The sequence below is a fragment of the Adelges cooleyi genome, unplaced genomic scaffold (assembly GCF_023614345.1).
Source record: "Adelges cooleyi isolate 19-005CV unplaced genomic scaffold, UGA_ACOO_1.1 ACOO_flye_CR_arks_rails_tigmint_CR_PRNA_307, whole genome shotgun sequence".
In the NCBI taxonomy this organism is placed as follows: domain Eukaryota; kingdom Metazoa; phylum Arthropoda; class Insecta; order Hemiptera; family Adelgidae; genus Adelges; species Adelges cooleyi.
In genome coordinates, this window is record NW_026095978.1 from 3,963,756 (window position 1) to 4,035,844 (window position 72,089).

At 29.8% G+C, this 72,089-nt stretch overlaps 1 protein-coding gene and 1 long non-coding RNA gene across 3 annotated transcripts; one reads left to right on the forward strand and one right to left on the reverse strand.

Annotated features, from left to right (window-relative positions):
* Nucleotides 1-12,319: 12,319 nt before the first annotated feature.
* Nucleotides 12,320-13,329, reverse strand: LOC126839689 (uncharacterized). The gene is made up of 4 exons (XM_050575096.1): nt 13,318-13,329; nt 13,078-13,219; nt 12,823-13,018; nt 12,320-12,728 (listed from the first exon to the last, which is right to left on the reverse strand). The coding sequence occupies exons 2-4, from the start codon at nt 13,136-13,138 to the stop codon at nt 12,320-12,322; spliced, it is 666 nt and encodes a 221-aa protein (XP_050431053.1). The 5' UTR covers nt 13,139-13,219; nt 13,318-13,329.
* Nucleotides 13,330-24,690: 11,361 nt separating this feature from the next.
* On the forward strand, nt 24,691-47,531 carry LOC126839690 (uncharacterized). Of its 2 annotated transcripts, none has more exons than XR_007685945.1 (3): nt 24,691-24,788; nt 46,313-46,438; nt 47,104-47,531. It is a non-coding gene; the product is annotated as an uncharacterized LOC126839690 (long non-coding RNA). The 2 variants fall into 2 exon arrangements; XR_007685946.1 differs by lacking the exon at nt 24,691-24,788 and adding an exon at nt 44,810-44,907.
* The last annotated feature ends 24,558 nt before the right edge of the window (nt 47,532-72,089 follow it).

The window sequence follows — 72,089 nt, forward strand, 5'->3', positions numbered from 1 at the left end:
GGAATGATTAGAGCATATGAATAGCATAAGATGTTGCTATGTATAATGCTATGTATGTTGCTATGTATAATGTGATTAAAATAAATTAGATCATATAATATAGTTATTTCTTATTAGAGCGGAATGAACACATAGATATTTTATGTCAATAATGTATATAAATTTAAGCACACAAAAGTAGCCCCAGGTGTAAAAAACTAAAAATTGATTGTTTTTAGATCCGAACAATTTTTATTCAGTGCATCGAATATACTATTATTATTATTTAAAAAAATATTTTTCATTATATATATATATATATATATATATTATTATTTTAACAACAGTAAACTTTTTTTAAATTAATCCATGTATTATGTTATTTTTAGATAGGTATATAAATGTTTTTCTACTAAATAATTTACAATAATACTTCCTAAAAAAAAAATTATCTGGAAAGTGAAATCAGATACATGATTTAAAAAAGTAAAGTTATATGTTTGTCAATTTCAAAGAATACAAACTATATTTTCAACTTTAATGACAATTATTAGATTTTTTTAGCTTAAATTGTTGATTTCCACATAGCTTACCTACAATGTCTGAATTTTCCAAAGTTAAAATATTAAAACCACAAATTAAGTCAAAACACAAATTTTAAAAACCCTAAACGGTTAGTGATAGTACTCGATAGTGATTATACATATTTATATAGGTAAATCATCCTACTAAATGAAATAATTAAAATGTATTCAAATAATGCCAATTTAACGTGAAATAATATATCGTTAAAAAAATATATATAAAAAAACTAAAATAATTTGTATTCTATGTAGTGATCACAATTGTACAGCTTTAACAAAAAAATGTGAAATAATTAATGTTTTAATTATTTGTACATCAGTATCGTATATGTGTGCACGTTTAGAAACTAAAGCGTTAAGAGAAGTCGGTTAAGACACTGTATAATGAAAAAAAAACTGTCAATTTAAATTAGGGTTGAGTATAGAGATTAGATAGGCACTAATTATTAAAAAATACTTCATAAATAACAAAAAATCAACTTCTACGGTGTAAGTTCTCTGTTGGCCGCAGGCAAATTAATCGATGACGGCATAGGATAACAGTCTGTAACCGATGGTAACAATAATAACTACTTATTGTATTAATTAAAGACAGAGTAGATAGAAGTAGCAATCAATCTTCTAATCGGACACGCGTCGGTTATGATTTCACTATAGTATTGGCCTAAAACAAATAATTTACATATATATAAAATAAGTCAGTAAGTTATTTAATTGAAAATAAATAGTAGATATATATGTCAACAAATTTTTCAACAAAAAATATGAAATGTATCGTTATCACCACGCACAGCGGTTTGAAAAAGATAAGAATTTTGTACATCTAATTAATTTGATAATTTGGTTTAAGCAAAATGTAATATACTACTATACTATATAGTATTATATATATTCTAAATCTAAAAAACGTACCGACATCCAACGACGCATATTAATAGGTAATGTTTGCACACCGGGAAACACGTCGATTTCTCTTGAACGAAAACCGTGAGCGAATTCGGACAAATATGTAATTAATAATAACTATTATACGTTTAATATATAATTATATGTATATAATATAACAAACTACAAAGACAAAAATTCACCAAATAAAACAAAACACGCCGTTCGCCGTTTTTAATTTTCATTATTATATATATGATAACGTTTGACACACCGGGAAACACTATTGAATAAAAAACCACGTATGACAATGAACAACAGTGTAATTAATAATAATAATAATAATTTTACGTTTAATTTAAGCAAAGTACAAACTCGGCAATAAAAACAACACACGCCGTCACCGTTATTATTTGATACGATAACGTCGTGACATGATAAAAACGCGCGCCAACGCCACGCGCTGCCCAAGCCGCCTTTATGCTTGTCTATGAGCCAGATGTATTATACGAATCCCATGGAAGAGACGATTAGGCGACTGGCGGGACGTCGACTATTTGAATTGACATTTTATTATTATGATGATGATGATGATGATTATAATTATAATATAAAAAAAAAAAAATACTGATATCCCAACAAAAACCCTTCGTAAACTCGGTGTAAATGGTAGCTAGGAAAAAAAAAAAAAATGTTTCTACATAAGCTTAAAATACGTGATATAATATAGGAACTAACTAAGCACCATAATGTAATATATTTATTATACATCGTTGTCAACAAATAAAATCATTCGACATATCAAACCAGTCATGAAAAAATCGAAATTTAGTTTACTTGGCCGGAAGTCTGTTTTCCTGCTTCCTACCTAGTAAATATAGCACATGTTATAATAAGGACATAGTAGGATAACTATAGTAGGAAAAAAATTTAACTTCCAAAATATGTAACACTCTCTTTCCAAACAATACCTTGTGATTTCTTAACGCACTACACCAGTTTTCACTTAAAATAATTGATATGTTGGCGTTTTTCAAAACATGTTTGTTCATGCTGTATTACAATATTTGACCATATTCAAATTTTTATGTTTTTTCTCGAGTCTTATCATCTTTTGAAACAACGAGTTTTTAGGTTTTTAACCCCTTCTCAAACTAATTATTTTTATAACAACTTTTGAAACTTAATGGTAACGTATATGTTCTATTAACTTTTTAATTAAAAAAAACTTGCTAAACATTTTGTAGGGCGTTAAAATAATCCCCCGGTATATACCTGTACCTACTTTTGTCTAAACACATAATATGATGTACCTATATTTGCAACCAAATTGACTACTAATTATGTACACGAAAGTCACCTATACTTAATAATAAAAAATACATTTGTCATTTATTTATTTTTGCTTAATTAGATTTAATAGGTCTTTTCGTCTTTCAGCTTACGTGCGATCGATCAAAATGGGACCTATAAACATTTTATTCTACTTGTTTTACATCAGCATCCTCATGGCAGTAGGGTTCAAATTCAGTTACCGCCACCTTTGGACTTTTTTTGAACTACTGAGTAAGCACATTAGTCATGAAAAACAAAAAATACATAAAATAATCAGCAGCTTATCTTGATGGTCATGAATTATAACTACCATCGTCGTCTTTCGTGAAAAAAATAATTAAAATAACGACATCCGTCTAGAGATACCGTCGCTTAAGATGCAACCTCATAGCTCATTTTTCTAAACTTGACAGGAGATTAAAAAAAAGTCCGTTTCAATTACCAATATTACCATTCTATGACGTTATGATGATTATTCGATTATAGCGTCATCTATTGTCTTTATGATAATTCCGAGCCCGTCAGTCGATTGCCTGCAGAGTAGATTAAAGCACAGTGGACACGTCTTAAAGTAAAAAAACATTTTCTCATAGAGTCCACTATCTTGTCATTTAACCTTAAATTATATTTATACACAACTCATGTATAGAAAAATCCACTACATTGATTTTAGTATTATCGTTTTTTAAGTGTACAGGTATAAAATAAGCCCTGGATTTCCCTCGTAAATTGAAATAAAACAGTGTGGCCAACTTGAAATCAGATATGAGCTGCTGTTGCATCTTGAACGACGACACGCTATAGTTGAACCTCGAATCGATCGGGGTTCATAGAATTTAATATAATAATATTTAACGCTTTTAACGATAACGATTGTTTGTAGTAATATTGATGATTGATGGCCAACTTATGGAGGTATACAAACCAAGCAACTTTGAATTCGACGCAATGTGCGCATGGAACAATCAGAAAACGACACTAACAGCCATTTTTTATTTTGTGCTACCCATGTTAACAAAGCTGATGCCCTTCTTTGTGTTTATATTTTTTAAATATAAGAGTCTATTCCACTCAATGCGACTATGCATAAAAGTCACCGGTAAATGGAATGAAAATGGATATTTGACCAACTGGCCTTTGAATAATTCGAATAATTAATACTCGATTATCGTTGGTAAAACACTAATAATATTAAAAAAATTAATATCTTGTCTTACTAACCGGTTACGATGACCAATAGTACAACCTAGTTTTTGCGATACGTCGGTGTAGAAATTAATATAAACTGACGTTAGACTTAGATTATTTTGATAGCAAAATAATATTATTACACATAATATAATAATAATCATATATAAATGGACTGTAGGTCACGACGTGCCGTGATATTATATCACCTCAGTATCAATAAACAATCTTTATTAAATGAAAATTAACTAAATTTAAACGTTACTACAATTTATCTACTTTTCTTGTTTTATTTTATCATTTTATTTAAAAAATTAAATTTACAGCATAAGAAATAACAAAATGCATTTAAAGTATATAAAATTTAAAGGTTTTTTTAACCATTTTCTGCATATGGACATAACATAAAGTTTTTGTGAATTTTTTTTAAAGTATTAGTAATTGTTTTTTTTTGCACTTATTTGTAAGAACGTGAATGATTATACAAATATATTAACACATATTTTCCACTTTCAAATGTTGTTTTTTTTTATACATTTGTTTTTGTAATATCATATGTGTACTAAACCTTAAAAATATATGTTTTTTCCAATCATTTTTTTATTGCATATTAACTGAATTTCTACCATTACAATTAAACAATTCGTTTGCCTAAACTTGTACATCTATTAGGTCTCTGTTACGATGGATTCTGGCAAATCCATGCGTATTGTTTGGTAAGCATTTGAAGTATTTTTATTTTAACTTTCGACTTATTATCTGTTTCTAATAGATTAGTAAATATCAGATAAACACAGACAATGATACTATGATTTTCGGTAGTACAATTTGTTAAGCTATATAATTTTAATTAAACAAAATAATTAAAATTTACTTTATGGTAAAAGTGATTTGAAAAAGGTGATGCACACATTCTCAGTTCCTTATCGAAGTTAAAACACTTTTAAAAGTGAATTTTTAAAAAATGTTAATATAAAAGTCCGTGTAACGTGTTTCTGGGTTAACTGATTTTAATTGTTGCATCAGTTTGGATACACACAAAATAACTATTTGGCGTCGCTGGGCCAGATATCAATTCCAAGATCAGAAGCAACTACCGATCGAACATTGCAAGGTGGTAACATAAGAGAAAACAACATTATTTATCTTCACTTACTGTCGCTTACTTATTTTATACTTATAATATTTATGATACTTAAAATCAAGCGCAATATTAATGTCACACAAACTCGAACAATCGTTAGAACCTAAATAGTGTGACATTTGTTTATGATTACCGTAATTAAAGATATATAGTACTACGACGAAGGACAGACGTGTTGATGGGTTTATTTTACACTGTAATTGAGTTAACAATGCCGGATTGTAAGAGTCTAATGGTACCAAATAAATCTGATAAGGTAACGACCGATTAAATTCTAATTGGAAAATATGAAGTCCATGTGAGAACCGTAAACATTAGGGACAGAGTTGGGTTGATACGAGTTCAGAAATGAAAAGCGCTCATAAAATATAACATCATATTTATCACATTTTAGAGGTTTACATGTTTCGATTTGCTGCAAAACGTGTGATTTCCGGACTTCATAAAAGTAATAGTTTTTTTTAGAAAACATTTTTTTTCATAACACATCATTTTCATTGTTTTGAAAAATATTACAATACATTTTATTATTTTATTTATATTTACTTAATCTTTAAGTAATAAATAATTTAAAAATAAATGTAATGTATGGAAAATAAATATTTATTTCAAGAAATTAAATTTTTTCTTTTCATAGTTTTTTACACAATTTTTACCATTTTTTTTTTGTTTTCACCTCTTCCCAACATAGTTTTTTAAATAGCAACTTTTGAAACTTAAATGGTAACGCATACATTTCATTAACTATTTAAATTTAAAATAATGCACTAAAAATGTTGACTGGTCGATATCCAGTTTTGGATAACTATTTTTGATGTTATTGAAGTGTCATCTTTAGGGCAGGAGGAAAGATGGATTGTAGTATTATTTTTATCTGCGTGCACACACCAACGGCACTTTCACTCCCATCCTAACTTTTAAACTCTTATAACTTTAAAAATAGTTCCAAAATTGGTTATCGACCAGTCAAAATATTTAGTACATTATTCTTAATTAAAAAAATATATAAAATGTATGCGTTATCCTTCAGTTACTTAAAGTTTCAAAAGTTGTTATCAAATAAACTAAGTTGAGAGGGAGGTAAAAACAAAAAAATTGTGAGAAATTGAGATCACATTGTATAAAAACTTAATGATAAAAAAATGTAATTATTAATTAAGCCCAATGAGATATTCAGTGGTTCACTATAAGTTGAACACCATTCACCATGTATTTAAATTGATAACTTAGCAAAATATATTGACACGAACTATTAATTGGTAATAATTACAATAACCTGGTAAAAGAGTAAGAACTGTAGAAACATTAATGCTTCTTCATGAGATCATATTTAACTTATCGATCATTAATGATTAATTATAAAATAAAATAAAAAAATAATGAGTACCTGGACTATATAATAAAACACCATTTTCATCTTCAAAATTATTGTTTGATTCCAATGTTTTGTTTAAAAATATCATTATAAAATTTTTGGGCATCTTCAGGATTTGTGCTGACAAACATTCTTCTATTTTTCTATCAGAATTAGATAAAAAAGTTGACACCTGGTAGACAAAAATACTTAAATAAGCAATGTAGTATATTTTTTTAGAAAAACAAGGATACTTAGATGGTAGTTTGTCTGCCGTTGCTTGGCTCTTTGGACTAAGCAATAATAAATCATTGCTTTCAATGGAAATACTTAGCCAAACTCAGAATTATTTACTATAATAGGTCCAACGTTTTAAAGACTTCCTTCTATAAATTAATTATTTTTGTATGTAAAATGTTTTAATTATTCTAGTTAAAAAAACATTATAATAAACCCCCAACTATCGTTTGTTATTATTATTATCTTTACAACATTTTGTAGCCTCACGTGTTGGCCAGTAGTCCAACCACGCGATATCGTAATCTGCTGTTCTTAAGTTATATTTAGAGTACCTGGAATCAAAGATTTGTTTAGACAGGTTTATTTACCTTACTTCAGGATTGCCAATTAGTGCGATTGCAAGCGATAGCTGTCAGTGTCAGTGTATTCGAATGCTATTAAGTTTAACTAAACAATTCAGAGCTTATAAATTACAATATTTCACAATAAATCATAGAAAAAATATATAATTTGTACAGTTAAAAAATTAGTACGATAAGAAGGATATTAGAATAATAAGAAAGATAAATATATTAGCTGTGTATGGCGGGTTTGAAGATACCAACAACATGGTGTTCATAATCAACATATCATAATGGTCGGAAGAGTGGTGTTGTAGTTAGGTGAACAGGTCTCAACACCATCAAAAATAAATACAAAATTATTTATACAGACTACGGAGCTCGGATATGCTAATGATGGCGATTTAAATAATAATTATCATATGAAGACCAACATTTAAATATTTAAAATAACAAAATATTATAGCATCAACGTACACCGGTGTAGATTTCAAAAAGCGAGTACAATTAGTATACTATTTTTTAGGTAGCACCAAAGATAAAATAGGGGAAGAGGAAAAGTCGGAGATTTATAAAATACAACGTGATGAATGTGTTGACAGCTATGTAGTTAAGACATTATTAGATTTAAAGAACACATGAGGAACATAAAAAACCAAAAAGTACACAAATCTCCAGATGCGGAGTATTTAGTGGATACTAATCATAGCATTGTTACCGAAATGGCGAAGTACATATGTACGCTATAGAGTATTCTTTTTGTGGTTAAGAGTTTATTTAAATAGTTTATTTTTTTATTTCTTTCCTCCTTTACTCTTAAAAATAAGAAAAAAAATATTTAATGCAAAATAAAGGAATCGTTAGTTTTCCCCTTAGAGAGAAGCAACTATACGTTCATCCAAAAAATGATAAAAGCTAAGAGTTCTTCCAAATGATAACACAAATTTGTATTTTATCAGCGTGACCAACCCCGAAACTACAAAATATAAAATCACATTCTATCAGTCTGCCAATCCTATCAGAATAAAAGTAACTAAAATATCACTAACGTTTATCAGAATTAACGGTTATCTTAGAACCTGGTTCCGGCAAACCGCAAACGGCATAATTCAAACAATAAAAAAATAAACTGTGTTAAAATATTGAAAATATATATTATATTTTCTTAAATAGTACATATTTTTACGATACATTTATAATGACAATAAAACAAATAGTTCATATGACGACAACGATAATTATTGGTAATTAAAATTTACTTTCGTTTCTTATAAATATTAAATAAATATTTTTATTAGAATTCTCTTTAAATTCATAATTCAAAACTCTTATTTTCACATGATATAAACATGCAATATATATATATATATATATAACATAATATATTAATCAATTATTGTAGTGACTAAGTTCATACGTACACTATGTTGTACTAATTTGTGTGACAATACTATTACATCCTATTTAACAGATATGGTGTTATTTTTTGTATAATTGTTTTAATTGCTGAATAATCCGTAATTTATGATGTAGGTACCTAGTAAAGTGGTAAGTGTAGATAAATTTCACCACCTAAGCCGTCAAAAGCAACGTCTCTTATTTAATACTTAAATGTTAAACGTAGACCATTTTGTCGAATTTTCCATCATCAGATTATTTGTTATTTATTTATTCGTATGGCTACACACCGTCTTACAACTAAATCTATCGACCTGTCCAGGTGCGGCTATAGTATGTGCAAATATGTCCTGATGGATAATTTTTTTTATTACACAATATTAAATTAGCTGTTATTGATGACGAGATATTATTATCCGATATCGGTCATCCGAACCGCCCAGATGTTGGCGTTCACTTGTTGCGGTGACATAATCGAATGCGGTTTAACGGTCCCGACGAAATAATATTATCATGTCCATTATAATAATGTGCACGACCGCGGCTCTAAAAGAAGAAGTGTCCTCTCCCCTAAAAAATAATCCAAAATCTCCTCTACAACATCTGTTGTGTCGTTTGTTTACACGGTAAGTGAACGGGCCAATGTAATCGCTTAGGATCTCAGCAACAATAAACAACGTTCGATAATAGAATTATAATATTATTATCATCCCGTCTTATATTGACATGGATATGTCTTTTTATTATATCGATACCTTTTGTTCGGGGTCTCGTCTCAAAAATCGTTTACGTCCGAACCTTTTGCGGTTTTACGCATTGTATTGCGGTAAGATAATAACATAATAACAATAATGTCATTGTATACGGTATAACTAATAATAACATCTTATAATATTGTGGCAATGACACACAAAACAAGTACCTAACCGTAATGGACGCAATATTTGGCACCGTCCCAACTGTCATGATTCGACAAACGTTATTTCACAACTAGTATTCTGAATAAGTATTGTATTTCACAATTTTACAATTGTACAAAACTATAATATTAATAACATAATTTAAAAATAGTCAATATTAAAAAATGATATAAAAATCTCTAGTGGTAATTCTAATAGAAACGTCAAAAAACGAATTTTACAGAAAAGAATATGGGTTTTATAGAATTTTATTTTTGCGTTATTATTATCAGGAGTCGTTTTTCCGATATCAAAGGGACTTTTTAGGGTAATCTTTGGGCATTTGTAGGTGTGTCCTCGAGGAGTCTCTACTCTTTCATAATAGTCGAATTTGACCATAGGTAAACTAGTAAATTTTATTCACTTGTTAAATTTATGTTTCATATAATATACAAGTGACAAGTTAAAAAAAATTCTGGAAAATATTGTAAAAAAACTTGTTTTTCGTTTCATAAACAACAATGATTTTTAAAATATATTGAAAATATGATAACAATTTGACTAGTCTCTGGGAGTATAGTTTTTTAAGTGACAATTGTTATTAATATTATTTTATATTTATTCTTAAACACTGAGAATTTTTTTAAAATGTGGTCATCCTCGTTTTTAAGTTTAGACAGCGACGGTGAAAATTTTATCATTCGCCGAAAAATAATGTTCCGTTTAAGAATTATTAATAATTGTATTGCTCGATATGAATACAACGCACAGTTCAGATTGAACTCGGTTAAGTTGGAGTACATTGTCAGCCGTACAGTTCATCATACAAAGAGAAATCATGTATTATCCCCCATTCAACAAGTACATATTTTATGCTTGCATTTTTTGGGAAGTGGTACTCAGTAGCAGTCTGTCCGGTCCTAATAAAATTGGTCCGGACCGTACCATGAAATAGAAAAATACTACTTATCCGGACCGGACCGACATGTAAAATATTATTTTGTAACTCGGACCAACCAAGCCCGGGTCAAAATTATGTTATTAAAACCCGGACAGGATTAAAAACGTTTTAAGATGTCCGGGCCAGAACAAACCAAACCAACTTGGCTAAGATAAAAATGGTATTATAATCGATACTACCCGACGAAGGAGTGAAACTGCAGGACTCCTCAATAGGCCTATTGGCGTACGCGGACGATTTGGTATTAATGGAAGAATCACCGAATGCACTGAAATCACTGTTCGACCGTCTACAAAGAATGGCATCGAAAGTAGGACTACAGATAAACGAAACCAAAACGGAGTACATGGTCGTTGGCAGACGAGACACTGCGGGTGTGTACTTATCCTTGAATGTAAGGAACTATGTTTTCAGCAGAGCCAAGCAGTTTAAATACTTAGGGTCAGTTATAACTGAAAAGAATGAGATAGTCAAGGAAATTTCAGCAAGGATACTTGCCGGCAATAGAGCTTACTATGGACTAGCAAAACTGCTAGGATCCAGATCTTTATCGAGGGAGCTTAAGATACAGCTATATACGACATTACTGCGTCCAGTTATAACTTACGGAGCGGAAACGTGGCCACTACGAAAAGAAGATGAAAGAAAGCTGATAGTATGGGAGAGAAAAGTTCTAAGGAAGACTTATGGACCGATGAAAGATAGCAATAGCAATGAGTGGAGGATAAGAACGAATAATGAGCTGGAATTACTTTTCCAAAAGCCGAATATATTGGAGACAGTAAGGAGTAAACGACTAAAGTGGACTGGGCATGCTTGGCGTAGTCAGAATCCTTTGTTACGTATAGTATTAGAAAAAGATCCAGTATGGAAGAGACCACTGGGAAGGCCTCGTATGAGATGGGAAGATCTGGTTAAAAAAGATGTAAGTGCCTTAGGTGGAGGATCAGATTGGAAGGTCCGAGCATCCGACAGAGATGGTTGGAGGGAGGGGTGTTTGACGGGATGGTCCTAGCTGCCGTTTACCCGAAGAAGAAGAAGAATCGATACTAGTATAGGTGTGCTATGTATATCATATACCATGTACGATAGGCGACAGTTGATTTTTAGTTTACCATATACATAATTTGTTACACCTTTACGCCCGTTTAAAAAGTGAAACAACTGAAAAAACTTGATTTTCGAGATTATTGTAGCATATTTTAAATAAATATATTTTTATTGTGTAAAAACGTCATAAGTCTATTATTGTGTTTCACCGATAGATTACCATTTATACATTATATTTTATTCATTAAAGGTAATTTTTTTTTATAGTTTTTGAGTAATTGAAAGTTTAAATAAATATCGAAATTTAGTGTTTTTTATTGTTGATACCGCATGTTTTTACAGCCAGAAATGTTGTTTACCATGATTTTTTCATGGAAGAAAAATATATTTTATCAAATATGATGTTGTCACGTGTTTTTTACCTCCACCGGGCTTAACCCTTTTATCAGGGGTTCGTAATGTGTGGACGTTGTAACTGTACATTGGTAAATGGCGCGAAAAGTGTAATGCGTACCACGATTTAAGATAATATGGTTGCCCAACGAGCCCTGATAATGTGACCGCCAAACTGTCTTCGCTGAGAATTGCTATGTGCAAATCACTCCTAGCGCTTTTAGCGGACAAACCACAAAACCAGCATTACCACTTTTAAGAATATTTAGCTTTTTTTTTTATTGACGCCTACAACCTGTATAACAATCACGATTTAAAATAATTATTATCATCGTTCTTAGTCCTTTAGAGATAATCTGGTAATATTTCAGGATCTAAATTTTTAATTGTGTAAATACTAAAGAACAATTTTTCATTATTAATTTTGTTGTCTTGTTTTATAAAATAAAATAATACAACCCTGTTTATAAATTATTATTATAACAAATACTAGTTGCAACGTTAAATAATATCATTTTTGCATTTCTTTGTATAACAAACACACATTTTTTTAAAATTTATTATAATATCAAGTGTTTACTAATTTAGCCAGTTTCTTCTTTGTTTTATTTAATTTTTTGTTTTTCTGGTTATTAATAAATGTGTACTGGCGCATTCTCATTATAATATAATGTGTACATATATCAGTCAAAACATTTTGTTTGTGTGCTGCACATGGAAAGTCAAAGATAATTTTTTGTTTCAAAAAGTCCTCGCAAATCTCCTCAAATGCATTTGGAGAATTGATAAATTGTGATATTGACAACTCCAGAGTTTTTATAATTTTATAAATAATACTATTAGGATGTGTTAGGTATCCTCTACTTTTTGCAATTATTAAATCAGCATTAGTATCATATTCAGCTGTGTTAAGAGTTTTTATACTAGAAGCACATAATTGACATTTAGTTTTAACTGTCATGCGTTTTGCCATGTATCTATTACAAAAAATAAATGAAATGAAATTAATACAATTTAAAGTAATTGGCTAATTAATTCCTTGTTATAATGATAAAATGTTTACAAACTAACCCAGCTAAATAATATACTATGCAATCAAATACGGAAGAGTCAGAATAGTTGTGCTCTATAAAAATCTCATCTACATCCCAACATCCTTTTTCAGAAATGTTATTCAGCTTTTCGATTTTTTCAGATCTAACGGATGAGCTATCATTTAAATTTTTTACATCTCTCAAATCTTCTAACGTAATAATAGGAGTATTATCTAAAATATATATTTTTTTAATTTTTCACTTTTAAGTATCATGCAATATTTTACATTACCTTCAAAAATCATACAGTTTCCACTTTTTGGAGGTTTTATTAAAGAGTTAAGTGAAAGCATTCTGTATAATTGAAGAAATGATGGACATGATGGGTGGTCATTAGGACCAGCTGCTACTTGTCTCACTATTCCGAAAAATTTCTGAAATATAATATTATTTATTTGTTGTAATAATTTAAAATGATTTCATAGATACTATATTTTAAAACGTGAAATTTAGTAAAATTAAGTAACATTACTTCCAAACAATCTTGATTAAATTTTGATGTCAGTACATAAGAAAAATGTTTCTTTTTAAGTAAGTAATTAACTGCATCTATTGTTGAGGCTATTGTTATTTTTAAACCATCAGCAGTATTTTGTGTTAAAAAATTATCTTTTTCAATTAAATTCTTTGTCAAATTAGATTCCCAACACTTAATCCACTCTAACGTTTGTTTTAACACCTGAAGTTTAATAAATATAGTAAACATTTTTTAATGGATATTTATACAATTAAAAATAAACCAGTATAACACATGCATCCAGTTCCCAAAAAGACAATTGAAACACACAACACATAATAAAAACCTTTAAGTCTTTGCTATTCTCTCGTATTCCTTCAGCAGGAAATTTTCTGTTTAAGGCATCAAACATATTATTTACTACAATGGTAAATTTGATGGTGTCTTCTGCATCATTGAAGCAATCATACTTTTTTTTTTTATAAAATTCCATTCAATTGGCCACAGACATACTAAACAACTGGAATATAATTAATATTCTATGTATTATATATATATAACACAAAACAGACAATATTACCTGAGCAGCATATTTTACTTTCATTTTACTTAAGTTATTTAACTCAAAATGGTTTTTTGTTAGTTTTGGGCAAACTTTTAGGAGTGAATGTTCCTCAATTTTAAAAATACTGTGGTAGTGTTCCCACTTAATAATGGCATTATTAGGGTGAATCTAAGAATATCAGTATTAATGGATATATTTAACCTTTGAAACATATTATATGATTACATACTCTTAGTGTTTTCTTCTCATATATACGATTTCGAATTGTTTTTATAAGATGCGGGGCATCGGAGAAAACAAATATTTTTCTTGTGCTATCAAATGGATTAACAAAATAGTTTTTAAAGGACTCTGATTTGGCACTTATCTAATGGTTTTAAATAAAAGTAATAAAAAGTGATATTAAAAATATAGTACATTGCATTATATAAATGTTAATTTTATAATACCCCTAATTGGTTCCACATTGTCCTATTCGTAGAAGCACCGTCACATGTAAGACCAATAACTTGCCCTCCAGAATCCTCCATTAACATTATAGCTTTTAGTATAAGCTTCGCTAAATCAACACCTTCATAAAAAAAAATATTCAGTAGTTCTACAACCAATAACTTTTTTTTTCAAAAGCATTCCTTTGAAAATGAGAAAAATTGATTTAGTTTATTAACTTAATTTTAAATTTAGCATAAAGAATAGATAAATAGTTAACCTTTGACTGTTCCACGTGAGGCAAATACAGCAATAGGCAGTGCTACATTTTCTGCTAGACTTTGCCACATTAAGACCAATGCATGATTTGCTTTATTGGAACTCTCAATATTTATTTCACCACCAAAATCTTCTAGTCCCATATAAGTCAAAGTTCGGCTATTTACACTTAAACTTTCCCTCAAAAATACTTCATCTAACACAATTACACCTTGCTTTTGCTGCTCAGATTTATTTAAGAATTTCTTCTTTAGAAGTTTAAAAATTTTTTTGTCAAATCCACATCCTATTTCAACTGCTAACAAATGTGCTCTTATTGTGTTAGTACAAGGTAATGGTAATATGTTATTATTTCTTAAAAATGAATAACCACTAGGAGATCTAAAAATATAACATTGATTGTCAAATAAAAATTTAGAATTTTGGTTTAACTTCCAATATATAAAATACCTTATATGAAACAACAAACACAAGAGCATCCAATTTTCATTATACCTTCGATTTTTTGAATTTTTTACCTTAGAGGCATTAAATATTTCTTGTATTAAAGCTGCTTGGCATGTTGGTATGTTATAATTTATTATGATGGACTGAATATCAGTTGATGACATTTTTTTCATTTCATTTTTTATTTTGTATAAATTATTTTGCAACCATGTAATTTTTTTGTGTGCTCTAATACACTTCTTTTTTACAACATTGTTAAGTTTTTTATTTTTCATTAACTGTTTTCTCTTATTTGGAGAAAAATATATTTTTGAATTTTGCCTAGCCTTTTTTTTTGGATAATGTACCATAACCTCTTGCACCAAAGACATAAAGACTCACTAAAAAATAAAATTTTAAATTACTAGTAAACCTTTTGTATATCTCCTGGATAGTTCTTGCCTCATGGAACATATAGTTATGGGTACCTATAATTAGATAATATAGAATAATGGTTATTAATTATACCTACCTCATATTTGTTTTTAGTACACTTATGCATTTTACATGTCTCCACTGGTCAAAATAATTAATGAATTGTGGTCCAAATTTTGATTTTATAGAACTATATTTATTATCTAAATCTATTCCTTGACAGACTTTAATTTTGTCAAATAATTGTATTATATCTTCTAGTTCTTCAATGGACTTAAGTTTAAAATTAGACTCTATATCAATGTCTGATATTTTAATAGTTTTTCCATTAATTTGAAGAACTATGGCTAAATCTTTAAAGTTGAAATAATATTAAACAAATTATTTTATATTATACCTATAACTAGTTAGTATGATAAAATATTTACATAAATTATAGCCAAAAAGAAGAATACATGTTTGGGAGATAATATAATTGTTATTTTACCTCTAGTTAAAACAAGTTGTTTTTCTATGTATCTTGTATAGTCTTTTTTAAAGGGACCGAGTTTATGAAAACAAACACACAGTTGATTAGAGTAACCACTTTGTACATCTACAAACCATCCTATTGGAACTTTCATTGACTTGTTGTATTTTAAAACTTGTTGAAAAAATGTGTCCAATTTTAAGTCATTTATCTCCTTAGAGAAATAGCAGTGATCATGTCCAATAATATCAGTATCATTTATAACCTAATAGACATAATATTGCAGGCTACAATTATTTATTCTGTAGTTACACTAAAAATTTATATTATTGATTGAAACCTTAATTTTTTTTGTTGTAGGCATGGCTAAAGGATTAGCCAAAGCACTGCAATCCAGGTTGGCTTTTATTGGTAAAACTCCTATTTTTAACCTAGGTTTTTTTAAACAAACCTAAAAATAAGTGCAATTAGTAAATACTTAAATAACTAGTGAAATTTTGTAATTAATTTATTAATTATATTGAAATTTCAGTAACGCACAGTGTATTTACTAAAGCCATGTCCTGATACCCATTGTGTAGTTATATCGTCGGACTTAAAATGTAACTCGCAAACTCTAGAGTTTCTTTTTAAATTTACCCCTAAATTTTCTTCCCAAATTTTTAAAAGATTATTATCTTGGGGTACACTAAAAGTACTTTTTGTCCTTTTTGACAAACACATCAATACACAACACGTCATAATGATATATAATGTTAAGTGTTAATATTTATAAACTAACTATACGTTGTGTATATTATATATACGTAATTATTAATAAAGTACAGTTCACGATTTTAAGTTTTATCATTTATCTTAAATCGTGGGCTCATCTAAAAAAACAACTTCATTATTTAAATATTTATATTTTGGCGGTTATTTGGGTTATCATTATTTTGGACTGCAACTTTTACGGCTAGGAGCGCTGTTGTACTTTTGTCCATGTCGGCCATATTATAGACAGTTTCGCGGTCAATGCGACAATGGGCTTAACATAGACCGTTGGGCAACCATATTATCTTAAATCGTGATGCGTACTATTATTATAAATTTGTGTTTCTACTATGACTACAGTTATCTCGTTTTACATTATAAATTTATAAAAATGCATAAATTGAATTAAAAATCAATTCTTGATATACTCGATGCTGATTTATCTGGTTTTTAATGATTTGAAGAAATAGAATTTGTTTTAGGCAATTTCATTCTAAAATTTAAGTAAAAGTTATATACATTTTAACTAATTATTAAAAAAGGATTTGTTTTTATTTCTGGTTGAACTACTTAAATAATAAATAAGTATTTGATAATTACGGGACACTTTGTAAGTCCTAAACGGCTTGAGATAACAAATTTTAATTTTCACCAAAAGTTTTCTAAAAATCCTATTGTAAAATATGCCAAATATCATAATTTTAGGTTAAAAAATTGGTGGATCTGATGATATTGACGACCAATAGATAGTGTTCTACATTATGATGTAAATGAAGCATGTTGGTCTACTGGAATAATTATGCTAACAGTTAATGCTTCTATGGGCATTGTAATAAACGCAAAGTACATATTATTATTTTATCAATATATTTTAATTAGATTATAGTCTAACCTGTTACATAATATTATATTCTTTTAGTAAACGGCAGTAGAGAATAACATCGCATGATAAATTAAATACCTACAACTTTTATACTTTTCATTGTTAAGTACAACTGTTTAACCGTATAAAGTTAGAATTATCTTCTACTAGTTTGATATAGTATTTCTAACCAAAACTATGTGGGTATAAGATATTCTTAACACAATTATACCATTTTTAATTAATGATAAATCAAAATGGGATTATCTAATCTGTTTTCAAATGTTCACTTAGTTAAAATAGAGTTAACCTGACCGCTTGATATCCAACCTTTTAATTTCTGATTTGATAATTTTATTTTATACATATTAGTGGATTTGGGAATAGCCTCATTAATTTCCCCATTAAATATGTCCATAGCTACGTCTATATCATTTAAATTTTCACAACTTGACCAATCTTAAGTAAATATTTACAAACTTAAATTAGTCTTATTATAACTCATTAAACTTTTTGTGGGTAAAAAGAGCTTTAATAGCAGATCTCGATGAGAACTAGATAAGAGGTAAATAAATATGATGAGATGCTGCAACTTGCAATTGTGTCTCTTTATTTTATAATATGTATTATTTCAATTTTTTTTTTATAATATAAGAAAAGTATACATTTCTTAATAAATGGAATGTAGACAGTTTTTGTGTGGTATTAAAACTTTAAGTTCATCGTAGAGACTTGGTTATCGCTAAGTAAATGGCCATATTAAATAAATAAGTACATAGATTAATAAAATGTGGGCTATGCAATCTTCTAACAAATATGGACATTTTCAAATCAAGAGATAATTGTAAATTTGCAAATTTATATTGACCAAAAATTGAATCATATTTTTAAATCATATGAATAACTTTTACTGAACAAACTCATATTGTTTAGTTTGGTTTCTTTAATAAAAATATGTACCCAGAGTAGCTTAATATAAACTAATTTCTGTAAAATATTAAGTGAATAATAATTATTTTAAAAACCTACTAATAGATTATAAATAACATTCAGTCCTGCAAGGTATTCTAATACAGACATTTTTTTTTCAACCTATATTAGGTTGGTTTACAACGTTTTTATCGCTCTCCATTTATCACGATCTTCAGCAAGTCTTTTTAATCCGGCGTAAGTATCAATCCCTGCGTCATTTTTCAGTTGAGATATGTACGAGTTTCTTGGTCTTCCTGGTGGTTTTCGTCCTTCAATTGCACCTTCTATTATAGTATGATGCAATTCTTCGTCGTGACGTAAAATGTGTCCCATCATGTCCCATCGTCGTCGCTTTATGGCTTTAATTATGGATCTTGTTTCTCCAACTTGGGTCAGTACATCTTCATTTGTTACTCTTTCTGTCCAGTTTATTATCTCCATACGTCTCCAACACCACATTTCGAATGCTTCAAGGGAACTTTTTTCCTTTTCATTAATGACCCATGTCTCGCAGCCGTATAAAGCTACACGTTTTTAAAAATGTCTTCTTAATTTCTCTGCTAATTTTTTTCGAAACCAAAATTTTCTTTTTCTTGATAAAAGCTGCCTTTGCTTGCCCGATTCTTTGTCTAATTTTCTGCGAGCTTTTTCCGTCAGATATTTAAAATACATTATTTGGTATTGAATATTATTTTTGATAATTCGTTATTAATTATTTTATTATTATATATGTATAATTTGTATGATACGGGATACTATTTAGTTAGTTTTCCTTTTTTTTTTAAGTTTTACAAACAATTTGTGGGAAATTTCAATATAATTATTATTATTATATACCAAATAATATAAAATTATAACATATACTTATAAGTTATGTATATACACTAATATAATGTAATTTATTATGAATTTTGCATTATATAATTTTACGTGTATAGTGAATACACGATTAATTAGAGAATTGATAAAGATCTAGCTACAATTTGCAATAAAGATTAGAACCTAACTAAAGGCAATGCTTTTGATATTAAAATTCGAAATTTCTTTTGGCGGGTTTTTGGTAAAATCGATATTGGTACTATCTATAGTGTTACACATTTTATAGGTTATGTAACATTTATTTCTTATCACGTGTTATCATTTTTTGGAAGAACTACCCCCAACTCCAACGGCGGCGGTAGTTGGAGAACCCCTGTTGTCGAGAAAAAAAAAGTTGATAACATATTCGCCAGCGGTCCTTATCATTCTCTCGAATCGAGTGACGAGTCATTTCTCTGGCCCTCGCCATCGGCGTTGTTACGTTTGAGTTTTGATGCAAATTCAATTTTTCCGCATTGTCGTTTAGAATAAAATATTCAGATGTTTGGTAATTCGAGTTGTCGGTATTAATTTTAAACTGTCGATGACGGGCCAAGTCTGTTACTTTTGTGATAGTACACATTTATTGTTATGCGGCAATCGTTATATTATAAAGCGCCGATTAACGGTCCTGCTTATTATGAACCTATAAAAAAACGTACTTGGTAAACTCGATTAGAATAAAATATTCGATATTTGGTAATACACCTTGAATTTCTTGGTCTGTATAATTGACGAGCCTATTACAATATATATTACGTGTTTGATGAACGTGTTGGTTTTTTTTTTAAGAAGAGGGAAAGGTTTAAAACCAACTTGTTAAAACGATAAAAAGTTTTTGTTGACAACAAATACACATTGTGCTCTGACTATGTATGTGGCCGTAATATTTTTGAGCATGTAAAAAAAAAACTTGTTCAGTATGCAATAATCAAGTAGTTACTGGTTAAGGTGTATGTGCCAGCCAACAGTATTACGGCCAAATGGTCAACGGTTAAAGTGTTAGTTTAATATATTTATTTCTATTATTTATTATTATAAACAAATTGTTATGTTGGGTCGCCCTCTCTTGGGCTTGGCCCGGGTGATCACTCTTCGCTTAGCTAAACACTAGATGGTGTGCACATAGTATCAACCTTAAATCCCAAAGTTTTTAAATATTTATCAATTTACCAAGGTTCATTGTTATATAATGCTTTAATACCATATGTGCAATATAAATAAGTATCTTACGATTAAAATAAACACTTGAGCAGTAAAAAATATATGGTAAAAAATGGATAGTACCTCTTGGGATGGCTTTTTATGGGTAGCATGGAGAAATGTTGCAGAAATACCCGGGGATTCATTTATTAAAATCATCTTTTGAACTAATAAAATAAGATTGTATTTTAACGGTGTTTGATACTTCAGTATTTAACCACGCTTGATACTTACAATTTTATTGTTCATTCTTATCAATCAGTATTAACCAATATCCTATCTTTGCATAATTCCTGTTCGGACGACTTCGTAAGTAACATTTTAATCTTATTATTCCTATGAACAAAAATGTCATCTGAGTCAAAAGAATATTTTAACGGTGTTCGTGGATTCCACGTAACCGTGTTCTAATATATTATGCGAATAGTCAAACTTTCATTCCTCACTTTGCAAGTTCTCGAGTATAGCGTCAATAGCATTTTGTTATATTAACTATACTGAGGAAAGCATTCTGAGGGTGGGGTGAACACTTTTATTTTATTCATGTTTAAATAATTTCTATTACCTTTTTGTACACCTTACATTTTGCGTTATATCTTTGGGCATAGCCAATTTTAAAGGATTTGGTCATTTCCATTTTGATGATACTGCTGTGCAAGCCGTCACCAACCCAACAAGTCTGCACCAGTACTTCCCAACCACCCTTATATTATATGCAGCTCTAATATTGGTCGTATGTCGTCAGGTGAATACTAATAATTTATTAAATTATTAGTAAGGATCATAATTAAATTATTGTATAACGATAGTTATCAGACTCCTTTTAACGATGCTCTTACCTATGTGTATTTAACCGTGCTTAAGGAGTGTAGGTAATTTTAAAACATTTAGTTTAAACTTGTTCTTATTTTAATAACGTTCGTTTAAATGTATATTTTTTTTTTGATAAAACATTTTGTTAGAAATAAACAATTTTTATTAGCGTTTCATGAAATTATTGTCCAATATTTGAAATATTTTTCGAACACAATTAGTCAAAATGTTAAATATATTATTAATTCTATAAATTAAGGTAATTTTAGGTAAATAAGTTGCTGCCATAGAGTAGGGCTGGCGGTATTTGATATTTGAATACCGGTAATACGGTATTCAAATATTACCGGTAATTACGGTATTTACCAAAAATACACTATTTACCAAAAATACGGTATTTACCGAAAATAGGTATGTATCGGAAATAAGGTAATTACCGACAATTTTGGTATTTGCGGTAATCTTTGTAACTATCACACATAATATATAAGGTGTACAGAGTATACGTACATTTTATATTATAGCGTTCCTCAAAGTTATTCAATGTAATTTTTTCCATAGATTTAATAAATAAATAAAATTATAATAGTATAACGTCTGTAAGTTAATTGGAACTATTTGTTTATAATATTGTAACTGTGATTATTTTTAACATTGTGGACATGAATAATCCGTTCCTTTGTTAAATTTGCCATTCATGTCATGATGTCACGTTGTTATATTGACTTATTCTTGAAATATATCAAACAAAATTACCTCAAACTAAAATATGTAATTAGATGTACAAAGAAAAACGTTTGCCGTCTTATGTCCTGTGAAAATTATATTTTCTTATGTTATCCTATTATTTTCATGCATTTTTATATTAGATATTATACAGTGTGATTTTTTATCATGAGCCGCTATTGAATCTCACTATTAAATCTCAAAGGATTTAATTAGTAATTGAATTTTTTTTTTGCATAATGCTTTTAAACAATGTGATCTCAATATCTCACAAGTTTTTATGTTTTAACCCCACCCAAACTAACTATTTTTATATAAACTTTTAAATGGTAACGTGGATATTTTATTTACTCTTTTCAATTAAGAATATTTTACTATAAAGGAAGTGCACAAAAAAAAAAAGAAATTCAATCATTGACAATTTTATTTATTACTTTGTCTTTAGATCGGCATGTTTATCTGCTTAAAACTTAATACTAGATTAATGAATATTAATTGATGGTAGTTAAAAAATAATGTACTAATTTGTAACGAAATTGTATGTGTTCGAAAATATTTTAATAATCTCCCTCCTCCCAGGAGAAAGGTTGTGAAAGTTTTTTAAAATTATTTTGGCGCTGTTTTAAGATTAAAGAACTGAAACTGAAGTTTTTTTTTGGTCAAAGTTGGACAACGAATGATTCGGATTTTGGTTATATTACATTAAATTAAATATCCATCTTAAGTAATTTGATAAATTATGAATAATTATTACAAACACTAATATTATTAGTAATTTCAAAGATATAGATATAACCTAAAAAAATATTATGAAAATACTACAATACAAACAGCGCATATGAGAAAGTATTTATATGAAAAAGCCGGACAAAATTATTTAATGAACTTAGTGGTCAAAACAAAATAAATAATAAAATTTAAATTACAAAAAAACTTACAATATAAAACATTATCTGATAAATTTATCAGGGACTTTGTTGAATAGGGCCCACGCTTTTTAATGTAAATCTTTTTAGTCAAAAATTAAAGATGCTTATTATTTAAAATTGTAGTTAATTTTCGGTTGTTTTCAAAGTAATTGACATTTTAAATAAAATATGCTACAATTGAATGGTAAATTGTTCTTGTAATAAAATAATTTTTTACTTTTTAGTTTACTTTTTACTATTTTTTTTTTTAGGAAAGCATGTTTTTAAAAAAGTTTTTTTAAATTTATATTTTTAGTTTTTAGTCCTATTAAAGGTATTTAATGATTGCTGAATAGATTACTAAATTAATTTTGGAAGATTTGGAAAAACATGAAATTTTAGTGTAATGACCCCCACATTTGACCCTGTGTAAGGCGACCTAGATGTCCGAGTCCCAATGTGATTACGTGATATTGTATTGTCATCCAAGATGAGTGTCTGAGCTAAGTTTTAGCCCTCTACAACATCGGAAAGTGGGTAAAATTAATTTTGCAAGATTTGAAAAATACCCGTACAAACGTACGTACGTGTTAGCGAACTAAAGAAAAGCATGTAAAAACATGTAGATAATCATAAAAAATATCATTAAATCATAATAGAAATATGTTTTTGTTTTGTTGATTTATTTTTACAAATTATGATATTCGCGTTGTCCACATATTGCAACAACTCTTAAAAAAACCTAAATATTGTAAGTTTTTTTTTTTTTAATAATTTACTACTTCACTGATTAGTAGTAAAAATTATTTTTTGGAACAATTAGAAATAAAGTGTACAAATAGTATCTATTTTTTTTGGTTAAATAAAAACGTTTAATTAATAAAAATAAATAATTGTGAATAATGTCGTTTATAGAAATTTGCTAAGATTGTAGTACAAAAAAATAATATCAGGAATAACAACATACATAATAAACTATTGTGAAACCTACCTTCTTAACTTTTAAGCTAGAATTAAATGTGTTTTTACGATTCATACTGAAGTGTCCAAAAATTAATATCGAAACATATAAAAACTGAATAAATCATTGCATACGTGTTAGCTTCTGTTTTATTTTTATACTTTGTAAATATTTATTATATTATCATACACTTGGAAATGTATAACTATTATGGTGATGACCCACAAGTGAGCACAAACTATTCGTGTATATTTTATCATTTAAACTTTTCAAGATTGTTCCTACGCAATAATTCAAGCGTTTGGTTTTGTGGAACATTCTACTCAGATAACAGTTATCGGTCGAGTTCAGCTTTATAGTATAATATTATTATAAGGAAAACTAAACGTTAGAACACGTATAGTGTAGGAATGTTACAAGGAACCATGTAAATAGTATAAAATGCTAAGAGGCGAAATGTATGAACGACATAATTTAGGTTGTGCGAATAAATTGGCAAAGAAAGAACCGGATGATTGCAGAAAGTGATAATGTAATTAGCACGGTGAAATATTATACGCCTCAGCCCGCAAAAATACTATTGATCGTTTAAAATAATGTCGAAATAACTTTGACCCATCTGAATTGATTTATGTTTTGATGACGCACAGCGCTACCGTCGCTTTCGGCGCCTGGACAAAACGCTGGATGTGTAGTTTACCCTGGATATGCCGCTCTAGCAGTTTTGCAGCTACCCTTACACGAATAAGAAGTCCTTCGGCCGGCATCGATCGTCCAGAAAAAACTCAAAGAAAATTGTTCAAGGCCTAATCGTTCAACTTATCCGAGTGAGTATTGTTTTATCGTTGTTATTTTAACAAAATATTTCAACCGAATAGTCGTGAGCGGCGTTAGACGTATTTTTTTACTTAATCCAGCGACACGGTAGTGGCGCGAAGCTAAGTAAAAAAAATGGCGAGCGCTTACCGGGGTGTGTATACTATACACAAAACACCGCAATCCCATTAAACGCGTGTAAATTTTACCATAAATTTCGGAATGAATTTGTGGGCCAAGGGCTGGACAGAAATGCACATACGAGATATCAATAGATTGGGAAAGTCGTGTAGATCGGATCGAACAAACTAACTTATCGATTGGTTGAATACTTTCTTAGTTACAAGCAAAAAAGTAGTACAACATTTCTGAGGTTTCCAGATACATGTTTTAGTCAAAAAATTATTATGATGACCGCGCGGTGCCAGACGTTGTGCACGATGGTGAGGGGTCGGATCGGGGGAGTCCCCACCATTGTTATGTCTACAGCTGTTTGTTGTGTATTGTGCTGTACCTTGTGGTGTGTTGTCCTTGTGTATAAATTGCTAATAATAATACTGACGGTTATTACTTTATTTTTATACTAGAGCTTCGCTCTAGCTGGGGGCTCCGCCCCCAGGCCCCCGAGTCGGGCGGGTAGGTCACAGATTCCCGGTACTGTACCCGGCTACGCCGGGCACGCTCACGTCCCCTCGCTGCAAAGTATTTTCGGGGAGGTCACAGATTCCGAGGGGGGTGCCCGGCTGCGCCGGCCACGGTATGTGGAAGTCAATGCACAACGGTTCCTAGGGGGGTGCCCGGCTGCGCCGGCCACGGTGTCGAGCCATCGCAATACGTCTTAAAGGAATGACGTTATAATTCACGGTACCTATAGGCTGTATCTAGTAATCAGAATTCATACCTAGTTATGGACAAATATTTTGCAAGCTAAGTACTGATTAAGTGTAGAGTAAGTCTAGCTATGTATCTGTAATTTTTTTAAATTTTAAATTGAAAAGAATAGCTAGAAGTTAGACGGTTAATAAATATCAAGTGTCCGGTTTTGCTTACTTGGGTTGTTACCACTTTTTACTACCAATGTCCAGTTCCTTATCAGTGGGCGGAATTCGTGTTGAAAACTGATAAGGACGGCAGGTCTCCGAGTGTTTTACCATTCGCTCGCTCGGCGCCGTCGCTTCGCTCCGCCAACTAAAAATATCCTAGGTTTGTAGGCTACAGTCTATGAGGAGGTAACAGGTTTAAAATTAAGTTTAAATTAAAATTGTAAAAAGTTAAAGAGACTTGATAAGAAGCTGGCCATTGGGAAAAAGTGTATAATGGAAATTGTCTTTGGTAAAAGTAGTTATATTATAGACCACGTCATCAATATAGGCCGGTGTCATCCCGCTTAACTTTATGAGTTTAAAACAGATAAAAATGTCTAGAGGACAGTCAGCTAAATGTCTGTTAAGGTTTGCCTTTGTGAAACAAAATTTGTTTAAACGTAGTATGTTATATGTCTGTACACAGCGGTTCCGAGTGGGGTGCCCGGCTACGCCGGCCACGGTGTCGAGTCAGCTCACTATGTTTTAAAGTATACCGTTATAATTCATCGTGCCTTTATCCAGTAATCATAGTTCATACTTAGTTTCGAAAAAGTGTTTTGCAAGCTAAGTACCAGTTAACTGTAGTGCAAGTCTAGCTATCTGTCAGATCAGAAATGTCCTACTACTAAAGCGAGTGTGCTACTTGCTTAAAGTACAATTATTTTTTTTTTTTATTTGAATTGTTTGAGGTGTTGTTTACTTCACGGGCTTGGTAATAGCTATGGTTAAAAATAGATAGAAATGTTTAGAGGTCAGTCGGCTATATGTCTGATATGGTGTTCCCATGTGCAACAAAACTTTTTCAAACGTATACGTTATATGTCTAGATATTGGTTGAATTAAAATCCTTATTTGTTCAGAAATCACCGTCTATGCCATTATTCGGTAATGACGTACTGTACATTTAGAATGTAACCAACAGCATAATGCATTAAATATGTATATTAAAGGTCTGGTGGTTTAACAGAAGTTCATAAGTGTTTAAGAATTCAAGAGTAAATCACATGAATGAAATGTCTAGTTTATATTAAAACTTAAAAGGGAAAGAAGTGAAGAGTGATAAATACATTATTATTGATCGACTATTTGGCAGAGCTTATAAAAATGTCCAAAGAGAGGTTAAATGAATTGTCTCGATGCAAATCTTTTAGTTTTTGGATCTGGACCTTTAATGCTAAAGGTACTTTGATACTTAAGGTCTGACGTTTGTTGGTTATTAGAAGTTTAAAAGTGTGGAAGAATGATATGTTTGTGTGACGGTTACTTGGGAACTCAAGAGTACAAAACATGAATGAAATGTCTGAAATAATTTGTAGCAAATATTTTTGATTATTCGAGTGTCCGGCGGTGATTATAAAAACGGTCAGAGTACAAAATGATAATAATAATATTCAGTGCATAAAATACCTAAATTATTTGATACTTATCCAGACATATTTTATACATAATAGATAAATTGATATATACATTAATACTTTTTTAAGTAAACCATGAAAGGTATAAATCCATATGTTGATATATTTTTAGATGGCTAACCAACAATTCATCCTACTAAATGATAATAATAAACAATTTTTAAATAATTTTATTTTTCATTATGTAGGATCAATTTAAAAAAATATAGCAAAATCTATAGATTTACTATACTTTTTTAGGGTGGAGCGAATACTTATATTATACTTCTATAAATAATAAAATAGTAAATTAAATGTCGATTTTCAATATAAATTTTAACCCTTTGAAGCACAGCATTTTTATCTCCGATTTTCTCTGAACATGATTATGAAGGTGGTAATAAATATATACCACTGTGCGAGAGTAGGCTATTTTTTGAAAAAGTGGTATATTACTTATACCACCATGCTTCAAAATGTTAAAATGCAATAAAATGATTTGAAATTAATATTTTATTTTTATGTTTTAATAATGCCCTATGTCTGAAATCACACCACCAAAAAACCAAAATATCAATATTAATAAGTATCTAATTTAGTTCAAGCTATATCAACAGCAGCTCAAAAAAAATATATATATACATACATATAATATAAAAAATTAACATTAAATAGTTAGTAAAAATAAATGTTCAGACAATTTTTTTGATTTTTGATTACTACTCATAAAAACGGTCTAAGAACACAAAATGTTGAACGCTAAAATAATCTAGAGACAACTGTTTTAAGAATTTAAAAAGATGATATAGGGACTTCTGCTGATGCTTTTAAAAAACATACCTATAATTTTTTATTATAAGACTGTGTAAAAATGCATTTATTCGTTGGTTGAATAAGTATTATAAAGCCAGGGAGTAAAAACTGGAATGATTAGAGCATATGAATAGCATAAGATGTTGCTATGTATAATGCTATGTATGTTGCTATGTATAATGTGATTAAAATAAATTAGATCATATAATATAGTTATTTCTTATTAGAGCGGAATGAACACATAGATATTTTATGTCAATAATGTATATAAATTTAAGCACACAAAAGTAGCCCCAGGTGTAAAAAACTAAAAATTGATTGTTTTTAGATCCGAACAATTTTTATTCAGTGCATCGAATATACTATTATTATTATTTAAAAAAATATTTTTCATTATATATATATATATATATTATTATTTTAACAACAGTAAACTTTTTTTAAATTAATCCATGTATTATGTTATTTTTAGATAGGTATATAAATGTTTTTCTACTAAATAATTTACAATAATACTTCCTAAAAAAAAAATTATCTGGAAAGTGAAATCAGATACATGATTTAAAAAAGTTATATGTTTGTCAATTTCAAAGAATACAAACTATATTTTCAACTTTAATGACAATTATTAGATTTTTTTAGCTTGAATTGTTGATTTCCACATAGCTTACCTACAATGTCTGAATTTTCCAAAGTTAAAATATTAAAACCACAAATTAAGTCAAAACACAAATTTTAAAAACCCTAAAGGGTAAGTGATAGTACTCGATAGTGATCATACATATTTATATAGGTAAATCATCCTACTAAATGAAATAATTAAAATGTATTCAAATAATGCCAATTTAACGTGAAATAATATATCATTAAAAAAATATATATAAAAAAACTAAAATAATTTGTATTCTATGTAGTGATCACAATTGTACAGCTTTAACAAAAAAATGTGAAATAATTAATGTTTTAATTATTTGTACATCAGTATCGTATGTGTGTGCACGTTTAGAAACTAAAGCGTTAAGAGAAGTCGGTTAAGACACTGTATAATGAAAAAAAAACTGTCAATTTAAATTAGGGTTGAGTATAGAGATTAGATAGGCACTAATTATTAAAAAATACTTCATAAATAACAAAAAATCAACTTCTACGGTGTAAGTTCTCTGTTGGCCGCAGGCAAATTAATCGATGACGGCATAGGATAACAGTCTGTAACCGATGGTAACAATAATAACTACTTATTGTATTAATTAAAGACAGAGTAGATAGAAGTAGCAATCAATCTTCTAAACGGACACGCGTCGGTTATGATTTCACTATAGTATTGGCCTAAAACAAATAATTTACATATATATAAAATAAGTCAGTAAGTTATTTAATTGAAAATAAATAGTAGATATATATGTCAACAAATTTTTCAACAAAAAATATGAAATGTATCGTTATCACCACGCACAGCGGTTTGAAAAAGATAAGAATTTTGTACATCTAATTAATTTGATAATTTGGTTTAAGCAAAATGTAATATACTACTATACTATATAGTATTATATATATTCTAAATCTAAAAAACGTACCGACATCCAACGACGCATATTAATAGGTAATGTTTGCACACCGGGAAACACGTCGATTTCTCTTGAACGAAAACCGTGAGCGAATTCGGACAAATATGTAATTAATAATAACTATTATACGTTTAATATATAATTATATGTATATAATATAACAAACTACAAAGACAAAAATTCACCAAATAAAACAAAACACGCCGTTCGCCGTTTTTAATTTTCATTATTATATATATGATAACGTTTGACACACCGGGAAACACTATTGAATAAAAAACCACGTATGACAATGAACAACAGTGTAATTAATAATAATAATAATAATTTTACGTTTAATTTAAGCAAAGTACAAACTCGGCAATAAAAACAACACACGCCGTCACCGTTATTATTTGATACGATAACGTCGTGACATGATAAAAACGCGCGCCAACGCCACGCGCTGCCCAAGCCGCCTTTATGCTTGTCTATGAGCCAGATGTATTATACGAATCCCATGGAAGAGACGATTAGGCGACTGGCGGGACGTCGACTATTTGAATTGACATTTAATTATTATGATTATAATATAAAAAAAAAAAAATACTGATATCCCAACAAAAACCCTTCGTAAACTCGGTGTAAATGGTAGCTAGGAAAAAAAAAAAAAATGTTTCTACATAAGCTTAAAATACGTGATATAATAAAGGAACTAACTAAGCACCATAATGTAATATATTTATTATACATCGTTGTCAACAAATAAAATCATTCGACATATCAAACCAGTCATGAAAAAATCGAAATTTAGTTTACTTGGCCGGAAGTCTGTTTTCCTGCTTCCTACCTAGTAAATATAGCACATGTTATAATAAGGACATAGTAGGATAACTATAGTAGGAAAAAAATTTAACTTCCAAAATATGTAACACTCTCTTTCCAAACAATACCCTGTGATTTCTTAACGCACTACACCAGTTTTCACTTAAAATAATTGATATGTTGTCGTTTTTCAAAACATGTTTGTTCATGCTTTATACAATATTTGCCATATTCAAATTTTTATGTTTTTTCTCGAGTCTTATCATCTTTTGAAACAACGAGTTTTTAGGTTTTTAACCCCTTCTCAAACTAATTATTTTTATAACAACTTTTGGAACTTAATGGTAACGTATATGTTCTATTAACTTTTTAATTAAAAATAACTTGCTAAACATTTTGTAGGGCGTTAAAATAATCCCCCGGTATATACCTGTACCTACTTTTGTCTAAACACATAATATGATGTACCTATATTTGCAACCAAATTGACTACTAATTATGTACACGAAAGTCACCTATACTTAATAATAAAAAATACATTTGTCATTTATTTATTTTTGCTTAATTAGATTTAATAGGTCTTTTCGTCTTTCAGCTTACGTGCGATCGATCAAAATGGGACCTATAAACATTTTATTCTACTTGTTTTACATCAGCATCCTCATGGCAGTAGGGTTCAAATTCAGTTACCGCCACCTTTGGACTTTTTTTGAACTACTGAGTAAGCACATTAGTCATGAAAAACAAAAAATACATTAAATAATCAGCAGCTTATCTTGATGGTCATGAATTATAACTACCATCGTCGTCTTTCGTGAAAAAAATAATTAAAATAACGACATCCGTCTAGAGATACCGTCGCTTAAGATGCAACCTCATAGCTCATTTTTCCAAACTTGACAGGAGATTAAAAAAAAGTCCGTTTCAATTACCAATATTACCATTCTATGACGTTATGATGATTATTCGATTATAGCGTCATCTATTGTCTTTATGATAATTCCGAGCCCGTCAGTCGATTGCCTGCAGAGTACATTAAAGCACAGTGGACACGTTTTAAAGTAATAAAACATTTTCTCATAGAGTCCACTATCTTGTCATTTAACCTAAAATTATATTTATACACAACTCATGTATAGAAAAATCCACTACATTGATTTTAGTATTATCGTTTTTTAAGTGTACAGGTATAAAATAAGCCCTGGATTTCCCTCGTAAATTGAAATAAAACAGTGTGGCCAACTTGAAATCAGATATGAGCTGCTGTTGCATCTTGAACGACGACACGCTATAGTTGAACCTCGAATCGATCGGGGTTCATAGAATTTAATATAATAATATTTAACGCTTTTAACGATAACGATTGTTTGTAGTAATATTGATGATTGATGGCCAACTTATGGAGGTATACAAACCAAGCAACTTTGAAATCGACGCAATGTGGAACAATCAGAAAACGACACTAACAGCCATTTTTTATTTTGTGCTACCCATGTTAACAAAGCTGATGCCCTTCTTTGTGTTTATATTTTTTAAATATAAGAGTCTATTCCACTCAATGCGACTATGCATAAAAGTCACCGGTAAATGGAATGAAAATGGATATTTGACCAACTGGCCTTTGAATAATTCGAATAATTAATACTCGATTATCGTTGGTAAAACACTAATAATATTAAAAAAATTAATATCTTGTCTTACTAACCGGTTACGATGACCAATAGTACAACCTAGTTTTTGCGATACGTCGGTGTAGAAATTAATATAAACTGACGTTAGACTTAGATTATTTTGATAGCAAAATAATATTATTACACATAATATAATAATAATCATATATAAATGGACTGTAGGTCACGACGTGCCGTGATATTATATCACCTCAGTATCAATAAACAATCTTTATTAAATGAAAATTAACTAAATTTAAACGTTACTACAATTTATCTACTTTTCTTGTTTTATTTTATCATTTTATTTAAAAAATTAAATTTACAGCATAAGAAATAACAAAATGCATTTAAAGTATATAAAATTTAAAGGTTTTTTTAACCATTTTCTGCATATGGACATAACATAAAGTTTTTGTGAATTTTTTTTAAAGTATTAGTAATTGTTTTTTTTTGCACTTATTTGTAAGAACGTGAATGATTATACAAATGTATTAACACATATTTTCCACTTTCAAATGTTGTTTTTTTTTTATACATTTGTTTTTGTAATATCATATGTGTACTAAACCTTAAAAATATATGTTTTTTCCAATCATTTTTTTATTGCATATTAACTGAATTTCTACCATTACAATTAAACAATTCGTTTGCCTAAACTTGTACATTTATTAGGTCTCTGTTACGATGGATTCTGGCAAATCCATGCGTATTGTTTGGTAAGCATTTGAAGTATTTTTATTTTAACTTTCGACTTATTATCTGATTCTAATAGATTAGTAAATATCAGATAAACACAGACAATGATACTAAGATTTTCGGTAGTACAATTTGTTAAGCTATATAATTTTAATTAAACAAAATAATTAAAATTTACTTTTTGGTAAAAGTGATTTGAAAAAGGTGATGCACCCATTCTCAGTTCCTTATCGAAGTTAAAACACTTTTAAAAGTGAATTTTTAAAAAATGTTAATATAAAAGTCCGTGTAACATGTTTCTGGGTTAACTAATTTTAAATGTTGCATCAGTTTGGATACACACAAAATAACTATTTGGCGTCGCTGGGCCAGATAGCAATTCCAAGATCAGAAGCAACTACCGATCGAACATTGCAAGGTGGTAATATAAGAGAAAACAACATTATTTATCTTCACTTACTGTCGCTTACTTATTTTATACTTATAATATTTATGATACTTAAAATCAAGCGCAATATTAATGTCACACAAACTCGAACAATCGTTAGAACCTAAATAGTGTGACATTTGTTTATGATTACCGTAATTAAAGATATATAGTACTACGACGAAGGACAGACGTGTTGATGGGTTTATTTTACACTGTAATTGAGTTAACAATGCCGGATTGTAAGAGTCTAATGGTACCAAATAAATCTGATAAGGTAACGACCGATTAAATTCTAATTGGAAAATATGAAGTCCATGTAAGAACCGTTAACATTAGGGACAGAGTTGGGTTGATACAAGTTCAGAAATGAAAAGCGATCATAAAATTATAACATCATATTTATCACATTTTAGAGGTTTACATGTTTCGGTTTGCTGCAAAACGTGTGATTTCCGGACTTCATACGTCTAAAAAAAAAGTAATAGTTTTTTTTAGAAAACATTTTTTTTCATAACACATCATTTTCATTGTTTTGAAAAATATTACAATACATTTTATTATTTTATTTATATTTACTTAATCTTTAAGTAATAAATAATTTAAAAATAAATGTAATGTATGGAAAATAAATATTTATTTCAAGAAATTAAATTTTTTCTTTTCATAGTTTCTTACACAATTTTTACCATTTTTTTTTTTGTTTTCACCTCTTCCCAACAAAGTTGTTTTAATAGCAACTTTTGAAACTTAAATGGTAACGCATAGATTTCATTAACTATTTAAATTGAAAATAATGCACTAAAAATGTTGACTGGTCGATAACCAGTTTTGGATAACTATTTTTGATGTTATTGAAGTGTCAAGTTTAGGGCAGGAGGAAAGATGGATTGTAGTATTATTTTTATCTGCGTGCACTTTCACTCCCATCCTAACTTTTAAACTCTTATAACTTTAAAAATAGTTCCAAAATTGGTTATCGACCAGTCAAAATATTTAGTACATTATTCTTAATTAAAAAAATATATAAAATGTATGCGTTATCCTTCAGTTACTTAAAGTTTCAAAAGTTGTTATCAAATAAACTAAGTTGAGAGGGAGGTAAAAACAAAAAAATTGTGAGAAATTGAGATCACATTGTATAAAAACTTAATGATAAAAAAATGTAATTATTAATTAAGCCCAATGAGATATTCAGTGGTTCACTATAAGTTGAACACCATTCACCATGTATTTAAATTGCTAACTTAGCAAAATATATTGACACGAACTATTAATTGGTAATAATTACAATAACCTGGTAAAATATTAAGAACTGTAGAAACATTAATGCTTCTTCATGAGATCATATTTAACTTATCGATCATTAATGATTAATTATAAAATAAAATAAAAAAATAATGAGTACCTGGACTATATAATAAAACACCATTTTCATCTTCAAAATTATTGTTTGATTCCAATGTTTTGTTTAAAAATATCATTATAAAATTTTTGGGCATCTTCAGGATTTGTGCTGACAAACATTCTTCTATTTTTCTATCAGAATTAGATAAAAAAGTTGACACCTGGTAGACAAAAACACCTAAATAAGCAATGTAGTATATTTTTTTAGAAAAACAAAGATACTTAGATGGTAGTTTGTCTGCCGTTGCTTGGCTCTTTGGACTAAGCAATAATAAATCATTGCTTTCAATGGAAATACTTAGCAAAACTCAGAATTATTTACTATAATAGGTCCAACGTTTTAAAGATTTCCTTCTATAAATTAATTATTTTTGTATGTAAAATGTTTTAATTATTCTAGTTAAAAAAACATTATAATAAACCCCCAACTATCGTTTGTTATTATTATTATCTTTACAACATTTTGTAGCCTCACGTGTTGGCCAGTAGCCCAACCACGCGATATCGTAATCTGCTGTTCTTAAGTTATATTTAGAGTACCTGGAATCAAAGATTTGTTTAGACAGGTTTATTTACCTTACTTACTTGGATTGCCAATTAGTGCGATTGCAAGCGATAGCTGTCAGTGTCAGTGTATTCGAATGCTATTAAGTTTAACTAAACAATTCAGAGCTTATAAATTACAATATTTCACAATAAATCATAGAAAAAATATATAATTTGTACAGTTAAAAAATTAGTACGATAAGAAGGATATTAGAATAATAAGAAAGATAAATATATTAGCTGTGTATGGCGGGTTTGAAGATACCAACAACATGGTGTTCATAATCAACATATCATAATGGTCGGAAGAGTGGTGTTGTAGTTAGGTGAACAGGTCTCAACACCATCAAAAATAAATACAAAATTATTTATACAGACTACGGAGCTCGGATATGCTAATGATGGCGATTTAAATAATAATTATCATATGAAGACCAACATTTAAATATTTAAAATAACAAAATATTATAGCATCAACGTACACCGGTGTAGATTTCAAAAAGCGAGTACAATTAGTATACTATTTTTTAGGTAGCACCAAAGACAAAATAGGGGAAGAGGAAAAGTCGGAGATTTATAAAATACAACGTGATGAATGTGTTGACAGCTATGTAGTTAAGACATTATTAGATTTAAAGAACACATGAGGAACATAAAAAACCAAAAAGTACACAAATCTCCAGATGCGGAGTATTTAGTGGATACTAATCATAGCATTGTTACCGAAATGGCGAAGTACATATGTACGCTATAGAGTATTCTTTTTGTGGTTAAGAGTTTATTTAAATAGTTTATTTTTTTATTTCTTTCCTCCTTTACTCTTAAAAATAAGAAAAAAAATATTTAATGCAAAAAAAAGGAATCGTTAGTTTTCCCCTTAGAGAGAAGCAACTATACGTTCATCCAAAAAATGATAAAAGCTAAGAGTTCTTCCAAATGATAACACAAATTTGTATTTTATCAGCGTGACCAACCCCGAAACTACAAAATATAAAATCACATTCTATCAGTCTGCCAATCCTATCAGAATAAAAGTAACTAAAATATCACTAACGTTTATCAGAATTAACGGTTATCTAAGAACCTGGTTCCGGCAAACCGCAAACGGCATAATTCAAACAATAAAAAAATAAACTGTGTTAAAATATTGAAAATATATATTATATTTTCTTAAATAGTACATATTTTTACGATACATTTATAATGACAATAAAACAAATAGTTCATATGACGACAACGATAATTATTGGTAATTAAAATTTACTTTCGTTTCTTATAAATATTAAATGAATATTTTTATTAGAATTCTCTTTAAATTCATAATTCAAAACTCTTATTTTCACATGATATAAACATGCAATATATATATATATAACATAATATATTAATCAATTATTGTAGTGACTAAGTTCATACGTACACTATGTTGTACTAATTTGTGTGACAATACTATTACATCCTATTTAACAGATATGGTGTTATTTTTTGTATAATTGTTTTAATTGCTGAATAATCCGTAATTTATGATGTAGGTACCTAGTAAAGTGGTAAGTGTAGATAAATTTCACCACCTAAGCCGTCAAAAGCAACGTCTCTTATTTAATACTTAAATGTTAAACCATTTTGTCGAATTTTCCATCATCAGATTATTTGTTATTTATTTATTCGTATGGCTACACACCGTCTTACAACTAAATCTATCGACCTGTCCAGGTGCGGCTATAGTATGTGCAAATATGTCCTGATGGATAATTTTTTTTATTACACAATATTAAATTAGCTGTTATTGATGACGAGATATTATTATCCGATATCGGTCATCCGAACCGCCCAGATGTTGGCGTTCACTTGTTGCGGTGACATAATCGAATGCGGTTTAACGGTCCCGACGAAATAATATTATCATGTCTATTATAATAATGTGCACGACCGCGGCTCTAAAAGAAGAAGTGTCCTCTCCCCTAAAAAATAATCCAAAATCTCCTCTACAACATCTGTTGTGTCGTTTGTTTACACGGTAAGTAAACGGGCCCATGTAATCGCTTAGGATCTCAGCAACAATAAACAACGTTCGATAATAGAATTATAATATTATTATCATCCCGTCTTATATTGACATGGATATGTCTTTTTATTATATCGATACCTTTTGTTCGGGGTCTCGTCTCAAAAATCGTTTACGTCCGAACCTTTTGCGGTTTTACACATTGTATTGCGGTAAGATAATAACATAATAACAATAATGTCATTGTATACGGTATACCTAATAATAACGTCTTATAATATTGTGGCACTGACACACAAAACAAGTACCTAACCGTAATGGACGCAATATTTGGCACCGTCCCAACTGTCATGATTCGACAAACGTTATTTCACAACTAGTATTGTAATTATTACAATTATTGAAAATATGATAACAATTTGACTAGTCTCTGGGAGTATAGTTTTTTAAGTGACAACTGTTATTAATATTATTTTATATTTATTCTTAAACACTGAGAATTTTTTTAAAATGTAGTCATCCTCGTTTTTAAGTTTAGACAGCGACGGTGAAAATTTTATCATTCGTCGAAAAATAATGTTCCGTTTAAGAATTATTAATAATTGTATTGCTCGATATGAATACAACGAACAGTTCAGAATGAACTCGGTTAAGTTGGAGTACATTGTCAGCCGTACAGTTCATCATACAAACAGAAATCATGTATTATCCCCCATTCAACAAGTACATATTTTATGCTTGCATTTTTTGGGAAGTGGTATTCAGTAGCAGTCTGTCCGGTCCTAATAAAATTGGTCCGGACCGGACCATGAAATAGCAAAATACTACTTATCCGGACCGGTCCGACATGTAAAATATTATTTCGTAACTCGGACCAACCAAGCCCGGGTAAAAATTATGTTATTAAAACCCGGACAGGATTAAAAATGTTTTAAGATGTCCGGGCCAGAACAAACCAAACCAACTTGGCTAAGATAAAAATGGTATTATAATCGATACTACCCGACGAAGGAGTGAAACTGCAGGACTCCTCAATAGGCCTATTGGCGTACGCGGACGATTTGGTATTAATGGAAGAATCACCGAACGCACTGAAATCACTGTTCGACCGTCTACAAAGAATGGCATCGAAAGTAGGACTACAGATAAACGAAACCAAAACGGAGTACATGGTCGTTGGCAGACGAGACACTGCGGGTGTGTACTTATCCTTGAATGTAAGGAACTATGTTTTCAGCAGAGCCAAGCAGTTTAAATACTTAGGGTCAGTTATAACTGAAAAGAATGAGATAGTCAAGGAAATTTCAGCAAGGATACTTGCCGGCAATAGAGCTTACTATGGACTAGCAAAACTGCTAGGATCTAGATCTTTATCGAGGGAGCTTAAGATACAGCTATATACGACATTACTGCGTCCAGTTATAACTTACGGAGCGGAAACGTGGCCACTACGAAAAGAAGATGAAAGAAAGCTGAAACAACTGAAAAAACATGATTTTCGAGATTATTGTAGCATATTTTAAATAAATATATTTTTATTGTGTAAAAACGTCATAAGTCTATTATTGTGTTTCACCGATAGATTACCATTTATACATTATATTTTATTCATCAAAGGTAATTTTTTTTTATAGTTTTTGAGTAATTGAAACTTTAAATAAATATCGAAATTTAGTGTTTTTTATTGTTGATACCGCATGTTTTTACAGCCAGAAATGTTGTTTACCATGATTTTTTCATGGAAGAAAAATATATTTTATCAAATATGATCTTGTCACATGTTTTTTACCTCCACCGGGCTTAACCCTTTTATCAGGGGTTCGTAATGTTGGGACGTTGTAACTGTACATTGGTAAATGGCGCGAAAAGTGTAATGCGTACTATTATTATAAATTTGTGTTGCTATTATGACTACAGTTATATCGTTTTGAATTATAAATTTATAAAAATGCATAAATTGAATTAAAAATCAATTCTTGATATACTCGATGCTGATTCATCTGGTTTTTAATGATTTGTCAAGAGACGTTGAAGAAATAGAAATTGTTTTAGGCAATTTCATTCTAAAATTTAAGTAAAAGTTATATACATTTTAACTAATTATTAAAAAAGGATTTGTTTTTATTTCTGATTGAACTACTTAAATAATAAATAAGTGTTTGATAATTTTTTTTTGTCAGTCACGCAGTGTCCTATATACGGGACACTTTGTAAGTCCTAAACGGCTTGAGATAACAAATTTTAATTTTCACCAAAAGTTTTCTAAAAATCCTATTATAAAATATGCCAAATATCATAATTTTAGGTTAAAAAATTTGTGGATCTGATGATATTGACGACCAATAGATAGTGTTCTACATTATGATGTAAATGAAGCATGTTGGTCCACTGGAATAATTATTCTAACAGTTAATGCTTCTATGGGCATTGTAATAAACGCAAAGTACATATTATTATTTTATCAATATATTTTAATTAGATTATAGTCTAACCTGTTACAAAATATTATATTCTTTTAGGAAACGGCAGTAGAATAACATCGCATGATAAATTAAATACCTACAACTTTTATACTTTTCATTGTTAAGTACAAAAGTTTAACCGTATAAAGTTAGAATTATCTTCTACTAGATTGATCTAGTATTTCTAACCAAAACTATGTGGGTATAAGATATTTTTAACACAATTATACCATTTTTAATTAATGATAAATCAAAATGGGATTATCTAATCTGTTTTCAAATGTTCACTTAGTTAAAATAGAGTTAACCTGACCGCTTGATATCCAACCTTTTAATTTCTGATTTGATAATTTTATTATATACATATTAGTGGATTTGGGAATAGCCTCATTAATTTCCCCATTAAATATGTCCATATAAGTATACATTTCTTAATAAATGGAATGTAGACAGTTTTTGTGTGGTATTAAAACTTTAAGTTCATCGTAGAGACTTGGTTATCGCTAAGTAAATGGCCATATTAAATAAATAAGTACATAGATTAATAAAATGTGGGCTATGCAATCTTCTAACAAATATGGACATTTTCAAATCAAGAGATAATTGTAAATTTGCAAATTTATATTGACCAAAAATTGAATCATATTTTTAAATCATATGAATAACTTTTACTGAACAAATTCATATTGTTTAGTTCGGTTTCTTTAATAAAAATATATACCCAGAGAAGCTTAATATAAACTAATTTCCGTAAAATATTAAGTAAATAATAATTATTTTAAAAACCTACTAATAGATTATAAATAACATTCAGTCCTGCAAGGTATTTTAATACAGACATTTTTTTTTTTTTTTAACCTTTATTAGGTTGGTTTACAAGGTTTTTAACTTCGCTCTCCATTTATCACGATCTTCAGCAAGTCTTTTTAATCCGGCGTAAGTATCAATCCCTGCGTCATTTTTCAGTTGAGATATGTACGAATTTCTTGGTCTTCCTGGTGGTTTTCGTCCTTCAATTGCACCTTCTATTATAGTATGATGCAATTCTTCGTCGTGACGTAAAACGTGTCCCATCATGTCCCATCGTCGTCGCTTTATGGCTTTAATTATGGATCTTGTTTCTCCAACTTAGGTCAGTACATCTTCATTTGTTACTCTTTCTGTCTAGTTTTTTTTCTCCATACGTCTCCAACACCACATTTCGAATGCTTCAAGGGATCTTTTTTCCTTTTCATTAATGACCCATGTCTCGCAGCCGTATAAAGCTACACTCCATACAAACGTTTTTAAAAATGTCTTCTTAATTTCTCTGCTAATTTTTTTCGAAACCAAAATTTTCTTTTTCTTGATAAAAGCTGCCTTTGCTTGCCCGATTCTTTGTCTAATTTCCTGCGAGCTTTTCCGTCAGACATTTAAAATACATTATTTGGTATTGAATATTATTTTTGATAATTCGTTATTAATTATTTTATTATTATATATGTATAATTTGTATGATACGGGATACTATTTAGTTAGTTTTCCTTTTTTTTTAAGTTCGGTAAGACAATCAGTCTGTTTTGATAATCTCACCAACGTAAAAGCAAGATTGCAATAAATTACATTATATATTTATTAAGTATAACGTTTATACGATTATGACCCTAGTTTGATCATTTGTATTAATATAACAGAAATTTTTAATCTAGTTTACAATAATTTTATATTATGCAATATTCTTATTATCTACCTATTATCCCATGCAAAAGGGCTGTACAACAATTTTTTTCTTACCACAAGTCTTTATCCGGCAATAGGTTCACTTTGGACTGTAAGTTTATAATGTATGTATTGATTTGTGTAGAAACTTGAAAATTAAATATGTTTTATTCTAGTTATTTATGTGAGGTATTTAAACTACAATTGTCATATGTTCCGTTTTCCTTGCTTTAATATATCTTTTAGGTACCAAAATTTGTTAATAATGTTGTATATTTGTATTTGTATCAATTGATTAATTAATTAAAACACATTTAATTTGTATTCAAGAACATGATTTAATTATTAAGTAATAATAACAACGTGACTGACATAGAACACACATGTACAAAAGTCTAGGAAATAAATTGTATCACAATACTGATAATAAGTTTAATGATAGTACAACAGTGCTACTACAAATAATATATCTTCTAAAAGACAAGATTGAAGACAAAGCTCATAAACTCCTACCTGTATTCTTTAACTACAGAATACATATGTAAGATGTGGTAAAACTAATTTATACTTGACAGCCAAATTTTGCAATCTGTCAACTAATTTAGGTAAAAAGTAAAGTTTTATTTAAATAGTAATACAAACAATTTGTGGGAAATTTCAATAAAATTATTATTATTTTATACTAAATAATATAAAATTATAACATATACTTATAAGTTATGTATATACACTAATATAATGTAATTTATTATGAATTTTGCATTATATAATTTTACGTGTATAGTGAATACACGATTAATTAGAGAATTGATAAAGATCTAGCTACAATTTGCAATAAAGATTAGAACCTAACTAAAGGCAATGCTTTTGATATTAAAATTCGAAATTTCTTTTGGCGGGTTTTTGGTAAAATCGATATTGGTACTATCTATAGTGTTACACATTTTATAGGTTATGTAACATTTATTTCTTATCACGTGTTATCATTTTTTGGAAGAACTACCCCCAACTCCAACGGCGGCGGTAGTTGGAGAACCCCTGTTGTCGAGAAAAAAAAGTTGATAACATATTCATTATTTACCAGCGGTCACTTATCATTCTCTCGAATTGATACTCGAGTGACGAGTCATTTCTCTGGCCCTCGCCGTCGGCGTTGTTGCGTTTGAGTTTTGATGCAAATTCAATTTTTTCGCATTGTCGTTTAGAATAAAATATTCAGATGTTTGGTAATTCGAGTTGTCGGTATTAATTTTAAACTGTCGATGACGGGCCAAGTCTGTTACTTTTGTGATAGTACACAATTATTGTTATGCGGATATCGGTATATTATAAAGCGCCGATTAACGGTCCTGCTTATTATGAACCTATAAAAAAAGTATCAACCTTAAATCCCAAAGTTTTTAAATATTTATCAATTTACCAAGGTTCATTGTTATATAATGCTTTAATACCATATGTGCAATATAAATAAGTATCTTACGATTAATATAAACACTTGAGCAGTAAAAAATATATGGTAAAAAATGGATAGTACCTCTTGGGATGGCTTTATGGGTAGCATGGAGAAATGTTGCAGAAATACCCGGGGATTCATTTATTAAAATCATCTTTTGAACTAATAAAATAAGATTGTACTTTAACGGTGTTCGATACTTCAGTATTTAACCATGCTTGATACTTACAATTTTATTGTTCATTCTTATCAATCAGTATTAACCAATATCCTATCTTTGCATAATTCCTGTTCGGACGACTTCGTAAGTAACATTTTAATCTTATTATTCCTATGAAATGTCATCCGAGTCAAAAGAATATTTTAACGGTGTTCGTGGATTCCACGTAACCGTGTTCTAATATATTATGCGAATAGTCAAACTTTCATTCGTCACTTTGCAAGTTCTCGAGTATAGTGTCAATAGCATTTTGTTATATTAACTATACTGAGGGAAGCATTCTGAGGGTGGGGTGAACAGTTTTATTTTATTCATGTTTAAATAATTTCTATTACATTTTTTTACACCTTACATTTTGCGTTATATCCTAGGGCATAGCCAATTTTAAAGGATTTGGTCATTTCCATTTTGATGATACTGCTGTGCAAGCGGTCACCAACCCAACAAGTCTGCACCAATACTTCCCAACCACCCTTATATTATATGCAGCTCTAATATTGGTCGTATGTCGTCAGGTGAATACTAATAATTTATTAAATTATTAGTAAGGATCATAATTAAATTATTGTATAACGGTAGTTATCAGACTCCTTTTAACGATGCTCTTACCTATGTCTATTTAACCGTGCTTAAGGAGTGTAGGTAATATTAAAACATTTAGTTTAAACTTGTTCTTATTTTAATAACGTTCGTTTAAATGTATATTTTTTTTTTGATAAAACATTTTGTTAGAAATAAACAATTTTTATTAGCGTTTCATGAAATTATTGTCCAATATTTGAAATATTTTTTATATTTTTCGAACACAATTAGTCAAAATGTTAAAGATATTATTAATTCTATAAATTAAGGTAATTTTAGGTGAATAAGTTGCTGCCATAGAGTAGGGCTGGCGGTATTTGATATTTGAATACCGGTATTACGGTATTCAAATATTACCGGTAATTACGGTATTTACCAAAAATACACAATTTACCGAAAATAGGTATGTATCGGAAATAAGGTAATTACCGACAATTTTGGTATTTGCGGTAATCTTTGTAACTATCACACATAATATATAAGGTGTACAGAGTATACGTACATTTTATATTATAGCGTTCCTCAAAGTTATTCAATGTAATTTTTTCCATAGATTTAATAAATAAATAAAATTATAATAGTATAACGTCTGTAAGTTAATTGGAACTATTTGTTTATAATATTGTAACTGTGATTATTTTTAACATTGTGGACATGAATAATCCGTTCCTTTGTTAAATTTGCCATTCATGTCATAATGTCACGTTGTTATATTGACTTATTCTTGAAATATATCAAACAAAATTACCTCAAACTAAAATATGTAATTAGATGTACAAAGAAAAACGTTTGCCGTCTAGATAACAGTTTTCGGTCGAGTTCAGCTTTATAGTATAATATTATTTTAAAGAAAACTAAAAGTTAAAACACGTATAGTGTAGGAATGCTACAAGGAACCGTGTAAATAGTATAAAATGCTAAGAGGCAAAATGTATGAACGACATAATTTAGGTTGTGCGAATAAATTGGCAAAGAAAGAACCGGATGATTGCAGAAAGTGATAATGTAATTAGCACGGTGAAATATTATACGCCTCAGCCCGCAAAAATACTATTGATCGTTTGAAATAATGTCGAAATAACTTTGACCTATCTGAATTAATTTATGTTTTGATGACGCACAGCGCTACCGTCGCTTTCGGCGCCTGGACAAAACGCTGGATGTGTAGTTTACCCTGGATATGCCGCTCTAGCAGTTTTGCAGCTACCCTTACACGAATAAGACGTCCTTCGGCCGGCATCGATCGTCCAGGAAAAACTCAAAGAAAATTGTTCAAGGCCTAATCGTTCAACTTATCCGAGTGAGTATTGTTTTATCGTTGTTATTTTACCAAAACATTTCAACCGAATAGTCGTGAGCGGCGTTAGACGTATTTTTTTACTTAATCCAGCGACACGGTAGTGGCGCGAAGCTAAGTAAAAAAAATGGCGAGCGCTTACCGGGGCGTGTATACTATACACAAAACACCGCAATCCCATTAAACGCGTGTAAATTTTACCATAAATTTCGGAATGAATTTGTGGGCTAAGGGCTGGACAGAAATGCACATACGAGATATCAATAGATTGGGAAAGTCGTGTAGATCGGAACGAACAAATTAACTTATCGATTGGTTGAATACTTTCTTAGTTACAATAAAAAAAAAGAACATTTCTGAGGTTTCCAGATACTTGTTTTAGTCAAAAAATTATTATGATGACCGCGCGGTGCCAGACGTTGTGCACGATGGTGAGGGGTCGGATCGGGGGAGTCCCCACCATTGTTATGTCTACAGCTGTTTGTTGTGTATTGTGCTGTACCTTGTGGTGTGTTGTCTTTGTGTATAAATTGCTAATAATAATACTGACGGTTATTACTTTATTTTTATATTATAATATAAAAAAAAAAAAATACTGATATCCCAACAAAAACCCTTCGTAAACTCGGTGTAAATGGTAGCTAGGAAAAAAAAAAAAAATGTTTCTACATAAGCTTAAAATACGTGATATAATATAGGAACTAACTAAGCACCATAATGTAATATATTTATTATACATCGTTGTCAACAAATAAAATCATTCGACATATCAAACCAGTCATGAAAAAATCGAAATTTAGTTTACTTGGCCGGAAGTCTGTTTTCCTGCTTCCTACCTAGTAAATATAGCACATGTTATAATAGGGACATTGTAGGATAACTATAGTAGGAAAAAAATTTAGCTTCTAAAATATGTAACACTCTCTTTCCAAACAATACCCTGTGATTTCTTAACGCACTACACCAGTTTTCACTTAAAATAATTGATATGTTGTCGTTTTTCAAAACATGTTTGTTTATGCTGTATTACAATATTTGACCATATTCAAATTTGTATGTTTTTTCTCGAGTCTTATCATCTTTTGAAACAACGAGTTTTTAGGTTTTTAACCCCTTCTCAAACTAATTATTTTTATAACAACTTTTGAAACTTAATGGTAACGTATATGTTCTATTAACTTTTTAATTAAAAATAACTTGCTAAACATTTTGTAGGGCGTTAAAATAATCCCCCGGTATATACCTGTACCTACTTTTGTCTAAACACATAATATGATGTACCTATATTTGCAACCAAATTGACTACTAATTATGTACACGAAAGTCACCTATACTTTATAATAAAAAATACATTTGTCATTTATTTATTTTTGCTTAATTAGTTTTAATAGGTCTTTTCGTCTTTCAGCTTACGTGCGATCGATCAAAATGGGACATCTACACTTTTTATTCTACTTGTTGTACATCAGCATCCTCATGGCAATAGGGCTCAAATTCAGTTACGGCCACCTTTGGACTTTTTTGGAAATACTGAGTAAGCACATTAGTCATGAAAAACAAAAAATACATTAAATAATCAGCAGCTTATCTTGATGGTCATGAATTATAACTACCATCGTCGTCTTTCGTGAAAAAAATAATTAAAATAACGACATCTGTCTAGAGATGATTTTTGTACATACCGTCGCTTAAGATGCAACCTCATAGCTCATTTTTCTAAACTTGACAGTAGATTAAAAAAAAGTCCGTTTCAATTACCAATATTACCATTCTATGACGTTATGATGATTATTCGATTAAAGCGTTATCTATTGTCTTTATGATAATTCCAAGCCCGTCAGTCGATTGCCTGCAGAGTAGATTAAAGCACAGAGGACAGGTCTTAAAGTAATAAAATATTTTCTCATAGAGTCCACTATCTTGTCATTTAACCTAAAATTATATTTATACACAACTCATGTATAGAAAAATCCACTACATTGATTTTAGTATTAACCTTTTTTAAGTGTACAGGTATAAAATAAGCCCTGGATTTCCCTCGTAAATTGAAATAAAACAGTGTGGCCAACTTGAAATCAGATATGAGCTGCTGTTGCATCTTGAACGACGACACGCTATAGTTGAACCTCGAATCGATCGGGGTTCATAGAATTTAATATAATAATATTTAACGCTTTTAACGATAACGATTGTTTGTAGTTACATGGATGATTGATGGCCAATTTATTGAGGTATCCAATTCAAGCAACTTTGTAATCGACGCAATGTGCGCATGGAACAATCAGAAAACGACACTAACAGCCATTTTTTATTTTGTGCTACCCATGTTAACAAAGCTGTACATACTGATCCCCTTCTTTGTGTATATATTTTTTAAATGTAAGAGTCTACTCCACTCGACGCGACATTGCATACAAGTCACCGGTAAATGGAATGAAATTGGATATTTGACCAACTGGTCTTTGAATAATTCGAATAATTAATACTCGTTTATCGTTGGTAAAACACTAATAATATTAAAAAATTTAATATCTTGTCTTACTAACCGGTTACGATGACCAATAGTACAACCTAGTTTTTGCGATACGTCGGTGTAGAAATTAATATAAACTGACGTTAGACTTAGATTGTTTTGATAGCAAAATAATATTATTACACATAATATAATAATAATCATATATAAATGGACTGTAGGTCACGACGTGCCGTGATATTATATCACCTCAGTATCAATAAACAATCTTTATTAAATGAAAATTTACTAAATTTAAACATTACTACAATTTATCTACTTTTCTTGTTTTATTTTATCATTTTATTTAAAAAATTAAATTTACAGCATAAGAAATAACAAAATGCATTTAAAGTATATAAAATTTAAAGGTTTTTTTAACCATTTTCTGCATATGGACATAACATAAAGTTTTTGTGAATTTTTTTTAAAGTATTAGTATTTGTTTTTTTTTTGCACTTATTTGTAAGAACGTGAATGATTATACAAATATATTAACACATATTTTCCACTTTCAAATGTTGTTTTTTTTTTATACATTTGTTTTTGTAATATCATATGTGTACTAAACCTTAAAAATATGTTTTTTCCAATCATTTTTTTATTGCATATTAACTGAATTTCTACCATTACAATTAAACAATTCGTTTGACTAAACTTGTACATCTATTAGGTCTCTGTTACGATGGATTCTGGCAAATCCATGCGTATTGTTTGGTAAGCATTTGAAGTTTTTTTATTTTAACTTTCGACTTATTATCTGATTCTAATAGTAAATATCAGATAAACACAGACAATGATACTACGATTTTCGGTAGTACAATTTGTTAAGCTATATAATTTTAATTAAACAAAATAATTAAAATTTACTTTATGGTAAAAGTGATTTGAAAAAGGTGATGCACATATTCTCAGTTCCTTATCAAAGTTAAAACACTTTTAAAAAGTAAATTTTTAAAAAATGTTAATATAAAAGTCCGTGTAACGTGTTTCTAGGTTAACTGATTTTAATTGTTGCATCAGTTTGGATACACACAAAATAACTATTTGGCGTCGCTGGGTCAGATATCAATTCCAAGATCAGAAGCAACTACCGATCGAATATTGCAAGGTGGTAACATAAGAGAAAACAACATTATTTATCTTCACTTACTGTCGCTTACTTATTTTATACTTATAATATTTATGATACTTAAAATCAAGCGCAATATTAATGTCACACAAACTCGAACAATCGTTAGAACCTAAATAGTGTGACATTTGTTTATGATTACCGTAATTAAAGATATATAGTACTACGACGAAGGACAGACGTGTTGATGGGTTTATTTTACACTGTAATTGAGTTAACAATGCCGGATTGTAAGAGTCTAATGGTACCAAATAAATCTGATAAGGTAACGACCGATTAAATTCTAATTGGAAAATATGAAGTCCATGTAAGAACCGTTAACATAAGGGACAGAGTTGGGTTGATACAAGTTCAGAAATGAAAAGCGATCATAAAATTATAACATCATATTTATCACATTTTAGAGGTTTACATGTTTCGATTTGCTGCAAAACGTGTGATTTCCGGACTTCATACGTCTAAAAAAAAAGTAATAGTTTTTTTTAGAAAACATTTTTTTTCATAACACATCATTTTCATTGTTTTGAAAAATATTACAATACATTTTATTATTTTATTTATATTTACTTAATCTTTAAGTAATAAATAATTTAAAAATAAATGTAATGTATGGAAAATAAATATTTATTTCAAGAAATTAAATTTTTTCTTTTCATAGTTTCTTACACAATTTTTACCATTTTTTTTTTTGTTTTCACCTCTTCCCAACAAAGTTGTTTTAATAGCAACTTTTGAAACTTAAATGGTAACGCATAGATTTCATTAACTATTTAAATTGAAAATAATGCACTAAAAATGTTGACTGGTCGATAACCAGTTTTGGATAACTATTTTTGATGTTATTGAAGTGTCAAGTTTAGGGCAGGAGGAAAGATGGATTGTAGTATTATTTTTATCTGCGTGCACTTTCACTCCCATCCTAACTTTTAAACTCTTATAACTTTAAAAATAGTTCCAAAATTGGTTATCGACCAGTCAAAATATTTAGTACATTATTCTTAATTTAAAACAAATATAAAATGTGTGCGTTACCCTTCAGTTACTTAAAGTTTCAAAAGTTGTTATCAAATAAACGAAGTTGAGAGGAAGGTAAAAACAAAAAAATTGTGAGAAATTGAGATCACATTGTATAAAAACTTAATGAAAAAAAAATTAAATTATTAATTAAACCCAATGAGGTGTTCAATGGTTCACTATAAGTTGATCACCATTCACCATGTATTTAAATTGATAACTTAGCAAAATATATTGACACGAACTATTAATTGGTAATAATTACAATAACCTGGTAAAATATTAAGAACTGTAGAAACATTAATGCTTCTTCATGAGATCATATTTAACTTATCGATCATTAATGATTAATTATAAAATAAAATAAAAAAATAATGAGTACCTGGACTATATAATAAAACACCATTTTCATCTTCAAAATTATTGTTTGATTCCAATGTTTTGTTTAAAAATATCATTATAGAATTTTTGGGCATCTTCAGGATTTGTGCTGACAAACATTCTTCTATTTTTCTATCAGAATTAGATAAAAAAGTTGACACCTGGTAGACAAAAACACCTAAATAAGCAATGTAGTATATTTTTTTAGAAAAACAAAGATACTTAGATGGTAGTTTGTCTGCCGTTGCTTGGCTCTTTGGACTAAGCAATAATAAATCATTGCTTTCAATGGAAATACTTAGCAAAACTCAGAATTATTTACTATAATAGGTCCAACGTTTTAAAGACTTCCTTCTATAAATTAATTATTTTTGTATGTAAAATGTTTTAATTATTCTAGTTAAAAAAACATTATAATAAACCCCCAACTATCGTTTGTTATTATTATTATCTTTACAACATTTTGTAGCCTCACGTGTTGGCCAGTAGCCCAACCACGCGATATCGTAATCTGCTGTTCTTAAGTTATATTTAGAGTACCTGGAATTAAAGATTTGTTTAGACAGGTTTATTTACCTTACTTCAGGATTGCCAATTAGTGCGATTGCAAGCGATAGCTGTCAGTGTCAGTGTATTCGAATGCTATTAAGTTTAACTAAACAATTCAGAGCTTATAAATTACAATATTTCACAATAAATCATAGAAAAAATATATAATTTGTACAGTTAAAAAATTAGTACGATAAGAAGGATATTAGAATAATAAGAAAGATAAATATATTAGCTGTGTATGGCGGGTTTGAAGATACCAACAACATGGTGTTCATAATCAACATATCATAATGGTCGGAAGAGTGGTGTTGTAGTTAGGTGAACAGGTCTCAACACCATCAAAAATAAATACAAAATTATTTATACAGACTACGGAGCTCGGATATGCTAATGATGGCGATTTAAATAATAATTATCATATGAAGACCAACATTTAAATATTTAAAATAACAAAATATTATAGCATCAACGTACACCGGTGTAGATTTCAAAAAGCGAGTACAATTAGTATACTATTTTTTAGGTAGCACCAAAGATAAAATAGGGGAAGAGGAAAAGTCGGAGATTTATAAAATACAACGTGATGAATGTGTTGACAGCTATGTAGTTAAGACATTATTAGATTTAAAGAACACATGAGGAACATAAAAAACCAAAAAGTACACAAATCTCCAGATGCGGAGTATTTAGTGGATACTAATCATAGCATTGTTACCGAAATGGCGAAGTACATATGTACGCTATAGAGTATTCTTTTTGTGGTTAAGAGTTTATATAAATAGTTTACTTTTTTATTTCTTTCCTCTTTTACTCTTAAAAATAAGAAAAAAACCCAAACAAATTTTCAACTCTGCTCTATTCGAGAACAATGTTCGGATCTAATTTTTAGATGACATTTTAGGACCCTTAGGTTAAAATTTAAAGTAGTTAGTGATTAGTCCTAATACATATCCATAATTAATAGCATACTAAAAAGTAAAAATATGTATCCACTCATTTATTAGGTGTGCCCATTTTGTAATATAACATATTTTCTCTTATTCAAACTTCAAAGGTTTTTTTTTTTTTTTTTGGTCTTATTTTTAGGATTTAAGAACTAAAATTTTTTGAGTTAAAAAAAAAAATTAAGGTTAGTGTAAAGTCCAATGATTTCAACACATATAAATAGCGTACATTTTATTACCTCATTAGTTGTTGTTTTTATAATATAACCTAATTTCACTTACGAGTACATTGTATATAGCTAGCACAGTAAAAATAGTAAATGTTGATTTTGTATTCTAAAAACAAAATGAGTCGGTTCTACAACTGTCATACCTGGAACAGTGTGCAATAGACACTGCCGACATACCCACTTGGTTACTCAACAATCTACAAAAAATTAGTTTTCTATATTAAATAATGTTATCAAAGACGAATAGGCCGAAACCGTATCATAGCTAACATATAACATTATATAAGTGTAGTCAACAAAACCAGGCACAGTAACAAGCACAGTAAGAAAATATTATACTAAACTAAGTAGTAGTAGAAATAGTACGAGTAGTAAATGAGTAAGTAAGGGAGGTTCTGACTTTTGTGTTCAGAGATATAAATACAATTAATACCGACAAAAACATTATAGGTACCTAATGACAATCGTGTGCTTAAAAATGAGTTTTTACTATTAGGGTGGATACGTTTAGGGTTGATCTATAAATATGTATTGCCACAGTTAACCATATATCGTAAATAACAATATAATGAAAATATTTTCATTACTTGTTGACTGTTGATTCACCCACACATTACACAACCTGGAAATTGACTTCGGTCAAAGTGTAATTTTCCCCTTTTTGGGAGGTTTTCAATAATAAAAAAAAATTTGACTACAGATATTATGTTATATAGTACCACTCTAGATTTTTTATTTTTTCAAAGTATATCGAAAGTAATTTATCCGAATAGTAATTTTATCTGAGTTTACAATTTTGGAATCAATTCTACTATTTTTTTTAAAGGTTATAGCGCGCAGTGGTTTTGTTGCGAATAATACAAATTATGCATGTATACTTCTATTCTTTAAAGGAGAACTACTTTGGTCTTATTAATATTAATACTTGTGGGCTTTTTTTGTGTTTAATGTGTGTGTGTGTGTGCGTTTACAGTGTATTAGATAGTACTCGTGACTCGTTTTAGTTGACCCAGTGCAGTGGACGCAATAGTTTTTTTTTAAATGGTTCAAGAACATATAGGTCGAATATATTTATGTTATTTATATTGAATTTATGAAGATTTTTTTATGGTTTAGCTAAAAAGTCTTTTTGTCTCAAAAATAAGTTTTCCTAGAGTCACGAGACATATAAAATGGCTTTTGCGCATCTTAAATAGTTTGTTTAGTATTTTATCTTTGACGAAACAAATTTTTATTATTATATTTGTTTGTATGTACGTAAACGCATGGCGCTTATAAATTAAAAAAAAAAATTGGTTATAAGGCCAGCCAAGATCGTTTGGCATGACAAGAAATAAATTAACGCCTAATATCTTATATATTTCTTTAAAAATGATCATATTATCTAGTTTTAAAATGTTGATTGGATTCTTACAATATACAATCAAATATCTCTAAGCATGAGACTATGGTATATAAAATACAAAATGAAGAATAAAAAATACAATGTGAAGAATGAATAATGTTGTTATCAGTGCTGGGTATGATATAAAAATGAATTGATACTTAGATTTTGTGAAAAGTTGTCTACACCGTATAGAAATATCAGATAAACGTCCTCATATTAAAGTTCAACTATTTAAAAATATTATTTCAAATATATATATATATTTTTCATTTTTAAGTATTTTGTTATGTCCCTCTCCGCACTAAATTTAAATAACATACTTACTATAAATGGACAGTGTACTTATTTTTTAAACACTTCTTATTTTTATATATTTTAATTTAGTGTTGATCTTACAATTATTTTATTGAAACTTATAATTAGATGAATATAATGTTATTTACTTGAAGACGACAGTTTAAGAAATGATGGGACTTGTAAGTGTTTAATAAATTAATTATCATCCGTTGGGTATACTATGTTATTTATTATTTAGGACATTTAATTAATTTAGGAGCTAAAAACTAACTTTGGCACTAATTAATACGATTATTAAAATGTCTAGATACTATCTAACGAACCCTTTTCATATAATATTGGGAGTTACCGAATAGTTTCTCGAAAACAGCGTTTTGATGCTAATTACGTTCCATTCATTTATTTTGTCTTATTTATACAATAAAAACGACAAGATCATACCCCCTTGTTAACAAGTAACAATAGTATAATTACAATTTTGTTTCAAAAATACTATCTGTTGAAACAAAAATAAAACTTGATTGTTGATAATAGATTTTGCAATTATTATTTTTAGTTTCTTTTCCTCATATAAAACACGGTATTTGATCTGCATACTTATCTACCGGAAGACGTTTAACATATCAATTTTAAATATAGACTAGTAGGGGCAACCGAGTGTTTTTAATTATATACGTTTTTTGCATATTTAATGATGGGACTATTGAGCTAGTAAATTTCACTTTCGGACGTAATGATTGGAAGTTACACTAAGAAGTTATTTATTAACAGTGAACGCTATACATGTTATAGGGCGCATATAACACGGCTTGTCTGCTGCGTGCACAGTTTTTTGTGATGTACCACCTATAATTGGAATGATAAGTAATTTGTAAAATGTACACTGTTGCTCTCGTTTTGTAGAAAAACCCCAATTCAATGATAATTATCCGAGACTATACGTGTTGCCTGTATCTTAGCTTTAAATAATACGCTCTATACTGGGAAGCAAAAACTACGGCTAGTTTGACGCGTCAAGAGGATAATAATCGTTTGGAATTATTTGTTAAAAATTATTTGGAATTTATTTGTTTCCAACCGACTATCACATCAGTTTGAATGTTCAAATATCACAAGCATAACATCAGCGTTCGTAAGCGGACGACGGGCTGGTTTCGTCTTCGCCCTCGGAGTCGTTGCACTTTTTCACGCTGCTGCGGCGTTGCCGACTTTGCAGCTGCGGCGTTGCCGCTTGCAGCTCCGGCGGCGCTTTCAACACGAGCGTCTGCGCCGGCACGCGTCGCTGGCGTTTGGCCCCTCGCCCCCCGCGTCCTTGCTGTATCGACGTGCGCTGTCGGTGGGCGAGTACGTCACGCTGACACTGTCGTCCGACGACCCTTCGTCGCGGCACTTGGACTTGCAGCTGCTGCGCCGGCGTCGCCCGGTTCGTCTGCGTCTGAAGGCAACGCGGCCGGCCGCCTGGCGCCGCACGGGCTGGACCGTTACGTCAGACGACTCGTCGTCCGATTGCCCGGCATATTCGGGTGGCGAAATTTGTCCATTTCGTTAGAACCTAAATAGTGTGACATTTGTTTACGATTACCGTGATTAAAGATACTACGACTACTATTTATCTATTTATGTTTTTAATATTGACACTAGTTGTCTGGCACTTGACAACCATTTCGTTTGTACGGCCACCGTACCTTAACGAGATAGATAACGAGTAATGACTAACGAATTTATTTTAATTTTAGTACCTTCGTTAATTTATCATGGTCATTATACAGATATAGTTAATATAAATTAAAATTACATTTTCCAATCGGCTCTTCTATGTTATTGTTATATTACCATTACGTCGACCAGTATATAGTTTTAATATTGTGATCCTCAATCGGCCACTGCAGCAAAAACCTTAATACCTTCAATGGCCAATGGTATGGTGTTTTGTCACGGGTCTATGGGAATATTATTAGGTACAACTGAAAGTGACAAAATCCCTTTAAAAAAAAAAAAACGTTTCGATGCGAATCTGTAATACCTAGTAGGTAGTAATACGAATATCTTTGTAAAAGCATTGTACTTGTTCACAATAATATGCTTAAAACATGTATCTGTTATCATAGGCGGACTTAGGGGTGGGCTAAAGGGGCATTAGCCCCCCCGAACCAAATGGTTTTTTTATTTTAGTAAAATTCTTATTTTTTTATATATATTTTAATACTTAGTTTTTTTTAGACTAGTTGGATAACGTTTGATTGTGGTTTATGTGTGGTGTATATGTATATATATATATATATATTAATAATAAAGCAAACTTATCGCAGATATTATAAAAATAGTTGAAAACCCGTGGTAAAATGAAATGTTTTTTATTTTTTATATGTTAAACCATTTTGGTTATTTTTGCTAAAAAATATAACCAATTCATTGTCTATTTTACTGACAAATAGTACAGATAGTGTTTTTAATACATCAAAAATATTTCAGTTTGTTTTAGCAAGTGGAGCTTGTTATATACGGAAGTTGAATTATAAATACTATAGTAAATTAAAACACAACAATTTTACAGTAGGTATTATTTTAAAGAATAAATGTTTAAGATAACTTTTAGAAGTCAAATTTTAACCTAAATATTTAATTCATCCATTAAGAAGTATAGTGAAATCAAAAACTGGTTTGTAATGTATTAAATAATTTTTGTGTTATTTGCTTTTTAAATTATAGACGAAGTAAGTGGATGGAAATAATAGTAGTCTAGCCCTTTTCTCGACTCGTCGAGTACATAAAACTAAATTTTAGTTTTTTTTGGACATTTTTTAGCTAAAATAAATAGACAAAATAATGTAAAGTACATTTAAGTTCATTGGGTACATTTTTTCCCCTGTTAGATATATATATATATTTTTTATTTAGATAGCTATTATTTCAAAGACATCTTTGTGTGATATTTAAATTAAATATCATATTTTGTTATTAGTTATAAAAAAAAATTATTAACACTACTACAGTAGCGGCTTTGGTTGTTATATTTATATTTATAATTTATAAATTAAATGTACTATTGACTAAAAATTATAAAATATAAATGTATAATATTAAACCTTTAACTATCCGAATCAGGAAAGCAATTTTTTAATAATGCCGGCAAATGATCGGCTGCTAGAAATGATACATTATGTTCATACATAAATGCTGATAATTTTATTTCTGCTCGTTGAATTTTGAGTTTTAATTCTGTGTTTTTATCAGTCTGAACAAATGATGAAATTGGTTTTTGTTTAACTGTACCAGCTTGTTCCATTTGCATGTGTTTAAATCCTTTTGCATGGGCTTTTAAATTAGTCAATTCGGCTACCATTGTTGTCCTACAATGTTTGCAAGCAGCTTTATATGGATCTTTATCGGGCATTAACCAGTTTTTTTAATTCAGGTAAAGAACACCATTCATGACGGAATTTTTGTTGTCTGTGGAGTGTTCTTTTTTTCTTTGCATCTGGTCCTCCAATTTCGACTGGGTTGTCTTGAAAGTCACTCATTTTCTATAATAATTAGGTATTCAAAGTAACAAATATTATACATTACAATAGGGGACAGTCAATGATAATAAATTGCGACAAAAGATAATATTAATATAATACTAATTAATAAACACATTTATACTTACGGATTAAATTATCGCAAAATAATTATAAAAAAAAACAGTTATTACAGGTTTAAAATACACAAAATTCGTTATCAAAATGCTGCGAATCTGATACCAATTAGAAATTATGACAGCGATCGGCTGTCAGCTGATTAGGTATCCGAAAAATAAAAAATTAATTTATGCTAAAGATCCCTAAATATAAATTAAATTGATTTTATTTGGCTTAAAAAAAGTGATCAATACAAAAACGAAAATGATTTACTATATTTTTCTCTTAAACTTTAAAATCACGTATTTTACGTGTACGAGAACTCTCTTCTCTCGTACGATGATATGAAAATTCCGTACCCGTACGAGAATTATCGTACGTCTGGCAACACTGACTGCGAGTGCCCAGTGCTGCTTAACGATTGATAAGAATACATATGTTACTATTTGTTATCTTAACGCACCGGCCGCAGCGATAGCCGACCGGTGGCGTGCATTGTGCAGTAGTGGTTCCGTGAGAGTAGAGAGTGGTGTACTCGCGTAGTACCGTAATTTGTTATACTTATAATTGTAATTGATGTTAAAATAAATGTACACTAGTTCAACCTAGGTCGTCTCAGTCATTTCGTTTAAATATATTTGTATTATTAGGTATATCCGTGTGAAATAGTTAACACGATTAAAGTAAAAATATGGTTTAAATTAAATTTGAAAGTCTAGAGGTTATAAGGCGAATGTCCAGTTCTGCTTACTCACCGATTAGAGTAAAAAATGGTTTAAATTCAAAATGAATGTCTAGAGGTTAGTCGGTTAAAAAGCGAGTGTCCGATGCTTTTTAGATAGCCGCCGAGGTCGCTTCTTATTTTAAACATAGTATGGGTTTTTTTGCATTTAGAAGCGGATAGGCCAAGTTAAATTAATGTTTTTGAGGCTTCAACCGTTTCTAAACATTAAAATATAAATTAAAAAAAATTGGATCGAACCTGCACCTCTCGATTGATCCGAGTGTTTTGGCGCTTGCTCGCTCGGAGCCGTCGCTTCGCTCCGCTAACTAAAAATATCCTAGATTTGTAGGCTACAGCTAGGAGGAGAATACAGGTTTAAAATTAAGTTTAAGTAAAGTGGTGTCATCCCGCTTAACTTTATGAGATAAAAAATAAAAATGTCTATAGGTCAGTCGGCTAAATGTCTGTTATGGCTTACCTTTGTGAAACAAAATTTGTTCAAACGCAGTATGTTATATGTCAGTACACAGCGGTTCTAGAGGGGGGGTGCCCGGCTACGCCGGCCACGGTGTCGAGCCAGCGTACTACGTTTTAAAGTAATGCCATAGATTAAATACATGTATTTAATCTATGGACAGAACGACCGTGGTCGGCTTATCAGTTATCACGTTATCAGCTCAGATCCGTGTTCAAATAGATATCATCATAATAATTTTTTTTTTCGTTCCGACTCGCATTTTAGCAACGTGGGCCGTGGTTGCTGCTTGCTCGTCGAACGTTTGTTAATGTAAATATTTTTTTCAATGATAAAATATAAACATTTTTCACCTAGTCGAATATGTTTCAATTGTTAATTCAATCGTATCGATTAGCCTCGAGTGGCGACGCCGGTTAGTAGGAGGTTGTATTATAAGTATTCAGTCCCGGTATACCGGTGACTTAGGTGTACTTGGCTAACATTTTATGCCGAAAATAAGCAAATGTTGCTATTTCACGTTTAAGCCGGTGCTTGTATGGTGTAAAATTGGTAAACGATTCACACGTTAACAATAATAAAAAAAAATTGTATCATGGCTCGTAAACGTTCAAACGTCTCATATTATAATAAAAAAAAGAATGTGATACAGAAAAATAAAAACTATGATACATGTTTATTGATCCATTCGTTGGTAAATTACAATCTGCACCTAACAGGGTGGAATTGTACGAGTTGATATACGTTTAAATTATATATTTATATATAATTTTAATGCTAAGAAAACCACCATTAAGTTTTAGTGGTCGTTAGCCAAGTGTATACAAACTGTTGTACTGTTTGTAATTTCAAACTGAATATTTCACTACACGCTGTTGTAATAATTGTAATATCAGAGTATACAATATGTTCAAATAAACTTATCGGATTGTGTTATTTGTCACACATTCTAAATTCGTTGCGACTTGCGGAACTGACGGTGAAAGTTTAATTCACGGGTTATAATTATGAACAAGTGTGTTAAATACGTTATGTAGTAACATTGTTTCATTTTTATTCTTGAAGTCTTTGTACAAACGTAACAAAGACCAGTATTTTATTATTATAAGAAGTTCAACTTGTAACTGCTATTTTAATAATTATCATCAGCTTAAGGCCCAACGCTGCTGTCATGAGATGGTAGTTTCTTGACCAATACTATTTAAGTATTATTAGAGCTATTGTAATCATGTTATAAGAATGTATACTGAAAAAGCAGTATAACGTATGTAACATAATATAGAAAACATTTTTTTTTATTAACTAAAATTTTTTATTTACAATCTATACACTGCACATAGTATTAGAGACAGCAACTTATCGTTATTCAGGACATTCCATGTCTGACCGGGGAACATCATATAGGACTCGAGATGAAATTCAAGAAGTGCGTCAAACAAGAGATCCAATTACGTCTTTCAAAACAAAAGTCCTCGATGCCAACTTAGTTACAGCTGATCAGTTAAAGGACATTGATAGTTCAGTAAAAGCTGAAATTGATGACGCTGTGAAAAAAGCTAAAGCTGATACTGAAGTGCCATTGGCTGAGTTGGCTGGTGATATTTACTCAGCACCACTGGAAAAATCAATTAGAGGTGTGAGTCCGTTCCAACCTCTAGAACATATTACAGTAGGAAAAGCTGTAAATTTGAATTAATGTTAATTAAAAACAAACATTGTTATTTTTTATTTTTATAAGCCAAACTATATACAGTCCATATTTTAATGTTTAATAGTACAACCAATATTGTTGTGGATTAAACGTCAAACGCTTTAACATTTCAATCCATAGGCCGGATAAGGTCATACTGTTTGTTCCCTCCGCCTTAACAGACTGCATTGGTAATGTTTGTATCATTCGTTATACCATTTACCTTGTTCAATAAATTGCATTTTTACTCTAACTCCACAATTTCATCTTTTAGGTGGTCAGCTGTATGTGATTCCATAATTTCTTCAACAAAGTTAAAATGCGCAATATCCATATAAGAATGTATAGCCAGTTAACTCCAGCCATCAGTAGTTAAAGCGATGGCGTCAATATTTTCAATTTCATTATCGCTTTTTTCAACATAACCACGTACCTTATGAAGTAAATAAGTATATTAATAATTATCAAACATGTCGAGTTTTACTGTTTTGAAAGAGGATTCTACTATCGTATTACTCTGCCGCACCTCTACGCCGTTATTAACTTAAATATTTAATACTGGAGCTAGAGTGGAAAAAAGGGGACACATTTAAGGATAAATTCTTCTACAAATATGCCATGCCATAATACATGTTCGCCAAAGAGTACTGATCAGTAACATAGGCTGTCTCGAGTTTAAATTTAACTTTTATTATGATTAATTGAAATCTTAAAGATAATATGAAAATATTAAAGATTTACTAGTGTCCGACTCCCTTACGTTTTTATTTAAAGATTCTAAACATTCTTTGACGTCTTCTTCGTAGTTCGTACAACTGGTTGCCTGCGTTACAACCGTTTTGGTTGCGGTTCTTGAGTCTGTGGTGATTGCGAGATAGGAGATGTAATGGATAGTGGTAGCGGATAGTTCCATAAAGGCGGTATTTCGACATCCAATACCAATGGAGGTCCTCGGGTGATACCGGCCATACTCCTTCTATCTTTACTGGCTTTTTTCTTCTATTTATGGTTGTATCACTAGAGCGTCGTTATTAATCTAGTAATTTATACTGGTCGTCAAACGCTGGTATCGGTACGTCAGTCGTTTTTTTTGTTTTCTCCTCACATTTCTCAACCATTTCCACATCCTCTGAGTCGGATAGCTCGAACCACTCGACCTCCATTAGTTCGTGTTCATCATGGTGATAACCGAGGAAGTCGTTGAGAAGTTGGTCGATCTTTCCGGTCAACTGCTGGACGCTCGGTGTCTTCACGGTCGGAGATTTCTGACATTTTCCACCGATTCCTTACCGCTCAGTAAATAATTTACAATAAACGAATTTTCTTCTAATTGTTTTGTTATTCTATAAGGACCTTCGAAAAGTAAGAATAATTTTTTAATTTCCTTTTCAAAATTTGACGATTTCGGATGGGTTTTTACCCAAGACCAACTGTCCTATCGAATATTTTATAAAATGTTAATTACTATGGGTTTTTTATTTTCTAAATAATGCTTTACTTAAAATATTTTCGCGAACAGTTGCAATTCTATTATTCTCTTTTACTTCCGTAGGTGGAATATTTAATAAATCCCTAATAGGTCGATCCGGCGGTTTCTTTTTTAATACCTCCCAGGTCAAACCAATTTCATATTTTATTTAAAATATTAGGTTGCATGGTATGTTTTTCATAACAATATGCCCTCAGCATTTTCCCTATCTCTCTATTATCCCGTTACACCGGATTCCTTTGTGGGCTGTAGACTGCCGTAAGTATTGTTTTAATATTTAGTTCATTCATTCGCTTCGACTAAATTTAAGATTTAAATTGAGTGGCGTTATCAGTTAGAATCACGTGGATGTGCCTTCTTTAGGTTTAAAATCTTTAATTACCCGATTTAATATTGTTATAGTGTTAGCTTTTTTAATCGCATATATTTTTATATATTTAGAAGATCTATCTGTCATCTCCAATATATATTGTACTCCCTCTTCCTTTCGGTAATGGTCCCATTATGTCCAATGACAGTAGGTCTACGGGTTGTGTGGAGTATGTTTTTTTTGTGGACCTGTTGTATTTTGATTAAACATTTTAGCCTTTTGACAAAGATCACAGGTACTAGCGTATCTAACTATTTCACGTGACATTTTCTTAAACTCATAATACTTTAGTAGTAAGTAGTAGTAAGTATATAGATATAAAAAAAGTTTTATATTCTATATACTTACTACCGATATATTTTTTATAAATTATATGAAAATAATAGAAAATGAGATTAATTTAATAGGTACCTAGTTGTTTAACATGTATTTAATACCATGTGGTTATTATTTATATATTTTTAAAGGTTAGAATTAAATATGAATTGAATTACTTTAAAAATTAACTTTAAACTTATTTTATTTTTAACAAAGAAGCAAAATTAAAAAAAAATATTATAAAACTAATATGGTCTTAATGTTTATTTTTATAAAAAAATTTCTCCCATGCATTTTAACAATATTTGCCTCACCCCTCATTCGGTTCACGAGCCGCCACTGGTTTTCACCTGACAAAATATTTAACGTTGGTGAAACTGGTATTTTATTTATTCATAAACACCCAAAGCTTAGAGTATGAGTACAAATTATAATTTAATAAAACAGTACAAATTCAGGTATACATGCAAAAGATAGGTAAAAATTAAAATAAATATTAAGAGAAAGTGAGGATGCATTTTTAATCTTGTTTATATTATTAAAATATAAATAAAATTTAATAGAATTACAGATGGAGAGAGACCTATTAATCGGTGAGTGAGTGCCGTATAATGTTCGTTGATAATCAACATCAAAAATAATACTCGATTGCCGATAGTATGGGGTAAACTTGATAGACCAAGAAGACTAGGAATATAATAAAGAGTTCTTATCTTGTTTTTTTAGGCGCATGGATTGCAGATAATGAATACATTTGTATTAAGCGTTCCGCGTTAGTGGTGTCTCAACTGAAAGCAGAACCAGTGGTTTCCAAAGTGTATTCCAATGGTTCTCAGTTTATTTAAAACATATTTATTCTTTGATTTTTATTACCAAACAAATAAAAACAACATCAAGTGAATAAAATATGTTAAATATATTGCTTAACACAAAACAGTTATAATATATTTATAATGCACAATAAACGTTTAAATTTAAAAGTCATAATATTAATAACATTACATAAATATGAGTAGTGTAAAAATGTTATTTGACAGCGAACAGTATGATTTACAAAATAGAAATTAATATAGGCTAAATACACTAAATAATAGTTATTAATTATTCATTACAATGCATATAATAATAATAACACAAATTACAACAACTAGTATTATTCCGACAACTACAAAATAAATAATTTACAATAAAAAAAACTTTCTAAAAAAAAAAACAAGAATATCAGTCTTTAATTAGCCTCATTATTGGAAAAATGGTAACGAGAATCGTCAAATTAATATATAAAATGTAAAATAAAAAATTGTTAATAGTACCTAACCGTTATTAAATAATCAATTTACAATATCACAATGTATTATAGAATAAAGTGTTATAAGTAATTCTTTTAAAAGGTTGTTGATACGAATATAATGTTTGTTCAAGGAATAAATCGTAAATCATTTTACCTGAGTTTATAAAAATACAAAATTATGTAATATAATTTACTATCACATTAAAGCTAATACTGGTTCTGAGATAATAAGTTTACTTTAGGTAACTTTAAGTCATAAATACTGTAGTATAAAATTCACAATAACATAATGTACTCAACCACAAAAAAAATCAAGTAGTTTAAAACAAAAACTAATCATATTACACATTTATTTCCATTTATTTATCCTATTATTTTTAGGCGTTTTTATTATACAGTGTAATTTTTTATCGTGAGCCGCTATTGAATCTCAAAGGATTTAATTAGTAAATTAATTTTTCTTTTGCATAATGCTTTTAAACAATGTGATCTCAATATCTCACAAATTGTTATGTTTTTAACCTCACCCAAACTAATCATTTTTATATAAACTTTTAAATAAAAGTATTTTTATTTAAAAAAGATATTTTATTAACTTTTTTCAATTAAGAATATTTTACTAAAAATGAAGTGCACAAAAAAAAAAAGAAATTCAAACATTTTGTTTATTATTTTGTCTTTAGATCGGCGTGTTTTTCTGCTTAAAACTTAATACTAGATTTATGAATATTTATTCATGGCAGTTTAAAAATAATGTACTAAAACATTCATGTGTGTAGAAGTATCGAAATTGTATGTGTTCGAAAATATTTTAATAATCCCCCTCCCCCCGGTAGAAAGGTTGAAAGTGTTTTAAAATTATTTCGGCGCAGTTTTAAGATTAAAGAACTGAAACTGAAGTTTTTTTTTGGTCAATGTTGGACAACGAATAATTCGGATTTTGGTTATATTACATTAAATCAAATATCCATCTCAAGTAATTTGATATATTATGGATAAGTATTATAAACACTAATATTTTTAGTAATTTCAAAGATATAGATATAACCTAAAAATAATATTATGGAAATACTACAATAAAAACAGCGCATATGAGAAAGTTTTTATATGAAAAAGCCGGACAAAATTATTTATTGAACTTAAGTGGTCAAAACAAAATAAATAATAATTAAACATTTATTTGAAAAAACCACAATTTAGTTAAAATAACACTTATTAGGTCCATTTTCTAATAAAATCAAATGATGTTGTCTTATTGCAGTACGTTCCGGTATGCACACTGGTCCAATATTCTACCACAATAATAATAAAATAAAACGCATTTTACAAACAAAAAAATGAAATGGGCCCTTGTTCTAATAAGTGTCTAAATTGTATATGTTATAAATGTTTTACCTCAGTTAGTACCTAATAATGGCTTACAATATTGCATGTTGAATAACAATCATAATTCCCAATCTCTGACTGTATAAATTATTTATAAAATATACTGCTTAGTAGCTTATACTCAATTATTTTAAATCTATCAAATTTATTGTAGTACCATAGAAATAAAAAATAGTTTTATTTTATTATGTTCTCCGTGTAAAATTGTAAAAACCATCGATGATTTTCCATTTGTACTTATGATTTTACATGATTGAACAACTTTTTATTTTCTCATTTAGTATAATTTTTTCTATTAATCTTATTTTTGTTCCAACGTACGATTAATAATTACACGCATATTTAAATTTCGACATATTAAATTTAAGACATTTTGTGAAAACGATTGCCATTGAAACCGAAGAAAATAAATACATTCGTATTATTTATTACATATTGTTTAATAGTAAATTGTTTTTTAAGTTTACCTACACTCCAGAACACAATATGTACAACAGTAATATAACATTGTATAACCAACAAAATAGTACCTACCTAACATTATTTTAATTTTTTTTGAGTTATTAATTCTTGGATTAGTTCGTTGAAGCTCTCAATGCTTGTCTATTGTAACTTAATTCGTCCAGGTCTTTGTATTTTATTTTATTCATATCCTTCATTAATTGGGTCATGTATTTGGCCCTCGGTCTTCCTCTTCCAATGTTTCCTTAAATTATTGTCTTCAGTAAGCGTTTGTGTCTTAATGTATGTGTCCTTTCTTCTTATCTCTTCTGGATTGAATACTCTTTCATAACTGTCGTTTTTCATTTATCTTATCTAGTACCTCTTAATTTGTCACTCTCTCGATGACTTATGGCCATCTGGGCGTACCTGCACTCTTTTAAATTATTTTATTAATTCGATTGATATATTTTTTTGCATTAAATTACAGTAATAAAAAAAAATGTCGCAAGTAAGAAGAATCAGAAACAACGTATGGGAGGTGAAGGTAGGAGTGGACATCGTATTGTTTGTCATTTCACAAATGCTCGATAACGGCCATTGGTCTGAAACCGTTAACAGTGTAGATTTGAAATACTTGTTCCTTCATAAGTAATAATAACCGCGTGTTTTTAATTAATGAAATATTTACCTGGTCAAATTTTGAAAGAAAAAAAATACTTTTGATGGATGTTAAGTGCATAGTAAAATGTATGTTAAGTGTGCACTAGGCAAAGTTGGACAGTTAACAAAAATTAGTTCCTCTTAAAAAGTTAAAAATAACTTAGAAACCATTTGTATAACTTTGGTGGTTCAAAATACAAATCAAAAATAATGACTCACTCGCCTTTTATTTTAAAAATTCAAGACAATAGGAAAATTGTACATAAATAACGACTGTAAAAATAACATTAACAACTACTTTAAGGAATAATTTTAGGAACATAATATTATTGTCGTTTTACTAAATATATTTTTACAACGATTTAACTATAGTGCATTTATATGTGTCTCTGTGAACATTTATATACCTAATGAGACTAAAATGACTTGTTCATTTTTCAAAGTCTAATTAAGAAATTAACACCGGTAGTAGATACGTTAAACGCGCGCACACAAATTTTTTTATTGACCTAGGTATATCAAATGGACATAGCTATTTTATTCACTTAAAAGAAAAATCACTTAAGACAACGAGGTCAAACGTTTTTAAAAACTATTATATAACTGAAAGCGATAAACACACTTTCAAATAAAAAAAAAAATTATTAAATTCAAACAAAAATATAGTTGTATAGACTATAAATGTACTTTGTGCTTATGCTTAAAAGTTGTCTTATCATAAAAACATGTTTGTTAGGTAAAAAGGATTATGAAAATGTACGCTATAATTATACGTGTAGTACCGAGTACCGGAGCCGTTCGGGAATTTATCTACTCGTGAAACCTTTTTCAACGGGAGCCGTTTGTGAAAAAACAAACAATGGATGGGAGCCGTTTGGGTTGCACCCAGGGGCGATCCTAGAGTTTATTTTTAGGGGGGTTTGGAGTGAATATTGCCGACTTCCAAGGAAAAATCTGCCGACTGTGTACTAAATATGTATTATAATAATTATAAATTACATATTCCTATAGTAATAATATCAAGAATAATTTATTATATCTATCTTACTAATATATATAGTATAATCTACATAGGGCAAATCTATTGCTGTTGTATAATAGTAGTGTGAGAAAGGTGTTAATAAAAAAAATACAATAGCCAATAATTATAACTGTGAATTATTTAGTAGATGCATTTATTGTAATAAGTGTAAAAGAAAGTAAACAATTGTTAACATTTAAATTTGTATTCTTATTTGTTTGGCCGAAGACCATTTTTTAACAACATCATCTATATCTATTTCGTCAACTATATCGTTTTCACAACTCAATATCATTAATGAGTTAAGCCTGTCTGAAGTCATCGTAGAACGTAAATTGTTTTTAATAAGTTTCAACTTACTGAAACTTCGTTCACTAGAAGCTGTTGTAACAGGAGATGTAAATGAAAGGCGGCAAAACCAATTAGCCCAAGGAAGCATATGTTTCACTTCTTCTGACTTTTGAAGGACATCTAAACATTTTAAATTTTCATCGACACACTGGCGACCCAGAATTTCCCATTCTGCTGCTGAATTTGCAATGATAAAACCGTGCTTTTTATTAAAACTGCTGCATCACACACATTTAGTTCTTTGGCTTCTAAAGATTCTGTTAAATTTTTTATTTTATACATTATGTTTTTCATAAATATTAAAGAAACAAAAAAAATCAAAATTTAGAATTTTTTTTATTTATCCAAAAGCTTTAGTTTTAGTTAAATTATCAAAACTACTTGAATTATTAATATATTCCAATGTGTCAACAATTGCCTCTAAAGATGTCCACACAGTCTTGATGCTTTCGGCTCGGGCTGTCCATCGAGTTTTTGATAAATTCCTGAGCTTCAGACTTCCCTCAATTTTTGCCATACGTTCCATTAAATTACTTGATCTTTTTGTACTTGCCGAGAAAAATACATAGATGTTTTCAAGAATGTCAATGAAGTTTCCAATTATATGACTAGCCTTGCAGCCGTGTTCCAGAAAAGTATTAAGTCTGTGTGCTTGACATGGGATATATGGAACTGTATGTCCAACAAACTCAGAAAAAAAACGTTGAGCTCTTTTGTTAATGCCACTCATACTACTACCATAATCATATGACTGAAAAGCAACGTTCCCAGTTTTTAGTTCATATATTATATTAATATTATCAAACTGTCATATATACTTTTTGCCAACCCATATCCAGTTTTATCTGTTACTTCAACGACATCAAGTAATCGTTCGTTTAGTGATTTCCCTTGATCAACATATCTCAAACAAACAGATAATTGGTCTTTTAGTGCAACATCCGGCGTGGTATCAGCTAAAACTGAGGATATATCAGATTTTGACACTTCTTGTACTATCTTTTTGCGTATGTCTGCAGCTAACAGGTTCGATAAACTCATTTTGAGACTACATACTGAGATATGTAACTTGATGGAACGCATAGATTTATCATTAAGTCATCTTTTCAATATTGCATCGTGACGGGAAAGTAAAAGAACTACTTGATAAAAATTTCCATTTTGAGATTCATTTGCACCTTCATTATGACTACGGAACGCAAGTCCTTTTCTCGCTAAAGTACGTGCTACATCTATTAAAATACTGACTGCATCTCTGTTAAATGCTTGTTCTTGTTTCTCACGTATAGCAGATTGCCGTAACTGGTTATTTAACATAACATCGATGGTATTAGATTTACTAGAAAACCCTGTAAACGAACAATAATCCCACATGAATTCTTTATGTGAAGTTTATGAGAAATGTTGGGCTAATTTTCCTTGTTTATCCTTTCCTCGGCTTTTCATTTTTTGCCACTGCCTTACACCACCAACTACCCATGCACTTTTACTATGACCACATCGATGGGGAAATAAGGTGCAAACAAAACAGTACACCGAATTATTAAAAATGTTATATTCAAGCATAGGATATTCAATAAACTACTTAGAAGTAAATTGCTGTTGTTTGTAAGCTGATATATCAGCATCGTTTGGGTATGAAGATAATTTTGGTTGATATGGTCCCAAAGATATCAAAAACTGTCGTTGACATGTAGTTTAGATTGTAACACGCTTACCTGGATCATGATCTATGAACTCATTTTCAGCGACAACAACTTCTTCATTTCCTTCCAACATTTCTGTTTCTCCTTTTCTGGAATAGTGGAGTAGCTCCCCACATTCTTTGTAAATTTTTGATAAACAACCAATTATCTCGATGACAAATATTTTCGGGTTTGGAACAGCAACAGTCTTGATATTATTTAAAATATCACTAGCCCTTTCAAAATTAGCGAGGAATGCGGTAACTTGTCCAGAACAACTTATCCAGGAAAATGATTCATCATCATCTTCAGTAATAGTTTTACTAGTTTCGGTCTGCGCAGGTTTTTCTATATCTACCTTTTCATCAACTAATGACTCGTCAGTTACTTTAATAACAATACTGGGAAATGATTTAGTAATAGGGGATGATTCAGTAACGGGAGATAATTCAGTAATGGGAGGCGATTCTGTAATAAACGATGATTTGACCATTGTTGGTCCTTCAAAAATATCAAAAGACATTTCAGCTGTGGAAGTCTGAGATGGAGATTGTGTAGTTAACATAGTAGAAACACTTGCAGAAGGAACAGGCGGAACAGAAACTGTAGCTCTGCTCTTAGAGACTTCAAAGGGATTTAATGGTGCCTCCACATGTTTAACTTTGACCTTTTTACCACCATGTACTGCTTTTTTATGACGAGATTTATAGTCATCATCGAACTGACTACCGTATTCTTCACATTCCAATTTGATACGTTTCCTCTTATTCATAATTATTCTCTTAACTGTTCAAAAATACAATGAATGTTAATGTGACTCACAAGTAACAAACTAGACAGAGTAAATAAAATATGCAACAATTTGCTGTTTTGACAAACGAGAATACAAGCAACAATACAACAGTGGCGGCCCGTAGGAATATATTCAGGGGAGACAGAAAATTTAAACTATTAATACCTACTAAATCAAAACGATCAAACAAGAAGGTCCTTTGTCAACTGTAAGAAGAAGGTCAACTGTAATTGTATTTTTATCAATTAAAAAAAAATGTTTTTTCTGTGAAAAAGATAAAATAACGGACTATCCGGTTGTATGTGTTGAACGTATTTATTTTATTGGGTAATCGCCAAGATGTGCGCGACATAGCGAGTAAAAATGAATAATAATATTATGTTTTATAATTTTGAATATTATACTGTTTCCCGCTATTGGAGTTAGCAGAATGACCGACAGAACGACCGTGGTCGGCTTATCAGTTATCACGTTATCAGCTCAGATCCGTGTTCAAATAGATATCATCATAATAATTTTTTTTTCGTTCCGACTCGCATTTTAGCAACGTGGGCCGTGGTTGCTGCTTGCTCGTCGAACGTTTGTTAATGTAAATATTTTTTTACAATGATGAAATATAAACATTTTTCACCTAGTCAATATGTTTCAATTGTTAATTCAATCGTATCGATTAGTCTCGAGTGGCGACGCCGATTAATAGGAGGTTGTATTATAAGTATTCAGTCCCGGTTTACCGGTGACTGAGGTGTACTTGGCTAACATTTTATGCCGAAAATAAGCAAATGTTGTTATTTCACGTTTAAGCCGGTGCTTGTATGGTGTAAAATTGGTAAACGATTCACACGTGAACAATAATAAAAAAAAATTGTATCATGGCTCGTAAACGTTCAAACGTCTCATATTATAATAAAAAAAAGAATGTGATACAAAAAAAAAAAACTATGATACACGGTTATTGATCCATTCGTTGGTAAATTACAATCTGCACCTAACAGGGTGGAATTGTATGAGTTGATATACTTATAAACAATATATTTATATATAATTGTAATGCTAAGAAAACCACCATTAAGTTTTAGTGGTCGTTAGCCAAGTGTATACAAACTGTTGTACTGTTTGTAATTTTAAACTGAATATTTCACTGCACGCTGTTGTAATAATTGTAATATCAGAGTATACAATATGTTCAAATAAACTTATCGGATTGTGTTATTTGTCACACATTCTAAATCTGTTGCGACTTGCGGAACTGACGGTGAAAGTTTAATTTACAGGTTATAATTATGAACAAGTGTGTTAAATATGTTATGTAGTAACATTGTTTCATTTTTATCCTTGAAGTCTTTGTACAAACGTAACAAAGACCAGTATTTTATTATTATAAGAAGTTCAACTTGTTTACCTGCTATTTTAATAGTTATCATCAGCTTAAGGTCCAACGCCGCCGTCATGAGATGATAGTTTCTTGACCAATACTATTTAAGTATTATTAGAGCTATTGTAATCATGTTATAAGAATGTATACTGAAAAAGCAGTACAACGTATGTAACATAATATAGAAAACATTTTTTTTTATTAACTAAAATTTTTTATTTACAATCTATACACTACACAATCAGTAAATTTGATGAATTATATACTTAATCTACGAATAAGATTTTAGAGAAGCGTGAGTGTAGAGAGGTGACATTAAAGGGTTAGAATGGTTTTGGAGTTTTTGATGGAATTGTAGGTTTAGTATGGGGATTTTCAGGTCTGTGCATGTTGGCGTTTGAAAAGTAACCATGGAGCACCTGTATCACACGAAGACTAATAGATTGAAATGCTTGCATAGTCCTTGTGTTGGAAGACTTGGTGGTCCCCTAGATTTGTATGGCATAATAAAGCCATACAGAATTGAGTAATGTCAAACATTTAAAATAAAGAAATAATAATTATAAATTTACTGAAGGCTTATTTTATATAAATGAAATATATATAAAACATGATGGAGCCGGTAACTCTTAGTTTATAAAGATGTAAACTTATAGCTGCGTTTGAAACCGATAAAAACTGAGTAAAGCAAATTCAACGAGTCAGAAATGGAGTTAAACGAGACATAAAATTTATAATTAACGGGGAAAATATTGCCAAAAGTTAAAAAATATTGATAAATAAAATTTAATATTTTTAGAAGCCACTAAAACAGCAGAAGAGCCAACAAAAACACAGGTAGCAAGACTTGTTTGTTAAAATTTTTGTCTTAAAGTTCCAACTAAGTGGGTTTTTTGTTTTAATAGTTCTTTTGCAAGTTTTATATTGTTATAATAATTTATCAGCTACTAATGTTCTTCCACTGTTCAAATATGACTCCATTAAATTGTTGACAACAGTATTATCGACACTTTTATCAGACAACCCGGGTCCTAAATTTTAAAC

Coding starts and splice junctions, on each gene's coding strand:
- LOC126839689 (XM_050575096.1), bottom strand. CDS start 13,138: ATGCTTTCACTTAACTCTTTAATAAAACCTCCAAAAAGTGGAAACTGT. Junction 13,019..13,077: donor AAACTGTATGATTTTTGAAG/GTAATGTAAAAT, acceptor TATATATTTTAG/ATAATACTCCTATTATTACG. Junction 12,729..12,822: donor ATAGTATATTATTTAGCTGG/GTTAGTTTGTAA, acceptor TTTTTGTAATAG/ATACATGGCAAAACGCATGA.